The sequence below is a fragment of the Silene latifolia genome, chromosome Y, assembly GCF_048544455.1.
Source record: "Silene latifolia isolate original U9 population chromosome Y, ASM4854445v1, whole genome shotgun sequence".
In the NCBI taxonomy this organism is placed as follows: domain Eukaryota; kingdom Viridiplantae; phylum Streptophyta; class Magnoliopsida; order Caryophyllales; family Caryophyllaceae; genus Silene; species Silene latifolia.
In genome coordinates this window covers 118665508-118737596 of record NC_133538.1, presented here as the reverse complement: position 1 = coordinate 118737596, position 72089 = coordinate 118665508, and the positions used below count along the sequence as shown (strand labels likewise).

At 39.7% G+C, this 72089-nt stretch overlaps 2 non-coding genes across 2 annotated transcripts; one reads left to right on the top strand and one right to left on the bottom strand.

Annotated features, from left to right (window-relative positions):
- Nucleotides 1–23487: 23487 nt before the first annotated feature.
- On the bottom strand, nt 23488–23594 carry LOC141635256 (small nucleolar RNA R71). Its single transcript, XR_012539955.1, has one exon. It is a non-coding gene; the product is annotated as a small nucleolar RNA R71 (small nucleolar RNA).
- Nucleotides 23595–49296: 25702 nt separating this feature from the next.
- Nucleotides 49297–49402, top strand: LOC141635598 (small nucleolar RNA R71). The gene has a single exon (XR_012540274.1). It is a non-coding gene; the product is annotated as a small nucleolar RNA R71 (small nucleolar RNA).
- Nucleotides 49403–72089: the final 22687 nt, after the last annotated feature.

Here is a 72089-nt window from a genome sequence, read left to right as displayed (position 1 = left end):
TGGACATGGAGTGTAGAATCCTATCTACAATGAGTTCTTTGGGGATTTCAACTTTTTGAATCTTCAATGTCTCGACAAGCTCCATAAGTTTCAGCACATGAGGGCTAACCTTTTGGCCCTCTTTGAAGTCGAGATCAAAGAATGCCGCGACCGCCTCATATTGGACGATCCGTGGAGTTTGTGAAAACATTGTCACAAGCTTGGAGTAAATCTCATTAGCATTGCCCATTTTAAAGGCTATCCTTTGGAGATCCGCCTCCATCGCAAATGTCAAGACATTTTTCATTGCGGGGGACTCCTTTTGGTAAGCCTCATATGCTTCCCTAGTGGCGGCGGTCGACCTAGTAGTAGGTTCGGGTGGAGAGGCCTCGGTAAGGTAATGAAGCTTGTCGTCACCTTGGGCGGCTAATTTGCGTTGGGCATCCCAATCGGAGAAATTTGACCCATTCTTTTTAAGTTTACATCGATCCATGAAGGATCGGAGACATGATGAACTAGCGAGAGGCGTGGCGTTAGGGGTTGGTGTTGCCATTTGTTATGAGAAAAAGAAGTGGTCTACAAAACAAAATAGAAGGAGGAAAACAAATGTCGTTTTAATAATAATACTCGTAAAAATGTATGATTTAAAAAAGTTTTATGCATTTTTCTAGTGACCTCTACCCAACTAGATAAATGATTCCAAGACCCAAATTCATATTAACTTGGGCACGGTGTGGCCGATGAAACCCTTATCAATATAACTCGGTGGATTAACGTTTAATCGATTCTACTTTTAGAACTCTTGGTTGATAATATTACATTAACATATATCTTTAGCCCAAAACACATTCCACAAGGGGACGGTGTGGCCGATAAAACCCTCATCGAAAAACTATTGTTGAGTTCAATCCAAATTTCGAATAAATGTGTCCATGATCCAAACCCATATTTAACTTGGGCACGGTGTGGCCGATGAAACCCTTATCAACATGAATTCGGTGGATAGACATTTATCACCCCTTCCCCTACGTAACAAGGTTGGTACCCCGGTGTGGCCGAGTACACTCCCTCACGAAATAGGTTTTCATGGTTTCTACTCTTTGGTAAGGCTATGTCTCAATTGATTGTTTTAGCGAGAGGTCATGTCAATTTATTATCTATCACGTTTTAAGTGAACTAAAGCGGTGAACTACGATAATTTTAATTGACACGGTCGATAAACTCGATAAAGATGAGGATGCATGTTTTAGTTATGGCGATTTAGCGATGCATGCGACATAAAATAAAATGCAAGCATAAAAATAAATAAATCCTAGTATGGCCTTCCTAAAATAGAAAAACTATTTAACTATTACATATTCGGAAACCAACTCCATTGGTCCCTTGAACTTCGGTTGTGGCACGCATCTCGAGGTAACACCGTCTTTATGTATCGCCATCTTGAAGAAATCCGTCTTTGGGAACTCCGAGATAAATTAAATTTCATAGCAAATTACATAATTTCCTATTATACATTTGTAACTAAAATAAAATAAATCTATTAAATTACAAAACGGTGATACGAGATCACAAAAAAGTTACAACCGAATCGATATTCCCATACATTTCGGGAAATACCAATTAAAAACTAAGGCCATACTAAGTAAAATTACATAATTCAAAAATTACATAAATTAAATTATGACAATCATAAAGAAAATTCAACATTATTATATGTATGAACATGCCCAATTTTATGCTAAATCGCCTTTAAATAGCCAATATCGTATATTACTTGGTTTTTACGGATTTGCGTGATTTCAACATTTTATAATCACAAAAATCACAAAAATTCATATTTATGCATAAGTTAATTATCCTAACCTCTTAGGACTCAAAATTTAGTCTTCACTAATAATTTGACCATAATTAACTCATATTTATAAAATTGTTCAGTAATGGACTAAAAATTACAAAAATAAGCTATAAACTTCCAATAAATCACAAAATTTCAAATAAATTCAAAATTTAAACTCGTGAACATTCTGGAAAAATACCATGACACTCATAATGTTCAAAAACTTAGGTTAAAAATTTCGACATTTTTCCGGAAAAACAATGTTGCGGTTTATCGGTGTTAACTAAAATAATCATAAAAACATGAGAAAAATTATATTCATCACCTTTTTAATTTTAGATCTGAAAAAAGATAATAAAATGCAACATATAATGTTTTTCCTTAGTCATAGATTATGTTTTATTAATTTTTCACTAATAATGTCACTATTTATGCTATTTTTCTTCAAAAATCCATAAATCATACAAAAAGACTTCACTATAGCCCATTATTTTACACACATCTTGTAAAATTGCATGTGACAACATACTAAATTTCTATGACCAGATTCGAAATTTATCTCATATTAACCTATTTTCACCTAAATCCGAATTTAATAATGAAAAATCCATTTTTCGAGCATAAGAAGTCCAAAAATTATGAAAATTTACAGGTTATCTCAAAATAATGTATGTGACAACATATCCAAAAATCACTAGAAAATTCGAAGTATAGCTAATTTTAGACCGAAAATGACATTTTTACTCATAAAATCACATTTAAATGCCATTATTGTATAATATGAACAACAAAAATCCGTAAATTTAACCAAAATATCCTAAAACATTTTAGGACCAGAAATTTTAACATGCATGAATTAATTTCGTGATATATCATAATAACACAAATTTTATAAGTTGAAGGAAAAGTAGATCTATATACTTACATATTCATATATGTTTTAATTTAATTTGTCATAAAATTAATGATTGATCTTATGCATGCAAACATTAAAACAAAATAAGGAAGAAACATTGTTCTTACATTGTGATTTTCGGTTTAATGGGCACAAGAGAGATCACCTTTCTCTCTTGTTCTTGAGCTTTCCCTTTTGGATGAACTAAGACCCAAGTGTAGGATCTCTCCCAAGGATTTATACCCAAAGCTTACTCTTAATTAAAATTAATACTATGAATACTAGATAATATTAATTTTGTAGAAAATTGACCCAAAATTATTATGGAACACTTAATATTTTCGGTTTTGGGAGGAGGAAGAATGGGAGCTTTTTATCTCTCTAAAACTCAAAGAATTAGAATAATGAAGAATGAATTAATCACACAAAATATTTTGTGTATATTAGATAAAATAAGAGGAAAAACCAAATGGTTTTTCCCCTCTCAAAAACCGGGTGGAGTAGGGGGTGGAGGGAGCCAATACATGCACTTGTTTATCTTCACAAGGTAAACTAGGGTTGCATGGCTACTAAAGCAAGTAATCATCATGCCTTCCACTAATACAATCAACATAATATTAGCTTAATACTCCTCCAATTTTCGGCACATTGGATAATATGGATTCCATATTATTTTTTTTTGTCAATTGTCAATATGTCACATGTCATATGTTGCATAAATTTGTTGTGCATTTTTAACATATTAAAAATCAACGTATTATTAAAAATACGTCACATACAAAAATCGACTTAGTAATTCATAATTACTTGTACCAAAATATTTTACCAATTTATAAATCACAACAATTTGTATTTATGATAATTCATTCAAATTTAATTGTTTCCTTAAACAATAATTTCCTCTGAGTAATGATACAATTCAATTACTCAGACCGTATCTCATTTAATCAAATTTCAATGTGATTCGTAAATTTTACTTCCAAAATCGTCCGTTAATTTTCAAGTAATTTAATTAACTCGTAATGTTATACGATTAATTAAATGATCAATTAAGAGTGTTGCTCTATAGGTATGACCTAGGGGGTCAACTGATCACCACCGTCGCACGACAGTAATGACAAACTCTAGTCAGCCAATCATTACCGATATATGTTGACCAGTTGACAGTAAAAATTACTTCCCAATTGTATTCTTTATAATGAGATTTAAACATGTGATCATCATGATCAACAGTCGTGATCACATTATTGTCGGAGGACACATAATCCAACACAGGTATGGCGGTCGATCGGCTGACACGCGAATTCAGTCCAAAACAATACTACGCCGCCTACGCTATAATTCGCCTACATCCTAGCACAATTGATTTAGCTACTCATACTAACGTTGATAACAACAATGAAATTAACGAAATAGGCAGAAAGTTTCATGCTTAAAACGAATGAACAAACAATTAACAATAAAGATAAATCGGTTTCGGGAGACTAACTAACAATTCCTATACTAACAATGCAATATAGATGAACTGAAAATAAAGCAAGTGAATACCGAAATTGCAGAAGGATCGTAACGGAATGATTGAAGTCACAACGAAAATCCAATGCGAAATAGTTTCCCAAACCCTAATTATTTCTAAAGAATCGTATGTAAAACTTAATGTAAAAACATGATGTCCAAACTGATGTTTCTAGGTTACGTTATATAGCAACTAACGTAACTTTATTTCCTAAACCTAACATAACTTTGGGCTTCAAGATTCAGGGTCTTTTAATTCTCGTCTGGAATAGCAGTTTGGTCAATCGACTGCTAGGACTGGTCGATCGATCAATAACAATGAACAAGAGCTTCGAACTCGATGGTTGGTCGATCGATGATGGTAGTGGTCGATCGATCGCTTGAGCGCTACTTGACTTCTATAATCTCCTGGATTTGTCTTTTGGGCCTTGAATTGCGCACCAAGCTCGTTCCTTAAGCGAATACTTCACGTCAAATGCAATGCAAGATACTCGGGAATGGATTTAGCTCGATTTCCACCGGATTCTTCACATTTTCGCAATAATGTACAAAAATACTAAGTAGACGGAAATAGGGAGAAATGTAGCATAAACTACATGAATGAGCTCTGAAATGCGTGTAAAATGGGATGTAAAACATCATATAAAAGACACGCATCAAACTTCCCCAAACCAAACCGTTGCTTGTCCCCAAGCAAGAACTAGACTCGATCTACTGACCTAATGGAACGAGTTTAATCTCAGAGCGAATTACAACATGTAAAGCCTAAACCAATTTAATGCACAACCAACAATCAATTAGCAAATGAATCATGCAAACGAGTTATGGAGCCGTTAAAACTACTGAACCGTCAACTGTAGAGACTCATCAAATTGGACTCTCACGGGTCGCTCATATCACTCAAACAAGCACAGGCGAATAACGTAAAGATAGAAAGAATTGGTTTTGTAAAGACTCTCACCTAACTACGACCTATAAGAACATTCCTGCAGTCTAATATGAAAGCAATCTCTACAACCGTACATACGCATTCCAACCAACAAGAGACCATGACATATGCCGAGGTATATATGTGGATATGTGAGGTATGGGTAAGAAGAGGCAAAACGTTTATGGAAAAGTGGAGGTACAGGTGATCAAGCTAGTACCGAAACGGAACCATATGGCAACATCCCACTTCTTGCTCAAAAACAAAGGAAACGGTGCTATAGCAAGCACAAATCTCACAATCTCCAGGTATAAAAGTAATCAACTAACTCGTCACAAAATATGAATAATACATGGGAGCAAAAATCCCCAAAAGATAAGGATTTTGAATTATGCGAATTGATTCTTTCTCTTTTTCTCGAACCTCAGTCGATCGACCAAAAGGAGTAGTCGATCGACCGCATGAACAGTACATAACTCTTTTTTTTTCTTTTCGAATCATTTTTTTTCATCTTTTTTTTTTCTTTTCTGTTTCTTTATTTCCTCCTTTTCATCTTTCCAACAATATCTCAAACATGAGCATATGCTACCAAAAACTAAGTAACAATCCCAAGAACACAGACTACTAGCTTGACAAGGGCAGGCTAAATGTAGGATGTAGTAATGGGACAAAAAGGCTGTTTTTGGCAGTGTGGGGTTCATGGGTGAAACGAGAAAAGGGAAACCTCTACCACATGTGTCAACTAACCACAGACCGAATGCGTACAGGTATTAAGCAGATTAAGTTCATATTTATGCACATTTATGTGACATGCCTCATAAGGAGTACTAGTCACATTCCTAAATAATCTGGTCATAGATGTCACCAGTTATAGGCTCTAAATCTCAGAAATATGATGTAGATTGCCAATTTTCAAAGTCAAGTCTTAAGTCCAACAAATAATTAACGAAAACCCGTAGATATGCATTTACGATTCTACTAATAACATCTTAATCAAGCAAGGCTCAGGCAAAACAGGTGCAAAATGCAATATCATCCTTGAAATACTACCGTTCCGAGTCGACCTATATGCTAAAATAAACGTGCATTTTATTGAAATTTTTGAAATTTTTCAATTTTTTTGAATTTCGTATAAAATGAAATGAACAATGCAAAACAGAATGTAAACGTGAATGCAAGCAAATGATATGCGACGCAAAACCCTTCCCCAAACCAAATCGCACAATGTCCCCATTGTGCAAAATCATGTAATGAAGAAAAGAGAAATGGGAATTTGCGGGAAAATAAATAAAAATGACATGAATTGGAAATCGGGAACTTACAAGACTTTAAACGCAACAAAGGAAACCTCCCCAAACCAGCGTGAGCTAGGAGGTTTCAAAGAGCGCATGATGCTACTAATAAGTACCTGAAAGACAAATAAAACCCACGCATAAAATCGGGAAGACAATTTTGAAGCGGTAAATATGTGCACAAATGAGAAAATTAGAAGAAATAAATAATTGGACGGAAAATAAAGTGGAGTAGAAAACTCCCATAAGTCCGCATATCGACCAAACACAGCAGGGGAGAGGTCGTGAATAGGGACAGCAGCGTCCTTGGTCGATCGACTAAGAACAACAGTCGATCGACCAATGTGTCAGGAACAGTAGCTCCTAGAAAGTGCAACTCAGTCGATCGACCAATGTAGCCAGTCGATCGACTGAAAATACTGCTGTTCTCCTTATTTCTTCGTATTTGCTCAATTACGGGAGCTAAAGAGGTCTAAAAAACCTGCAAATGCACAATAATAGGCGCCCAAAATTGCGCAAGAACCCAAAGCAAAGTCTCAAATGCATAAAATCCTAAGTAAGCAAAATAAAATTCGAAGTTCCGCGCACACAAAAGCAATAAAAAGTGTCTAACAAAAGCAAATAAAATGTTTGGAAAACATGTGATCAACTAGTAGTTGATCAAGAATGGCCACGGAATGGCCCACTTTGCTTTCCGCCGGCTACTAGAGGTAGCCTCAACAGTGCTTATCTTAGCAGCTGCACCCTTCTTAGCTTCCACGTCCGTATGGCTCAACGGATCAACACTTTCATCGTCTCCCCAGTCAATGACCTCTTCTAGCTCATCAAAGTCCAAGTCGGACTTCCGTGCCTTGACCGGTTCGTCATCAACTTCCTCATCAATGCCATAGCTAAGGCAACCAAGACCTCCTCTTTGAATGATCGACCTCTTTACAGTTGGAGCAACTTGTTGTTCTTCCTTCCCCAAACCAGCTCCTGCAATATCAGAAATAGATAAATCTTCCTCCAATTTGCTCCCAATCTGGGGCAGAGGGGTTACAACAGGAATAGAGATAGGTAAATTAGGAAGCACAAAGTACGATTTCTTGTCAGAAACCGTATTACAAGTCACAAGCCACATGGGGTCCTTTTTCTTAGATGGCTAAGCAAAAACAATAGAATGCTTGCCCACTTTAAAAGTCAGGGTTCCTAGACCGACATCTATAACTGCACCAACAATGTGCAGAAATGGCCTACCCAAAATAATGGGAATATGGGCATCCTCAGGCATGTCAAGTACCACGAAGTCGACGGGGAAGAAGAACTTCCCTATTTGGACAGGGATGTCCTCCAAGACTCCTACTGGCTGGACCGCAGATCGGTCAGCCATCTATACTGTCATATCTGTCACTGCGAACCTAGTCAATTTGAGCTTCCTAGCTAGACTCAAAGGCATGCCGCTTATACTAGCTCCTAAGTCACATAATGCCTTCTCAATAGAGAAGGTACCTATATTGCAAGGAACAGAAAAGCTACCCGGGTCCTCTAGCTTATGGGGTGCAGTATGAGACAAATAAGAGCATGACTCTTTGGTTAACGTGACAGTATGCACATTCTCAAGTGACTTTTTCTTAGACAGGAGTTGTTTCATGAATTTATTGTAGGCAGGCACTTGATTGACCAACTCAAGGAAAGGAACTTGTACATTCAAACTACGAATAACCTTTTCAAATTTATTGAAAGATACATGTTCCTTTGTCGACACTAGTCGCTCTGGATATGGGGCTGAGAGAAGTACCTTAGCCCTCTCCTCTAAATCGCGCGTGCCGGTATCCGTGGACTTAGGCTTAAAGTCCACCACCTTCTCCTTATTGAAGCTCGAACCCTCCTCAGACCGTCTCAAATGTGAGCCATTAACCGTCATCGGATCGAATTTTGGAATCGGGACGGACCCATCAGCACTCGGGTCTTTCCCCAATACTTTCGGAGTTGTCGAACCCCGGAACAAATGGTCTCTCAAATTATCTGGCATTGAAGGACGAAATTTCTCAATATCAGCAGAGGTCTCAGTCGATCGACCACCTTGCTCAGTCGATCGACTGAGATGTACAGTTCCAGAAGCTCCTCAGAACCCGCATATCGGGCCGATCGACGGTATATCGCCGATCGACCGATATACCTGGTAGACGCCTTTTTCTTTGAATTATTCGTTACAGCTTTGTTTTGACTCGGTTCCGCCTCATTCTTTTCAGGGGCATCCTCGACCATAGCAGGCCCCTCCAGGGTAGACCCACTCCTCAAAGTAATGGCGTTTAGGGTCTCTTTCTGGTAAGTTTGAGTCGGTAAGTGTCCGAGAGCTCGAGTGGTACTCTTACGAGCCAACTGAGCAATTTGCCTCTCTAGCTTGGGATTCCTTCAGCAACAAGTTCTTAAACTCAGCAAAATCAGAACCATGGGATTGTTGTTGCTACTGCGGCACATAAGGGGGTTTTTGGTATTGTTGTTGCTTATGATGAGGGGCACATAAGCTTGCTGCTACTGCTGTTGTGGAGGTTGAGTCGGATTTAAGACATTCTGGCTACTCCACCTCAAGTTGGGGTGAACATTCGGCTCATAGTACGTGTTTGTCTGCCTATAGTGTTGAAAGGCAGCACAAGATTCGAAAGGACTGGGACAATTCTCTGAGACATGTCCCTCAGCTCCACATCTTCTATAGACGAAAGGACCGTCTGAAACAGCATTTACTTGGTACATACCACCTTTAGAAGCTCCTCCTAATTCATATTTGTCAAACCTTGTAGTGAGGGCTTCTAGTGCAGCAACAGAGGAAGATTCAGCAGCTCTCCTCTGGTTTCCTCTCGAATTCCCATATTCGGCCTTATGAGTGGCGAAATCATTGATAATCTTCGACCCGTTAGTCTCTCCCATGTTCTCAGCAAATCGGCCATTGGCTGCAGCATCCAATATGGCCCTCTGATCGTCATACAGTCCATTATAGAATCGATTGCACAAGCTCCATTTTTCGAACCCATGGTGCGGTATAGTTCGCACCAGTTTCTTGAAATGGACCCATGCTTCATGGAAGTTCTAATCTGGCCCTTGTTTAAAGCTCGTGATCTGAGCTCTAATGGCATTCGTCTTCGAGGCAGAGAAGTACTTTTTGTAGAATGCCAGGGCTATGGAATTCCAGTCGGTGATCCCATGTGCGGCTCGGTCCAGATCTCTATACCACTCTCTTGCAGCATCACGAAGAGAGAAAATGAACATGGTATCCTTGATCTGATCTTGGGTCACACCGGCCGGCGGGGGTATAGAGCAGCAATAATCAATAAAAATCTCCATGTGCTTGGCTGCATCTTCATTTGCAGCTCCCTCGAACTGGTTTCTCTCAACCAGGTTAATATAGGAAGGCGTTGACTCGAATTTTCTCGCCTCCCTAGGTAGTTCGAATCCTTTGTAGAGATTCGCAGCTATTGGCTGTGAGTGACTAGCAATGGTTGCTTCTTGACCATAACGGGATTTTGGAGAAGTAATGTCTCATTTGAAGAAGTAGAGGCAGGAGATGTAGGTGGATCTCCTTCGAACAGAGCGTTCTCGTAGTGGCTTGACAGAGTACTCAGCTCTTCCTCTGTCGGTAATACCCTTTGTGATCGTCTCAACTCGCGCAAGGATTTCTCGATCTCAGGATTTAATGGTACTAGTTCGCCACCATGTGACCTGCGCATAAGAAGAAACTAGAAAAAGAATATAAGAAAAGTTTAAGGAACGGATGTCCCTTAAACTAAGAAAGAATAAAACAACTAAAAATTAGAACCATTGCCTCCCAGGCAACGGCGCCAAAATTTGATACCCGTCGTTGTGAGTACCAAAAATAAGATTTATAATTTCCTATTAAGACTAACCTAGGCTAGTGGTAACAGGGTCGAACCACAAGGAGGCAGACGTAATTTCTAGCTGTCTAATTCTAGTCTAAGGTAACGAGTGTATGGGTTGAGTTGAATTGGTCTATAGCTAAGAGTAAATAAAGACAATAAACTAAAAAGACGGATTAAACAGATAAAGAAGGGGTACTAGGATGGTCGGTTCATTACAGCTTCGGCGGCAGCATACTAAATCGGTCTGAATCAAACACAAGTGAGGCGGGAAAACAAGAGGTCCTCTCGGTCCACTCTTAACAGATAGCATCTTTCGATATCGCTATAAGTCCCTAATATCACCAATACTGACTCTCGTCCTGAAAAGTGACTAACGGTCTAAACTATACCTATCTTTCGATCTCAGCATAGTCTAGTCATTTTAATTGGTGGTCTAACAACTGTCCCTATCTTTCGATCTAATGGGTCAGTTATAAATTAAGCATCTAACTGGTCGCATGCATTCGATTCATTAAATACAACATTAAAATCAATTAAAACGAAAGGTAACCTCACGTGGTTAGTCGATCAACCAGGTATGGCGGTCGATCGACTGACACACGAATTTAGTCCAAAACAATACTACGCCGCCTACGCTATAATTCGCCTACATCCTAGCACAATTGATTTAGCTACTCATACTAATGTTGATAACAACAATGAAATTAACGAAATAAGCAGAACGTTTCATGCTTAAAACGAATGAACAAACAATTAACAATGAAGGTAAATCGGTTTCGGGAGACTAACTAACAATTCCTATACTAACAATGCAATAAAGATGATCTGGAAATAGAGCAAGTGAATACCGAAATTGCAGAAGGATCGTAACGGAATGATTGAAGTCACAACGAAAATCCAATGCGAAATAGTTTCCTAAACCCTAATTATTTCTAAAGAATCGTATGTAAAACTTAATGTAAAAACTTGATGTCCAAACTGATGTTTCTAGGTTACGTTATATAGCAACTAACGTAACTTTATTTCCTAAACCTAACATAACTTTGGGCTTCAAGATTCACGGTCTTTTAATTCTCGTCTGGAATAGAAGTTTGGTCGATCGACTGCTAGGACTGGTCGATCGACTGAATAACAATGAACAGTAGCTTCTGGAACCCGATGGTTGGTCGATCGACTGATGGTAGTGGTCGATCGACTGCTTGAGCTTCTACTTGACTTCTATAATCTCGTGTATTTGTCTTTTGGGCCTTGAATTGCGCACCAAGGTCGTTCCTTAAGCGAATAGTTCACGTCAAATGCAATGCAAGATACTCGGGGATGGATTTAGCTCGATTTCCACTGGATTCTTCACATTTCTGCAATAATGTACAAAATTACGGGAGTAGACGGAAATAGGGAGAAATGTAGCCTAAACTACATGAATGAGCTCTGAAATGCGTGTAAAATGGGATGTAAAACATCATATAAAAGACACGCATCAATTATATCACAACTTTCTCCACCCGGAACACCACAACTCAATGGTGTCGCCGAAAGGAGAAATCGAACCCTACTTGATATGATTCGGTCCATGATGAGTCAAACCGAGTTACCAAATTGATCATTTAATTGATCGTATAACGTTACGAATTAATTAAATTACTTGAAAATTGACGGACGATTTTGAAAGTAAAATTTACGTATCTCATTATAATCTGATTAAATAAGATACGGTCTAAGTGATCGAATTGTTTTATTACTTGGATGAAATTATTGTTTAAGGAAACAATTGAAATTGAATGAATTATTATAAATACAAGATGTTGTGATTTATAAATTGGTAAATTATTTTGGTACAAGTAAAGGTGAATTACTAAGTCAATTTTGTATATGACATATTTTTATTAATACGTTGATTTTTAATATGTTACAAATACATAACATTTTTACATAACATGTAACATGTGACAAATTGGCAAATTAGCAAAGATAAAATGGAATCCATTTTATCTCAATTTGGACCGAAATATTGGGAGGAATTAACATATATATTATGTTGATTAAGTTAATGGAAAGCATAATGATGCTAGCCTATTACTAGCCATGCATACCTACACAATCTTGTAAAGACCACATTGTGCAAGCATTGGCCACTCTTCCCCACCCCACCCGGTTTTGGACAAAAGAGGAGCCAAGGGTTTTCTCTTATTTTCTCCAATATACACTACATGCAATATCTAGTGTATTAACAATTCATTCTAACATCACAATAATATTTTAGAGAGATAAAAATATTCTTTTCCTCCTCTTGACCGAAATATAGAGAGGACCAAAACATTTGGGTCAATTTTATTTAAAAGATTAATGTTATTCTAGTATTAATAATATTAATTTTATTAAGGGTATATCTTGGGTATCATTCCTTAGGAGGGATTCTGCATTTGAGTCCTTGTTCATCCATTGAGGAGAATCATGTACACAACAATACAGAGGATATCAGATGTTTGGATTTAACAAATATGTGATTGGAATAATATAATAATTAGTGGTGTGCTTGCCAATTTACTCTATGGAGTTTAAGAGCTTATCTGACTTGGAAATCTCTTACGAGAATTGGAATTTGCTAGATGAGCGCATTAACTAGTGTTATTGGTTGGTTATTCGCGTATTGTATTTGAACCGTTCTTTTCCTTTGACCTTCGACTTGTGGGTGAGTAGCTTAGAGTATTTACTCTAAGTGTTGAGCACGGTTCTTTGAACCTTTGACAATATCGATATTGAAATTAAGATGAATATTGGTTACTGGTATTGAGTTATGAGTTATGGGGCCTTTGAGCCGAGTTATATGTACGGTCCATATTGACCATGGTTATTGAGTTATTTGAGTTTGAAATCGATATTGAGATGAAAATAATGTTTCGCGGTCTTATTCGCCAGTTCACTCACCCCTTGTCCTTGGCTTAGGTTCGACGATGAGAATACGATATCTTGTTACTTTGGGGTATTATTTTATGAGTAAGACGGAGTAATGAGTAGGACGGAGTAGTGAGTTGAGTTTTGTTTAGCTATGGTGGCGAGAGATGAGTATTATATTAATGGAATAGTATTGAATTAGTATGAGGTTTAAGGTTAGTTTATGGGGAGTGTTTTTATTATTCTCTGTGTTTATTTTATTTTTATTTTTACATATCTGTGTTTCCACGCCATGACCAAAAATTATTCTGCTTATATTGAGGTATTATCTCTTACTCAGCTTTCCGGCTGACGTGTTTTCTCCCTTCTAGGCTACTCGTCATGGGGGGTAGTTCCTTTCTGTCTTCTAGTTTTGCTTTCAGGTCTTCCGCTGCAGTTCAAAAAGCTTTTATTTCAAGACAAGGTTTTTATTAGAGACTTTGTAAAAGTTTTATTTCATTTTCGATCTTGTATATTTTATTTTAAACTTTTGTAATAAGAGGCTTTGTATATTAATTATAATATCCTTGTATTTCGGCCATTTTTATATGTAAAAGTTAGCTTTAATTTAGCCGAAAATCAGGAGTGTTACTGTAATACCTCGTACTTTGATATTAATAATTTATTTAATAAAAAATAGTTAAAAGCATTTCTAATAATAATTACAAATACGATGTTAAGTAAAATATAAAATTAATAATCCAAGTCGGGAATTGGGCTTACCTAATAATCGAGTGTTGGGCCGTGTGCCATTGGTTAATTGGACCGGAATTCATTATAATAAGCTATGAGTATAATCGGGATTTGCACCTGGAATTTATAATAGGTAATATGGAAATAATAATAATGGAAAAGTAATAATAATTTTATTAATTATCCTAATAATTTAATTTATAAAACAGATGTATGGTAATTCTAACTATGGTAAGAGTAGTAATATATGATAATAATAATAATAATTTATGATAGTAATAATAATAATAATAATAATAATAATAATAATAATAATAATAATAATAATAATAATAATAATAATAATAATAATAATAATAATAATAATAATAATAATAATAATATGGTAATTACGTATTTTTCCTAATTGATTTCCATATAACCTTAACCTACCTATATAAATAGATGACAACCTACAACAATAGACCTTATTCAGCATAAAAACACAAGTAATTCACATAAGAGAAAAGATAAAAAGAGAAGGAAGAACTAGCAGCTCTGAGATCGTCACAAGGTAATTTTCTAATCGTCTCATAACATACTCACCTTAAGACTAATATAACTCGTTAATTAGAGAACCGTTGACTGACCCGAGACCGTCACCATGACCGTGGACCACCAGGGATTGACCAAGACCCACCGTTGACCACCAGGAACCACGGGTAAAAGGAGTTTCAGGCGGTTTTCAATGCGTGGTTGTTATTGGGCTGTTTTACGTGTTTAAGCATGGTTATAAGTCCACATTCAGTCGTGACTGACCTGGGTTTGGTAGGGGTGGTACCTAGGTTTGCGTCGACCACCGTGTGGGGTCAGGTATTGTCAAGGGTGGTGGTTCGTGCGGTGGTTGGCCGGAATTTCGTTGGTGTTTAATGGTTGTCAATCTCGCATATAGACTAGATTTTACCTTCCTGTGTGTGTCAAATGGACTCGTGTTTGAGTTGGTTGGTATCATGGTGATGGGTCGTCGGTTTTGGGTTATTGTGGGCAGCTATAGGTTGTGGTGGTTGCAGTGGTTCCCGGAGTCGAGCGAAAACGGGGGAGGAGCAGGGGTTGTGTGCGAGTTTTCGTGACCGTCTTAAGACGACTGCCATGGCCGTGTTAGTGACTGTACCGGGGAAAGGGGACCACCTCTGGACTCACCGTGAGACAGTGGTGTCGAAGGTGGTGGCCAAAGGTGGTAATGGTGGTTGTGGTGGTGTTGGCGAGGGGTTATTAACACGATGTTGTCGATGTCGGGTTTTCGGCAATTAGTCATGTTCGTGATTGTTCCTGCTAGGGCGTGTTTATACAGTTTGTACGGGATGGATAGGCTGGTGGTTAGTGGTCGTCGGGATGCGTTATAGTGCGGTCTAGGATATGGCACGCTTGGGTGGTGCCTATGGTGGCTATGGTTGTCGTGAAAGATGGATTTTTGGTGGGATGTTAGACACGGTTTAAAATCGTGTATGCGTGTGTTAGTTTGTGCTTGGTGTTACGGGTTGTATGTGTGGTTGGGCTTTGGTTCATTAATTAATTATAAAATGGGTTAACTCGAGTTTAATGAGTAAACAAGTTTTCGTATTGTAACTAAAACGGGATTTATAGTTATATGAGATTATAATTAGCGTAACTAATTAATTAATTTTTAATTGATAGAATTATTTAAGTAAAGTAAATAATTAGTAATTAATTGTAATTATTATTATCAATAGGTGACGATTTGTGAAGAATTTATAATCGGGTTCGGTTGCATTAATTATTCCGATTCTTGTTGAGCTGCTTAGTTGGAAATTCGCTATCAAGGTAGGGTAGCTACTCAATCACTTTAATGTTTACTTGAATGGTATTATCTGATTTTATTGGTTGAATTATTGGAATAGTGATGGATGATATATGATTTTTGGTTGGTTGCGTTCAGATAAATTGTTTAATGACTACCTCAGCTCGTGACTGAGATGATTTGATTATTGACTACCTCAGCTCGTAACTGAGATGATTATATTGATTATTGGATTCCTTAGCTTCGTGTCTGAGATGGTAGGAAGTTGTGTTGCTCAATTGTTTGCATTTTTATATCATGAGCACTTGCATTGGATACCTCACGTCAGGTTCTGCAGGACTTGTTTCTGGGATGATGAGACTACCTCAACTTCGGTTGGGATGATGAGACTACCTCAACTTTGGTTGGGATGATGAGACTACCCCAGCCAGGGATTGGCGGGATGAACGGGAGCGTTGGAGGATTGATCATGAGCATGCAATGCATTTTTATTTAGTATTGTTCTTGTATCCATTTATTGTGGTCGTTTGGCTATTCCTACTTAACCTCGTGGCTGACAGTGTATTCGTGAATACCTGTGGTGAACCTTAATGGGGAGCAGATTTGACAGGTACTAACGATTAGCTGACTCGGGAGCATTGGGATTAGAGCTCGACTTAGACCATAGTTGAAGTATAGATCACATAGAATAATTATATCACTTTATTCATTTCCGCTGCGAGTTGTAATTATTTTATATTAAGTTTTAGTTGGTTAAGTTGTAATAAACATGTAATCATTAAAGTTTTATTTAAAGTAATTTGGTGAGTTGAACTTTGTTATTCACTACCTCGAAAAACTGAGATGGTAACAATTCTATTTATTTGGGAACGTCTAGCTAAAGGACCCTGAATAAATGAGGGTGTTAGAGAGACGGGTTGAAATCATTGCCTTGACGCGGTGATTATAACGGCGTAAAAAGGTACATTTGAAATGGTTGTAAAAACCAAGTTTGAAAATTGTCATTATCACGACTTAAAAAGGTGTGCTTTTTTTCAATGGTTGTAGAAAACCGGGTTTGAAAATCGTCATTATGACAGCCTAGGAAGGCGTGTTTTTGAAATGCAACGGTCGGCGAAAGATCGAGGTTTGAAACGGCCATTATAACGGCGCAAACGGGTTTTTTAAAAGTTCGAAATGATACGGAAGGACTTATGATCACATAACACAAAAGCACTCGCAGTTTCATTTTATTATGCATAATGTTGACACGGGTTTTGGCTTAAATGGGTGAGTTACACACCAAGCTATCAAACCCCGATTTTCGAGTGGAATACCAATCCAAAGAAAATGTGCAAGGAGGGTGCCCTAGCCTCATGCTCGAAGGCAATTAAAGATCTTTGACGAAACAGAAATGTGTAACGTGACACTAACATCTATATGCTTGAGTCAATCAGGATTCGAAACGCGGGGATGAGAAACTCACGCCGACGGGACGAGCCAATTGGTTGAAAGGGGTAGGTTATGGGCTCGGACAAGGAACCCGACTTGTGACCGTAATATCAATTAATGCATTTCAACCAAGACCTCGTTCGATTCTCACCATCTAGGGATCACAAAGACACAAGTGTCCTAGTTATCCCCAGCGGAGTCACCAATCTATGGACACGGGCCCACCTGCGACGCCCAGCCAATCTGTGGACGCGCAGCGGTATTTTGAAAGCCACTCTCGGTGGCGTAAAAATGCTTTCGACCGGATCATTTTAGATCGGTTGGTTTCGTCTCAGCATTTGTGGGATGCTTGGAACCCGTTCGAATCCACTTTATACCTAGGTCAACAAAGGCAAAAAGCGGTGTTTGACATAGGTACTAATGATAAGGAGTCGTACCTCTTTAGCATCCTATCTGTAGAATGACTTTCGTTCGCCCTGGATAAGGTCGTCCACTATCCAAAGTTTCTGAGTAAGAGGTGAAGGTACGTATTGGGAAGCCCTTTAATCAGACACCCAATCCCGCCCGCGGTAGCGGCGTCTACTGATCGATCTTGTTTGGTTAAATGCAAAAGTTGATAAAACGGGTAAATGCATGAATGCGCATCCACAAGTTTAAACCTAACATGTGAGCTTTCTATGTCGGTTGTTTATCCAAATATCAAGTAATTGATGTCAAGTTGGATTTAATGTTGATTTGCATGCAAGACGGAAATTAAACATCCATTTACCGAGTTAGGTTCATGGTGCATAACGTGATCCATTTGTCTTAGAAAGACGTTTTGCAAATACAATATAAAAGAAGCAGATTTGTCATCTGATCCGTCCTGTATTCGGGTTAACCGAAGTCGAGATCATCCTAGACAACCGCTGGAAAGGAGGCAGGGTCTGCATCAAGCTGCCTATTGAGGCGCGAGCCGTCAGGCGATGCAAGCAGGCTTGTCCTGGTTTGAAAACTTCAAAATAGTTGGCCTGTTTAGGCGCGATTCAGCAGACTGTCCAATGGACGTCTTCTGACTGTTAAAATGTTTGTAAAATGGTTTTTAAAGGGGGTGTTTAAACCCGTCTTTGTTTGAAAAGATCGTTTAGACCTTTTTGTGTTAATATGAGGAACGTGACTTGAATAATCATCATTTTATTGACAATATTCGATGTCGAGTTCGGTTTTGCAAGGTTGACATGAATAGTTTTGAAAAAAGATTATGAAATAATTGTATTAAGTTCATTTGTTTGTGATTAGCCAATGTTTATAATCGTACTCGGGTTAAAAACCGACATGGTATGTGGAACCAAGGATGACTTTGCATTTATGACTAATATGTTTGTTTTGAAATTTGAATAAATGAAATAAAGGGTTTTAAATACCTTTTAAAATGTAATTAACCAAATATTATCACCGAAACACGAATTAAACCGTCATGGTATGAGGAACCAAGGGTGAAAATGTTTTATGGTTAAAAGTTTATCATGAAAATGATTTGAAATATTCGAAATGGTAAAGACCGATTGCAAATAGGAAATGAAATAAAGAGGAAAGATGAGAGCAAACACAGCTGGATTAAGGCCTGAGAAAGCATAGAGGCGCGAGCCCCCTGCTACGCAAGTATCTCCTGCCTCCGGCCAAAATCCGGTTTTGGCTCATCTAAACTATATTTGAATTATGTTTTGCATGTTTTAGCATGTTATAGTTATAAAAAAAAATGAAAAACATGAAAGAAGAGGATTTTTACACCCTCATACTTACATGCTAGGCTTGAGACGAGAAATCGAAAAAAGTGTAACAACATGTTAGGTCGGAAAACTCAGTTGAAAACCGTTTTAGCAATGTAAAGAGTGTTTTGTTAAGTTTAGTGATGGTGTAGTTGGTTGAGATGGTCGGTCAAGTGATTTAATGCACGATGACGGTACCAAACAATGTGTATGGCTTGTATTTTCGATCGGTAAGTCGAAAATACGCGTCGGTTTGTGACTTAAGAAGTCGAGTCGAGAATTTTAAGGGAGAGATGAGGGGGCGGACACTCGCGTACCTTCAAATGGTGGCATTTGAGGGGTATTTATAGAGAAATGGGTGGTTGTGTCCATTTTGAGCGATGTGGCCGCATGGGCTACTCGAAGAGGTGCGAGCCATTTTGCGGGTCTTCGAGTTGTCTTGTCACTATCACGCAATTGAAATCATGATATGTTTAGTCCTATGTTTTGGATGACATGATTTGTACTTGACCATTAATGTATTCCGTGAATACTTAACATGGAAGATTTAAGAAGTTTGTTTTTTGTGTTTGACTCGGTTTGACTCGTTGTTGGAGTCAGGATTTGAATTTTTGAGTCGATTTTTGGTCCGGTGTCAGTTTTGACTCTAGTTAGTGTCATTGCGACCCCGTCATCGTGCATTAAACACTCCAGGTACTTTTGAACTGTTTTGAAATGTTTTTTTTTCAAAATCGTTTTGAGTTTTCCAATGTATATTTATACAAAACTGTCGATTAAACGCAGCGATTCCTAAGCACGTTGTAGTCCGATAATCATCGGGTGTTTGTTGGAGACTCGACAGATACTGGGTATCTAGAGTAGCATGTATTAGGGTCGTTTCTATCTTAAGCTTCCTACTTTGCATATTCTATGAGGTTTTGTGCCCTTGGTAGGGAAGGAGCGCTAGCCTTGTGTGTATGGAGCAAAACGGAGCTAAATTGATCACATCTAACGAACAAGCATCAAAGAGGAGACCGATACTAAAGTCCTAAGTAGGTAGAACAAATAAATGGGCAATGATGAAGGACCCTCGCGGCTCCTCAATTATCCCTACGGATCATGAGGTAGCCAAATGAAGAAGGAATTCTGCATGGAAGGACGGGCGTCCCAAGCATGGCCCGAGCGTCCCAAAGCAGAGGACGGGTGTCCAAAGACTAAGCTCGAGTGTCTCTTGAGCAGGACGACCGTTTTTCCATGTAGCATGAGCGTCCAACAAGTGCAATCCCGGCGTCTCCATGGAAGACTTGCAAAGCGCTTATCTTCATTTTAGGGACTTAATCGCCATTTAAGCCCTTAGTTAACCTAATACTTGTACTTAGTATAAATACTCCCTTGTAATATGAGATTAGCATCATGCCATTAGAGTAGATTAGAGATCAATTAGCTTAATTACATCTTAATCCTTCCTTAATTATTGTTCAAGAATTCTTAGATCTAGTTGGGTAATTTGAAGATTATTTGGGATTTATTGAAGAATTGAAAACTCTTCATCATCAATCAAGTTATCTTCTATTATTCTTTCCTTTCCATTTGTTCATCAAAAGTTTGGTACAATTTCTTTACCCTTTGCTTAATTATTGTTTTTACTCATCCATCATGTTTACATTTGTTAAGATGATTGACACCATTATTAACATGTTTTCCATGATCATGAGTGAGTAGTCTCCTAACTAGGTATAGTGGGGGATTAAGGGAGTTAATCATGGGTAGATCTTTACTTAATAAGTTCATATGATTGCTTACTTGTTGTAGTTTCAACTTATGCACATGTTATGCTTGATGAAATGCTTGATTGACAACCTAGCACGAATCTCTTATCCATTCAACAAGACTTATAAGACATAAACTAACTCAAGGCTTGTTAGACCATGCATATAGTTGAATAGGGAGAATTAAGTCGACTTGTAGGTGTCGTAAACTCTTAACTGACTCGGCTCCGAGACCCAAAACTTCCTAGGAATTGTAAGATATAAACTAACTCGACTCCACTACAACAATAATATGCTTGCATCTATGAAACTTGTTTATGTGATCTCACCATGATTCCCTTATGAACCCATAACACCCTAGGGCTTTTTATCAATTGTTCACACTCCCATTTACTTATCTTGCTTTGTTTTCCATATGTTTACTTTTACTTTGTCTAGTTGTTTAGATAACCATCTCAACCCAAACTAATTTGTGACTTTAAGGCATAACTAATTGCAATCGATAACTTAATCCTCCCTTGGAATCCGGCCTTTACTTACCGCTCTACTAAGGGTAGTTTGTGGAGACTATAAATATTGTTTGAGGGCGTAGATTGACATGTCGCATCAATTTTTCTCCCTTCTTCCCTATGCATTTTGTCCCTAATCTAGACGGTTTTGACCTCTTTAGCTTGCATTTTATACCCTTAATCCCCTTCTACGAGTTTTTGTCTCTCCTTGCAGGATTTGAGCCCGAGAGGACTAAAGGAGCTAGCAAAGAGCCTCACGAAGCTAGCATGGGGAAGAAGAATGGAGGAAAGCAGAAAAGGACTCCCGGTTTGTCCACCGACTCAGAGTCCTCCTATGTGAATTATGAAGCGAAGATGCAGGTGGCTCTGAGCCGATCCGTGACCGGCGGCCGGTCAGCCGGCCCAGAACCACTGCTACTTATGGAAAATTCAAATTTTGAAGAAGAACTTACAGGAGATTATGAACCGGTCGACCACCGGCGGCCGGTCCACCGGCCCAGGCTCCCTTCCCCGCATTTTCAATTCCTTATAATTTTTGACCTAATTTTTATGAAACATATAAATACCCCCTCCCTAATTTCATTTGACACATTAACCTAGATCTGAAAAACTCTCTAAATTTATGCAACCTTCCTTAATTCAAGTTTTAATCTTTCAATAATTAAGCCTTAATTACTTACTTATTTATCCTGGATCTACTTAGTTTCAATAGTTTACATTTGGGTACTTGGTTTATAATTGAAGTTTATTGAAGAACATCTTCCATTTATCGATCAAAGATTCAATATTTCGTTTTGTTGGTACAATTTCCTTCCTTTTAGTTTAAATCATAAATTATTTACATTTCTATTTAATATTTAGTTGTTGTTTCATTTAATTTCATGTTTACCCTTATGTTTACTTGCTTTTCTCCAATTATTTGCATTTGTCTTTTAAGTATGTGTAAGTTGTACCCTTCTAGGGTTTAGGGGGAACTTAAGCAAGACTTAAGGGTTAAGTATGGGTTTTTAATGTTGGTCATTGGGTAAACTGTTTGGCTTTTGTTAACATGCATAGAATATGTTTGTAGAAATGTGTGAATGAAAGTTCATCTTTTTCTACAACTTTTGCTTAGTGTCTTGTTGAATGAAAGTTTGCATAGTTGCTTGATAGTATGTTTACAATGAATTTGGATGCTTTGTGAGAACTTTTTGTCCATCTTTAGGAACGTCTAAGAAATTAGCTTTCTTGGCCAATAATTAACCATAACCATCGACACCCATACTTGGTTAGACTTGGTTAGGGGAACCCGACAACCCTAGTTTCTATCAATTGTTCACGTCTTACCATGTAAATTACTTGCTTTCAATTGCTTTAGTTGTAGTTTAATCAATTTCACCGCCCTCCTTATTTTCGACTAGACTTAGGCTTAAAACAAATTAGGTGCAACTCCACCCATCGTTGTGGTTCGACCCCGATTATACTAATATAATTGGGTTAACTTTTGGTGCGAGTATTGACGGCAAAAACTCGTTCATCAAAATGGCGTCGTTGCCGGGAATTGCGTTAGGTTATACTTATTTAGTTCGAGTATTAGGCTTAGTATTTATTAGTTGTTTGCTTGTTTGAGTAGTTACTTGTTTCTTGTAGAGTGAATGTGTTATTGCTTACCCTTAGTGCCTAAAAACACTAGGAGACTACCGGTTTATTGAAGTTTATGCCTAGAGGAATCGATAATTCTTTACTTAGTGATCCTGAACCAGAGAGGCTCTTTAGAGCTTTGAGAACAAGGACTTTAGCAAGGGTTAGAAGTTCCAACTTGGCAACTTTAAACCAAGCAAATTCATCCACCCGACCTCTCATTGAAAGCATAACTCAACAACAATCAAACAACAACATTGATCCTCTACTGTAAAACCCATTTCATGATCTCCAAATTCACACAAATACACCACCTCCAAATATACCAATTCCACGACTACAAATGGCGGCCCTAAGAGATCACATCCACCCAAACACGGATGACTCTTCTTCTCCAATCAACTCTGGTACTTTGGCTCCTAATAACTTTGAAATTCATCCCGCCCAAATCGAGTTGATCGAGAAAGATAGCTTAAGCGGCAATGTTGATGAAGATGCCCATGCTCATATTAGGAAGTTCAAAAGCGAAGTAGCGATGATGAAAAGAAACGGAGTCTCCGAGGACACATTGAGGCTTATGTTGTTTCTATTTTTCTTAAGAGATAAAGTGGACCAATGGTTGAAAATTCACCCACCCAATACCTTCACAACTTGGGATGCCATAGCCAAGGCGTTCCTAGCCAAGTGTTATCCTTCTTTAAGGACCGCTATGCTCCAGAACGAGATCCATACATTCCAACAAGAAGATGGGGAGTCCTTGGGTGAAGCATGAGATAGATACCAAGACTTGATTGCTCGTTGTCCTCACCATGGAATACCGGCTTGGTATATCACTCAAACATTTACCAAGCAACCAACCTCAAGCATACCAAGGTTATGGGGGTAACCAAGGCAACCAAGGTAATTAAACCTTTTACCAAGGAGACCAAGCCAACCAAGGGTCCAACCGAGGATACAATCAAAGCCAAAATCAATATTTCAACAATGACGATCAAAGGTACAACCAAGGGCAAAATCAAGGATTTAACCAAGGGTACAAAGGGAACAATCAAGGAACCAACAACGGAACAACAACCAAGGATATCAACAACAAGGGAACAACCAAACTTTCAACCTTAGAGATCAAGGATATGACTTTCCTCATCCAATTGCCAACCAACCCTTCATCCAGGAGCCACCACCCCAAGCAAGTAATTCCATGGGAGATGCTAAATATGACAACTTGGTGAAGTTGATAGGGGATTTGGCAAGTAATACTCAACAACAAATGAATAATGTTGAAGCTAAAGTGGCTTCTCAAGCTCTCATAAATCCTTAAAGGCCACCGGGAGGATTTCTAGGACAAGGGCAAAATCCAAGAGACCCTATGAAGGCAAAGGAAGTTAATGCTATCATGGTGGGAGTTGAAGAGGAAAGAGAAGAGTCATATGGTTTGTCAAGGCAAGAAGAGTCATCAAATGCTACACCTCTTTTAATGGCTAAAGAAACATTTCAAGAAGTTGACCATGATCCCAAAGAAGAAAGCATGGGAGATTACCTTATACTTGAGCAAATAATGACAATTCATAATACAAGCTTGGATGTTGAAGTTGACCCGGATAAGGGAGGGATGATAATTAACAAGGCAGTCGTATACCTATCAAAGATAACCAACTAAACTAACTATATAGCTAGGGAAGTCGGGTCGATCTCCACAGGGAGGCAAGATATCTGTAAAAGATCCGTCTATTCGGTCACAAAATTGAGGTTGTAAATTTGGCTTTCTAACCTAAAAAGGCTTAAGGGAAAGAGAAATAAATAAGAGCAGTAAGGGCAGGAAACATGAATATGAATATAAATAAAGAGAGAACATGTCAGGATTTCGGTTCACTACGGTAGCCTAATGACTCAACTACAAATAGTCTAGATAACTCATTGTGAGACGGATGTTGAAAGGTCCTTCCGGTCCACTTTCTATCCTAGATTTCCACTAACTTAACTTCCGTCCTCATCAGGGTAGTCTACTGTTCATAGCAGGTCTATTTAGTCCAATCCTCCGATCCAGGATTAAATTTAACCAGATTAAAGGGTAACTTAGAAGCGTGCACTCAACTAAGTCGGTAAATACAATTAAATTGCCATGGGTACAGGATCTCACAAATAAGTCATCTAACCTATTCGCTACATCGTCACAATTCTACCATAGATCCCCTAGTCCCAACATGAATTAAATTAGCTACTCATACTATCAATATTGTCAAGATTAATAATAATGAATAAACTAATAACAAACATATTGAAATTGTAATAAAATTGCATAAAAGAAATTAGGGCAGAAATTAAGAGAATTAAACAAGAGAATTAATGTAAACAAATGAAAGATTAAGATTAAAGGAGAGTAAGAGATTACAATCGCGAGAATTCCGGCGTAAAGAACACAAGATCCAAGCAAAATAACCCGATAGAAAAAGTTACAATGAAAGAGTTTAGGGAAAAGAGAAAGCAGCGTAATTAAGAATGCTAAACAGTGACAGATTGATAAGAAGATGATAAATGACCTAATTAACTCACGCTTAAATAGAAAATAACTAAGTCCATAAACTAAAATAAGTAACACGGACCGATTAAGGCCCGTGAAACCCTAATACACTCGATCGAGCAGTTTGAAACAGCTCGATCGAGGACTTCAGCTAGTAAACCACTCGATTGAGTAGAAATATCACTTGATCAAGTAACCTCGAATTCCAGCATTTCGATCGAGCACAGTAGATTACTCGATCGACCTCCTCAGCTTGTGAAACAACTCGACCGACTAAGAAAAGTCTTTGATCGAGTGTTCTTCCTCCAAAACAGCTCCAAACTCGTTGACAACTGCTTCGTAGACCATTCCTTCACGCATCCCAATGCAGTATCTCGCTCTGAAAATCCCGTCTCCTCAAAATGCATGCAAAAACAGGACGAAAATGGCACGATTCTACTACTTTCACATTCTTTCCTACAAAATAGACAAGACGAACCAAAGTAGCCATTTCGGGACATAATGCAATATAAACAGTACAAAAGTATATGTAAATACGTGCAAAAATTGGCTAAAAAGACTATACAAAATGCACGTATCAAATCTCCCCAAACCAAACCTTTACTCGTCCTCGAGTAAACTAAAAACTAAACAGAAACTAATGGAACGTAAATGATAACTCAGAGCTAGCTATAACTTGTCTACTTGAACCAATTTAATGCAACAAAAACAAACGGTTACAGCTATAACAGTCAATACGCAAATGAGGTATGAGTTATTCAGAAATAAAGCCGACCTATCGACCTTGCAAGACCAACAAAATCGGACTCTCACGTGGTCACTCTTCTCTAATGAAGCAAAGGGTGAATTATGTGTAAAAGAGAGAAAGAGAACCAGTCACTCACTTAAACTGCGACCTACATATCATGCATGCAACAAAAATGAAAGACGATTCGAGTACTATTGCACATATTCCAACCAACAATGTCCGTCACAGCCGAGGGCTTACAAATAGTATAGGAATAGTGAGGTTCAGGTGAGAAAAGGCAAAACAATTTATGGAAATGTGGAGGTAAAAGCGCCAAACTAGTTCCTAAACAGGACCATATAAGACCGTCCGAATCTCAACTGACTGAAAAATAAACACGAGTGCCCTTCATTTGGCACACAACTCACCATCCAATTACACTATCTCCTCAAAAATGTATGAATAAGAACGGAGGAGTGAGACGGTCACAAACTTCCCTTTTTTAATACCGTCTTAATGAATAAAATAAAATAAATTAATAACTTTTTCAATCTTTTTTTTTCTTCTTTTTCTCTGACTTACGTGAATCACCTTCTTTTTCATTTTTTTTTCTTTTTTTTTCTTCACGTTTTCCTTTCTTTCTTTTTTTTTCTTTTTTTAACTCTCATACTCCTTTCCTTCACCCTCCACCAACTCCAATAATATACACACAGGCCAAACTTGCAGACGGAAAAACATACCACAAAAGACATACTAAACTAGCTTGACTAGGCAGGCTCAATTTTGGATGTAGCTAATGGGTCAAAAAGGCTAAATTTGACTTAAGTGGAGCTAAATGGGAGAAAAATGTAAGAAAAGGTAAATTTGCAAGCACCTCCCTCCATGTGACACCGACCACAAACCTGAATGAATGCATTTGACAAGAAATCGAATGTCATAAAAGTGCAAAAATGATGAACATGCTATGCAAGGAGTACTACTCTCAAGTCCATCGCGCACCGTGGCTAAGGTACTTCAGTCTGGTTTTTACTGGCCTTCTTTGTTTGTTGATGCTAAGGCTTTTGTTTCAGCTTGTGATGCCTACCAACGATAAGGGAACATTTCAAAGAGACATGAGATGTAACAAAATGGTATCTTAGAGGTCGTGGTTTTCGATGTCTGGGGCATTGATTTTCAGGTACCGTTCCCGTCTAGTAAAGGTAACAAGTATATTTTAGTAGATGTTGATTATGTGTCTAAGTGGGTTAAGGCAATTGCTTCACCCCATTGTGATGCAAAGATCGTGATAAAGATGTTTAAAAAGATCATATTTCCCCGATTTGGTGTCCCTAGAGTCGTCATTAGTGATGGGGGGAATGAATTTTAAAGAAAAGAAACTAACTTCCATTCTGTCTAAGGTTGGTGTTCAAGACCGACGTGGTTTGAGGTATCATCCCCAAACTAGTGGTCAGGTTGAGGTCTCTAATCGCGAGATTAAAGAGATCTTGTCTAAAGTACTTTCTAAATCACGGAAGGACTGGAGTCTTAAATTAGAAGACATATTATGGGCTTACAGAACTGACATTAAGACACCGATCGGTGCATCACCTTATCGGTTAGTCTATGAGAAATCATGTCATTTACCTGTTGAGTTGGAATGTAAGGCTTGTTGGGCAATTCGTGAACTTAACTTTGATCGTAAGTTGTGTGGTCAGAACCGTCTTTTACAGCTAGATGAATTGGAGGAGTTTAGGTTTAACGCCTATGATAGCTCGCATATTTATAAGGAAAAGATGAAGAGATGGCATGACAAAAGGATTTTACCTCGGGAATTTCATGTCGGGCAGAAGGTGTTGCTGTTTAATGCCCGACTGCGATTATTTCCTGGCAAGTTGAAGTCCAGGTGGAATGGTCCTTATACGGTGACAGCTGTCACTAAATTTGGATCGGTTGAGCTAGAAGGTCCCGAAGGAAATCGGTTCAAGGTGAATGGGCAATATATGAAGCATTATCACGAAGCAAATGAAGGAGACAATCGTGTTGAAGTCTTGTACTTCGACGAGCCAGTTAATTGATGCCAGAAAGGTCGTGCGGGACCTCTTAAACCTGCGCTTTCCGGGAGGCAACCCGGACTGTTTTATTGTATTTTTGTTGAACTTATTTCTTCGCCTTGAGCTTTTTGTTGAACTTTAAATGCTGAACTATGCGTCTTTTGTATTTTCTTTGCTCGTTATTCGTGTTTTGTTGGTGGAATAACTTGATCGAGTGGTTTTTCTACTCGATCGAGCACCTTTTCTATGATATTCATTCGCTCGAGTAACTACTGTACTCGATCGACAAGCTGCAAAATCACGATCACTCGGTCGAGTAACATATTTGCTCGATCGAGCGTTTTTCGAAACCAAACCACTCGATCTAGCTGTTCTGGGTTGCTCGATCGAATTGTTCCATCTTCCAGCTGCTAGTATTCATCTATTGAGCTACTGTTGGACTACTTATAACCTCCCATGTTTATGGTCGGTATGGGGAGGCCCCTCTTCATGACGTCTAGTAAGTATTCTAACTCTTACTTTCCTTTTCTCCTTAGGTTGCTTTTCTTTCCCTATTTTTGGTACAATGAGGGCATTGTACGGTTTGGTTTGGGGAGATATGCATCCATATCTGTGTCTGGTATGTTTTCCTGCATTTCTGTTTGCACGTTTATTCATTTTTGCATGCCTCGTTGTTTTTATTTCAGAAAAAATCACATAAAATTCAAAAATTTTCACGTTTATTTTGAGTCGGAACGTTTGAACTTTGACGCTACTTTGAATCCTTACCTATGCCCTGCATATTCTTAACCTATTATTGGCATGATAATGTGCATAATCTACGAGTTTTTGTTTCTCTCTTATCAGAACGAATAGACTTGACTCATATATTGGCAAGCTACATTAGATTATGAGGTTAAAGCTTTATAAACTGGTGACATTCATGACCGGTTTCATTTAGGTTGTGAGTAGTACTCTCAGTAAGGCATGTAACATCAATTTGCATAAGCATGAATCTAGTCTTCTTAATACCTGTATGCATTCGATCTGTGGATGGTGACACATGTTAGGAGAGGCAGTTCCCTATATTTCATTCTACCCATGAGCCTCACATAGCCAAATTGCCTTTTGTCCTTTTTGCTACAGTTTATAATTTTGCCTACCCTAGGCGAGCTAGTAATGAGTAGTTGTTTGGGAAGCTTTGCTGCAGTTTGGTTATATATCTGATTTTAAAAATCGATGGAAGAATTGAAGGGAATGAAAAGAAGTTGAAATGTTGTGAAAAAAAAAAGAAAAAAAAATTGTATAGTTGAAATGTTGAATTGAGAAAGAAATATGAAAAGAAAAGAAAGAGAAAAAATAATATGCAAGGAAAATGAAAAATTGTGTAGATGATTTTTACTCCCATGTCTTATTTATATCCTATGGGGAGTTGACAAGTCTATGGAGTACTGTGAGTTGAGTGTATCAAAATTTGCACTGTTTTGTATTATTATATTGAGTATGAAGTTGGGATGCAGTTCAATATTTGGATCCGTTGTTGCTAGCTAGGCTATTAACTTTACATTTCCAAATTCATCTTAGCCCCTTCATACCCACTACCTCACTTACCCAAATGTAAGTCCTCGGCATGTGTCTTGGTCATTAGTTTGGTTGGAATGCATATGTACGGTTGTAGAGACTTTATTCATGTTAATTGCATGCATGTTCTTATAGGTCAAGTTAGGTGAGTGTTTTTACTTCTTTCTATCTTTCACTATTATACTCACCCTGTGCCTAAATTTGAGTGATGAGCAACCCGTGAGAGTCCGATATCTTTGAGTCTTGCAAGGTCGACGGTTCAGTAAGTTTTAAACATTGATTTAATTCATTTGCACTTATAACTTAGCACTATGTTAAGTTGTTGCATTAAACTGGTTTGGCGGGTGATTTGTAGTTGATGCGTTGGTCCCGTTCCACTGTTTATTCTTAGTTGCATTCACAGTTTGCTTGGGGACAAGAAAAGGTTTGGTTTGGGGAGATTTGATGCGTGTACTTTATATAAGGTTTTTGCCTCATTTTTACACGCATTTCTGTACTATTTTATGTGGCATCTAGCTACAAATACCCCCGAATAGTCTGCTTTGGTTCGTCTTGCGTAAATTGCAGGTACAGACCGGAAAGAAGATAAAACGAGCCCAAACTCGTCCCATTTTCATACGTTTATAAAGAACAAGGAATCGGAGCTTCGAATCTAGCACTTAGAAGACGCGTGAGCTGATTTTGGAAGGTGTCGAAGTGCCTTATGTCCTAATATAGCTCGATCGACCACTTTTCTAGTCGATCGAATGCTTTATACCATGAAGATAACTCGATCGAGTTATTCTCATACTCGATCGAGAAGGCTTTTACAAGGAGTTACTGGATTGAATGGTTTTTCCATTCGATCGAGGGGATTTGCTGCATAGTTACTCGATCGAGTGGTTTTATTCCACTCGATCGAGTGGTTTTACCCTTCACCCGTGTTTTCGCCTTATTTCTTATGGCCTTTTGTAATTAGGCTGATTAATTAGGTATAGGAGTAAGTTTCTTGTGTGCTATTTAACACGGAAGACTGCATTACTCTTAGGATCTCTTCTCCCTGACTTCTCCCTCCTCACTCCTTCTGTTGACTTTTTACTCTCTTTTCTACTCTAGACTACTCGGATTCGGAATTTGTAATCGGTACATTTACTCCTTTTATTTCTTAATCATAACTGCTATTTTAATTCTTCCGTTTTATTGTTGATTTTCATTATTGCTGTATTCGATCTTTCTATTTTTATTGTTATCATGTTTAATTTATATTATCTATGGGTTATTATTGTTGATTCGATGATACTACGTAGCTAATTCCCTTTTGCTAAGACTAGGGAATCCATGATTATGAAGGAGTGGTAATTGATTTATTAGGTTAATGCTTGTGCAGTCTTTGTTGTTAATCGCTTCAATTAATTATTTGTGCCTAATTAAGTCGACGCAATTAGTTATATAATCGTAGTAAACCTTGACCAGGACCGGAAGGTTGGAAAAGGTGAGACTCGTAGCGAACATTTGGGCACCATAGTGAGGGCGAAAGCTAAGCTATTTGTGCTTTAGGGCGAATTGAGACCGGAAGGAGATATTCACTGCCCCATAGACCATACTCACATTGACCTGAGACCTAGATTGGTTGACTGAATGATCATGGTGAACCGACTGTCTTAGCTGCTTTCTCCTTATTTGCTTGATCTTTATTCTTTTGCCTTTTTCTCTTCCTTAATCTCTTTAGTTTAGAACAACAAATTCAAACCCTCAATTAGGTTACCGTTACGGACTTAGTAAAGCTGACATTTTCCCATCTCCCTGTGGAGATCGACCCGACTTCCCTAGCTATATTAGTTAGAGCCAGTTGGTTATTTTTGATAGGTATACGACTGCCCTGTCAAATTTTGGCGCCGTTGCCGGGGAGGCAACTAATTTATTTATTTGTTTAATTTTGTCTGTTTTTAGCCTCAAGGTTTTTATCCCTTGAGGCCGTTCTCATCTTTTTCTGTAGTGCTGTTTTGATAGGTCCTACTGGTCCTACCTAGACAGTTCTAGGTAAAAGATCGTCAAAGGGAAGGCTTGAGTACATTTGACCCTCCACCTATATTCCATATATGGCGCAGCATGTGGTTTACTGTGGGAGATGTTGTGCTGCTGGGCACAATGCAGTTGTTTGCTGAGCGGGAAATGACGAGGTCTATGCGTTCAAGCGGCGTAGACAAGCTAGTCAAAAAGTTATAATTGTGCCGCCACATCCACCTTATCAACGAGGCTATCACAAGCCTCTGTTTATCTGGCCACCGCAACAACAAGCTCCTTCTCCTGAAAAACGGAAAGAAGAGATTGCTGAGCTGAATTCTTTGGTGAAGGCACTTGCACTCCAATTGCAAGAACATGATAGACAAACTTGCGCGCAAATTGATGAGCTTAGGTCTGAAATAGCTCAGTTAGCTGCTGAGTCAAACATTAGGCAACTAGAGAAGGTATGCGTTACCTGTACCGAGAGTGGTCTTTCCCATGAAGGACCCGCGTTGCCTAGTGCTGCTGATGATTTGGATGACTCGGATTACGATGATCTATCAGATAATGACGCTTCACACGAAGATTTATGCACTGATCAGCAACTTTCAGTCAATCGAATGGATTATAATGGTTGATCGAGTGAAATAACTGAGGAAATGTTCGATCGAATAGAAAATTCCACTCGATCGAATAGCTGCTTTAAGGAAGTACTCGATCGAGCTGATTCATGAACTCGATCGAGTGATTATCAAGGGGAAAGCTCTCGATCGAGTAACAACTCTACTCAATCGACTGATTTGGCCAGGGCGAGCAATGATTTGTCACTTGGGTTCATTTTAGATGACAATTGTGATGATGACAACGGTTATGGTGAGTCTCCCCTTTTCAAAGCTGAGCTGGATGTGCTTGAGGCTGCGATTAACGGGACGGAATCCACCGATGAGGGTAGCGAGAAGACAGCTGAGTCGGTAATTGGTCTGAGCATGGAAAAGGTAATATCTTCCTTTGTCAATGATTTCATCATTGAGAGCGACCAAACTGAGGTAGTAGAAGATAGTTATATTATTATTTGTATAAACAGTACATTACCTCATTTGACTTATGCTTCATAATTCAATGTAATACCCCCTCCCAGCAGGTTAGATAATTTGATAATGATTCACCATCTTTGCCATCCGAAATTTGTTAATCTGAAATGTTGCTGCCCTAGATTATTATTAATTGCTCCCGAGCTCCTTTATTTTGTGGAAAAATTTAGGAGCTGTCATAGGAAATTTGTTAGGCTTAAACGTTTGTACATTTTATTTTCCTATGCTACTGTTATACTATGGTGCTACTTACAGTTTTGTGTAGCACATGCGCAGCTGTTTGATGGGCTACTGCGCGCTTTAAGCTGTTTTGACTGGGATAGATCAAGATGGCTGGAGGAAGAAAAGATGGTCGAGCTGGGACTTGTCTGAAACTAGTGCTATCCGGGAGGCAACCCGGAATTTACGCTTTTTAGTTATTTTTCTAATGTTTCGGTTTTTGTTGTGTGTTTACTAATGTGTCTTCTCAATCGAGTGCCCTACTTTCTCGATCGAACACTTCTACAGCCCATTTCACTCAATCGAGTAATCTTCTCTCTCGATCGAGTTGGTTTGCCTTGATTCGCTTCCTGCAGCTGTTTGTGACCTCCCATGTTAGTGGCTGGTTTGGGGAGGTCCCTACTTCGCGTTATCTTGTAAGTTTTCCGCATCTTCGATCTCCATTTTAGTTTGCATTTCCTTTCCCTATTTTTGGGAACAATGAGGGCATTGTACGGTTTGGTCTGGGGAGGTTATGCATCCATATCCGCGTATACATGTTATTCTTACTGCATTCCGGCTATCACGTTTAATTTTCATATACATTGTTCTTTATTTTTCCGAAAAAAAAAAATCAAAGAAAAAAAAATTGCACGTTTATTTTTGCATATAGGTTGAGTTGGAACGGTAGATTTCCGTGATGATACTACACATTAACTTGTCATTTTTACTTAAGCCTTACATCTAATTGATAGTTATTAGCTGAGTCATGCGCATATCTACGAGTTTTTTGTTCAAATTTAGCTGACTGTTTAGACTTAACCTGTTAAATTGGCAACCTACTTACAATTTCTGAGTTTTAGAGCTATATAACTGGTGACATTCATGACCGGTTTCCATAGAAATTGAGAGTAGTACTCCTTCCATAGCATGTTCATCACTTTTGCACATTTATGAAATTCGATTTCTTATCAATTGCATACATTCAGGTTTGTGGTCAGTGTCACATGCAGGGAGGCGCTTGCAAAATTCCCTTTCTTTCATTTTTCACCCAATTAGCTCCACTTAAGCCAAATTTAACCCTTTTGACCCATTAGCTACATCCAAAACTGAGCCTGCCTAGTCAAGCTAGTTTAGTTGTGTCTTTTGTGGTATGTTGATCCGTTGTGAGTTTGGCTCATTTTTGTTGATTGGAGTTGGTAGAGGAATGAGAAAGGAAGAAAAAAACATGAGAAAAAAGAAAAAAAGAATGAAACGTGTGGAAGAAGAAAAAAAAACAAAGAATTGAGGAAACACACGTGAAACTAGAAGAAGAAATGACAGGGCTATCGTATACCTATCAAAAATAACTAACTAAACTAACTATATAGCTAGGGAAGTCAGGTCGATCTCCTCAGGGAGGCAAGATATCTGTAAAGGTCCTACTATTTGGTCACAAATGGGGGGGGGGTTGTAATTGGTTTTCTAAAGTAAAAGTGTAAAAGGAAGAGAAGCAAGAAAAGAGCAATAAAGACAGAAAATGAGATTAAACTATCAATAGAGAGGGGACATGTCAGGATTTCGGTTCACTACGGTAGTCCAGTGACTCAACTGTAAACAATTTAGATAAAATACTGCGGGATGGATATGGAAAGGTCCTTCCAGTCCACTTTCTACCCTAGATTCCCACTAACTTAACTTCCGTCCTCGTCAGGGTAGTGTACTGTTCATAGCAGGTCTATTTAGTCCAATGTTCCGATCCAGGATTAAATTTAACCAGATTAAAAGGGTGACTCAGATGCGTTCAATCAACTAAGTCGGTATATACAGTTATATTGCTATGGGGACAGAGTCTCACAATTAATTCATCTAACCTATTTACTACATCGTCACATTTCTACCGTAGATCCCCTAATCCCGACATGAAATGATTTAGCTACTCACATCACTAATGTTGTCAATAATAACAATTTTAAGATAACTAATGTAAAGCATGATGAAATAGTAATTAAAATGCATAAACAAAGATTAGGGCAGGAATTAACGAAGAGCAAAACAAGTAATTAAGATGAATAAATGAAAGATTAAAATTAAAAAGGGAGAAAGAGACTAAAATCGCAAGAATCCGGCGTAAAGAACATACAAATCCGAGCTAATAACTCCGAAAACAAAGTTACAGTGAAAGAGAAAAAGTAACACAGTCTTTTTTGCCAAAGATGAAAAGTGATAAGATAAAAACTTGATAGAATCGATGCTAATGACCTAGTTATTATGCGTTTATATAGAAAAACTACTAAGTCCATAAGCTAAAACACGTTCACGGACTAATTAAAGCCCATGAAAGCCAAAACCACTCGATCTAGTAGTCTGAAACAACTCGATCGAGCAACTCTCCAAGTAATATACTCGATCGACCAAAATTGTTACTCGATCGAGTAACTCTTAATTCCAACACCTCTTGATCGAGTACAATGCTACTCGATCAACCAACCTCGGCCATAGAAACCACTTGATCGAGTGATAAAACAGCTCGATCGAGTATTCTTCTTCCAAAACAGCTCAAACTCGTGACCGACTGCATCGTAGACCATTCCTTCACGCATCCCAATGTAAGAGCTCACTCTGAAAAATCCCGTCTCCTCAAAATGCATGCAAAAAGGACGAAAATGGTGCGATTCCACTACTTTTACGTTCATTCCTACAAAACGGACAAAACGAACCAAAGTAGCCAATTCGGGGGCAAAATGCAATCTAAACAGTACAAAAATACATAGAAATACGTGCTAAAATAGGCTAAAAAGACTATACAAAATGCACGTATCAAGAAAAAAGAAAGAAAAATTGAAAAAGTTGAGTTGTTGAATAAAAGAGATTGTATATGCTTATTTTTATCTTGTGATGGTCTCACTCCTCCGTTTTATTCTTACATTTTTTTGAGGAGATAGTGTATTGGATAGTGAGATGTTTGCCAATGAAGGGCACTTGAGCTTTATTTTCTAGACAGCTGAATTTTGGATGGTCTTATATGGTCCTGTTTAGGAGCAAGCTTGACGCTTTACCTCCACATTTCCATAATCTATTTTGCCATTTCTCACCTGTATCCTCATTTTCCCATACTATTTTTAAGCCGTCGGCTGTGACGGACATTGTTGGTTGGACTGTATGCGTAGTACTTGAATAGTCTATCATTTTTGTTGCATGCATGTTATGTAGGTCGCAGTTTAGGTGAGTGACTGTATTCTCTTGCCCTCTTACACATAATTATTCACTCTTTGATTCATGAGAGAACGGTGACCACGTGAGAGTCCGATTTTGTTGGTCTTGCAGAGTCGATAGGTCATCCTTTTTTATGGACATCTTATAACTCGTTAGCGTATTAACTGCTGTGGCTATAACTGTTAATTTTTGACTGCGTTAAATTGGTTTAAGTAGACAAGTTATAGCTAGCTCTGAGCTTTTTTTTTCCGTTCCTTTATTTTTGCATATAGTTTGCTTGGGGACAAGTAAAGGTTTGGTTTGGGGAGATTTGATGCTTGCATTTTATATAGGTATTTCATACTTCATTTGCACGCATTTCTATGCATTTTGTGTAGTGTTTGGTTACAAATGTCCTCCGAATTATCTACTTTGGTTTGTCTTGTATTATTTACAGGTATGAACCGGAAAGGAGCATAATCAAGCCTAAAACATGTCCCTATGCATGCATTTAGGAGATGAGTTGAGTCGGAGCTTGCAAACTACTATTTTGAGATGCGCAAAGGTGTAAGATAGCTAGGCGAGCAAAGGAAGAACTTCAAATTATTAGTGCCTACTTTGAAGAGGCATATCTCAAGTTATACAACTAATTTTATGTTTATTTCACTTGGAGGTGGAAGCTTGTCCTCTTACCATTCCAACGCCACTGGAAACTTCCTGTTTGCCCAAATAATGAAGAAATGGCAACCGTTTGAAGTTCAGTGCGTGAAGTAGGAATTGTGCACTGGAAAGTACTCGATCGAGTACAATTGTGTTCGATCGACTCCATTTTCTACTCTATCGAATGAGGCCTTTTTGATAAATGTTCGATCGAGTATCTAAAGTACTCGATCGAGAGGTTTTAGCTTTGTTTTGCTCGATCGAGTGATATAAAAGTCCTCGTAGGGATTTCTACGACCTACATAGCATGCATGCAATAAAAATGTAAGACGATTCAAGTACTAATGCACACATTCCAACCAACAATGTCCGTCATAGCCGGGGGCTTACAAATGGTATAGGAACAGTGATGTTCAGGTGAGAAAAGAAAAAACAAATTATGGAAATGTGGAGGTAAAAGCGCCAAGCTAGTTCCTAAACAGGACCATATAAGACCGTCCGAATCTCAGGTGACTGAAAAATAAACACGAGTGCCCTTCATTTGGCATACAATACACCATCCAACTACACCATCTCCTCAAAAATAAATGAATAAGAACGGAGGAGTGAGACGGTCACAAACTTCCTTTTTTTAATATCGGTTTAATGAATAAAATAAAATAAATTAACAACTTTTTCAATCTTTTTTTTCCTTCTTTTTCTCTGACTTACGTGAATCACCTTCTTTTTCATTTTTTTTTCTTCACGTTTTCCTTTTTTTTCTTTTTTTCACTCTCATACTCCTTTCCTTCATTCTCCACCAACTCCAATAAAATACACACAGGCCAAACTTGCAGACGGAAAAACATACCACAAAAGACATACTAAACTAGCTTGACTAGGCAGGCTCAGTTTTGGATGTAGGTAATGGTTCAAAAAGGCCAAATTTGGCTTAAGTGGAGCTAAATGGGTAAAAAATGTAAGAAAAGAGGAATTTGCAAGCACCTCCCTACATGTGATACCGACCACAAACCCGAATGTATGAATTTGACAAGAAATCGAATGTCATAAAAGTGCAAAAATGATGAACATGCTATGCAAGGAGTACTACTCTTAATTCCTATATAAACCGGTCATGAATGTCACCAGTTATAAGGCTCTAACACTCAGAAATTGTAAAGTAGGTTGCCAATATATCAGGTCAAGTCTAAACAGTCAGCTATATTTGAACAAAAACTCGTAGATTATGCGTAAGACTCAGCTAATCACCGTCAATGAAAGTGCAAGGCTCAACTAAAATGGCAAGTTAAAGTGCAATATCATCACGAAAATCAGCCGTTCCGACTCAACTTATATGCAAAAGTAAACGTGAATATTTTATTAATTTTTTGAAATTTTCTAATTTTTTGGATTTTTAAATTTTTATGAAATAAACAAATACAATTCAATCTGAAAATAGAAACGTGAATGCAAAACAAATGCAAATGCAGACTCAAAGGATGCATTACCCTCCCCAAACCAAAATGGACAACGCCCTCGCCCTCGTTGTCCTCCAGCATACACCAGCAAATATATACAGGGGAACGGGAATATACATCCAATAAATGAAAAATAATAAAATAAAAAGGAGACAAAAGAAAATAAAAGAGAGAGAATATAACTACAAAACACGAACTTCCCCAAACCAGCCTGAAAACTGGGAATGTGAGTAGACCAGTAGCAACTCGTCAGCCTCCTCTGTCACGTCCTCCACCGTCACAGTGTAGTCTGGGTCCGCCTCCTGCTCTCTCCTCCTCCTTTGCTCCTCCTGAGCTCCCACTGCGGCCGCCACTAAGTCCTCGTCCTCCTCCCCGTCCTCACTAGCAGACTCCGGGTACCCCTGAGCTGGGTACCGGTAGAAGGAAGGGTGTGGCCAACACTCTGGGATTAGACGGTGTCGCCTCATGTGATACTCGTACAGAGGGAACAAAGTGAGAGATATGTCCCTCTCCATACGTTCCTGTCTCTCTGCCATCTCAAGCAACAAACTGTCACGGCGTCCTTGGTCCATGACCGCAGACGCCTCGAAGGGTGGAGGAAAAACAAAATTAGCCGGAAGAACCGGCTGTGCCTGGCCGGGCGCAGGAGTAGGAGTTGGAGTAGGAGTAGGGGTAGGAGTAGAGATCGGGGTAGGAGTGGTCGTGGAAGTTTGGCCAGACGTAGGAGGTGTAGATCCCTCTCTGGTCTTAAGTCGACGCCGCTTTCTAGAAGCGGGCAAGGTAGTAGGTGGTCGGAGCGATATGTGGTACATGGGTAACGGTGGTGGTAAGATGCCCCGCGCGACAGTGGGAAGGGGACGAGACGAGGAAGGGTGGTGCAAGGAAGGTCGACGGAGAAGGAACCACTAATATTCCAAGTCCGGTGGTCAGAAGTCAGCCAAGTCATGGACAACATAGATGCCCGGTCCAGGAACCTATCTTCCGGTATGTACGGTAAGTCACGAGGTAAGGCAGGGAGGAGAGAATGAGCAAGGAAGGTGGCTATGCCACCATACACAATGGTGCCCGTGGTCTTCTCCCCCCTGAGCTTGGAAGTACTGGGCGGTCAAGTAGGCAATGTTGAGAGTAAAGGGGCCCTCGCTGTCAATGTTCAAGTATCCACCCAGAATAGAAAGCTCGGTGTTAGTGATGTTGTTTGGCTCCTTTCGGCCAAAAATAGTACTTCCCATTAGTCGTAGTAAGTAACGGGCAAGGGGAAGGTGGACCTGAGCGAGACGTCGCTCGTCAAAAGAGGTCTGTACCAAAGTCCGCCAAAGCTGACGGAGGAACTTCCTAGGGGCGGCAGTGGCGCCCCTAAAGGAATGGCCAAGTCGAGTACCAAACTCCTCCAAAGTCATAGAAAAAGTCCGGTTGTACAACCGGAAAGACACAGAAGCACCAGTAGGGGCAGCGTCGTGTGCCTTTGAGGAGAAGGTATAGGAGCTGAAAAACTCAAGGGTCAGCTCCCTGAAAGTGTGGACACTCATGGTCACAAGTCCAACCATCCCCGTACCCCTCAGAAACGGTACCGGCAGCAGTAACAAGGAACACCGGAGATGCGGTACTAACGGAAGTGGAGACGGTGGTGACAGCAGGGACCACTGTGTCAGACAAGGACGGACTAACAGACGAACTGGAAGAAGGCATCGAGCTACTGTCTATCCTAATCAAGCAAGGTAGGAGAAACGATAATTAAATGACAAGTAAACAGCTACAAATTTCCCCAAACAGTCAAAATTGTCGACTGAACAAGCCCTAATTCCCAATTTTGACCTCGAATTTTCGAATGAAGCAGATAATCAGTGACGGGGTAAAGGGTAATCAGACATCAAATGAAGCATTAACAGTAGAAAAGTCCTAATTTCAGCCGAAAATATCGACTGTCATGAACCCTAATCAGAAATTTTCTCAAAAAATTCGAGATAAACATGTAAACAGCAGTGAGGTAAGGGCAATAGTTATCAAGTAAGGCAATGTAGACAAGAAATTGCAAAAACAGTCGAAAATTTCGATTAAATTCGTCTACCCGAAACCCTAATTCCAAAATTACATCATAAAAGGGAAAATAAATGCAATTAAAATACAATGAAGTAAAGGAATTACTTACTTGATAAGAGAAACCTACAAAGAAGCAATTAATCGACAAACAACAAAGCAAATTAGGCGATTTCCGAGAAACAAACCGTAAACCCTAACTCCTCAAATTGACCGCAAAAATCAACAATAATCAGAGGGAAAATAAGGGGGAATTGACGATTAATTAGCAATGAATAAATTGTAGGTGTTTGATTTGGTAAAGGGCAAAGGATTCTGGAGGATTTGGGGGTTCTAATATGATGAAGACGAAAAAATGAAGAAGAAATGAAATAAGGAATGAAAAGAGGGAGTTTAAGGGACACTTCCTGCGTGTTATAAACAGTTTCACTCGATCGAGTAGAAATCTACTCGATCGAGAACTCCCTTATTTTGCCAACTCGATCGAATAGCTGCAAAGCCCTCGATCGAACCCTTTTTCTGCAATATCCTCTCGATCGAGTACAAAAAGTACTCGATTGAGTGCTTTTCCTCGCGTATGTCTTCAAGATGCGTTAAAACTTCCCCAAACCTGCATAAAAACAGTCGCAAAAATATCCCAATATACCAAATACAAAAAGTAACAGTCTATAGTCTTTCTAACGACGCTAAAAATGTCTAAATTCTAATTTTCCAAATAAACACAAAAAAAACAAATTCAACGGAAATGAAAAATTAGTTTTTATAATTTGTTACACGGGGCATTCCCCGCTCACTTCTGAAAACAATTCAGTAGGCCCACGGAGGGCTTCTGACTGGAGGACGTCACTTCAGCAACACTAACCGTCCTCTTCATTCTCTAGGATCTTGTACTTGAATCAATAGGAGGAGAATAGTTGACGTCCACATACGCACGAACTTTTCTCGTCCTTATTCCTTTCTCGCCAGCTTTAACGTTATCACTCCCAACTTGATTGAACTCAATCGCACCATGACCTTTGACATCTCCTGCATTTTCATATGTACCTACAACAAGGAAAACAGACTAATTCTCCTTCTTTTTTCTCTCAAGCTGAGGCGGAGCGGTCACGATAGCAGCACAAAATTCAAAATTTTCATCCTCAGGGATGTCAAGCACAACAAAATCAAAGGGAATAAAGAACCTCCCGATATTAACATGTATGTCCTCAACGACACCTAATGGTCGTGATATACTATGGTCGGCCATCTGTACAGTCATGTTCGTGCAATTAAATTTAGTCAAACCAAGTCTCTTAGCAAGAGACAGCGGTAAAACACTTACGCTAGCGCCAAGATCGCATAACACGTTGTCAATCAAGTGGGTACCTATATGACACAGAATCGAGAAACTACCCGGGTCTGACTGTTTGGGAGGTAACTTATTTTGAGCTAGGGCAGTCTCTACCTCGGTCAAAGCTACCGTCTCATGATCATTAATATGCCTCTTACGTGATAAAGTTTCTTTCATAAATTTAAGGTAAGAGGGTACCTGTGTCAGCAACTTGGCGAACGAAACTGTGCCTTGCAAGCTATTCAGGGGCTCGTCAAATTTGCCGAACGGTGGATTGGCCTTCGTGTTTTGTAATCGCCTCGGGAAGGGCACGGTAATAGGTATCTCGAGCCCTTTGTTTCTTTCTTCCAACGTGTCGGCTGGAACAAGCTCTTTGTCACTCGATCGAGACTTCTTACCTCTCGATCGAGGTCTTTCAGGAGAGATTTCACTCGATCGAGCACTAGCAGGCTCTCGATCGAGCAAAAATGTCACTCGATCGAACTCTTTCTTCAGCAGTATCACTCGATCGAGTGGTTTGGACTTCTCGATCGAGCTGTTCATTTTCCTGTGCACTTCTCTAACTCTTTCTTCAGCAGTATCACTCGATCGAGTAATTTCTTCATAAGTTTTCCTCGATCGACTCCCTGAAAGTAGTCGATCAAGCACTTTCTTTGTTGTCAGCTCGTTTTCATCAACAGTAACCCATTCATCAGCAGTAATACACTTCCTTGGGTCTGAATTCAACAACTTGGGTCCCTCATATGAACGACCGTCTCATGTTGATTCTTATCGGCTTGTGACGGCAAGTGACCCTGCTTCCTCGTGGACTGGTTCACGGCTAACTGGGCAACTTGGGTTTCAAGTGACTTAATAGATGCGTCTTTTTATTTGTCACTTAGCTGCCACTGCTTTGTCAAAGACTGCAACATCATCTTCAACTCAGATAGCTCACTTACCCACCTGAAGATGATGCACCTTGATTGGGAGGAGGAAAGGAAGGAGGCTTTTGAAAGCCTTGTTGAACCTTATGAAGAGGGACATATGGCTGTTGCTGCTGCGGTGAAGGAGTGGGATTGAACACATTTTGACTTGTCCACCTCAAATTGGGATGGATAGACCCTTGGTTGTATTAATAAGAACCTCCTCCTTGCCTATATTGTTGAAAAGCAAGGAATTGTTCTTTCTCCGTAAGACAGTCAATAGCAGTATGATCGTCATTACTCCTGATACGTGCATTTTTTATAGTCCTTTTAGGCCTTTTTATGCACGCATTTCTATGCTATTATCGTAGTTTTATGCTACGAAATGCCCCGAATATGGCACTTTGGTTTGTTTTGCCTTATTTGAAGGAATGGACTAGAAAGTAGGGAAATCAAGCCTTTTACCGTCCGTTTTGCATGCATTTGGAGGAAGAGTGATTTTGGAGTGGAAATGTAGCTGTCTCAGGATGCGTGAAGCCGTTTCGGGAGCTAGAAGACAAGTCAAAGTTGAAACTAACGGAATAAGTGGCTGCTAAAGTCAAAGTCATTTGATCGAGTGGTTTTCTGGTCGATCGAATGCTTTTATTTGGTAGAAGACCTCGATCGAGTACAAGTTATGGTTGATCGAAAAGATGCATTTTAGGGTTTGCTCGATCGAGTGGTTATTTTACTCGATCGAGTGGTTCGTGCTTGGATCTGCTCGATCGAGCAGTTCTAAAGGGTTCGATCGAGTAGAATCGCTTATGGGCTCTGGCTTTTTGCTTTACTTTGTAATTAGGTTAAATAAAACTTATCTCCTCTATAAATAGGATGACGACTAACACTTAGGGGGGATCGAAAAACAGTTCTTGGACTCCGTTCCTTGATAGTTTACTTTACTCTTTCTCTGTAAACTGCTTTCCTCTTTTTTTCCCTGGATCTACTGTAACTTTCTCTCTTTCCCTTTTCTCCTTTACTTATGTTTATGTTTAATTCTCTCTTTATTTCTGTTCTTCCCTTTATAATGTCTAGCTAATTTCTCCCTGCTAGGATTAGCGGAGTCGATGGACCGATGTTAATTGCTAATTAGTTTATATATTTGTCGTTGTTGTTTAAGTCTATGTTGTTAATCGCTGCTTTAATTGTATCTTGCTGATTGGATCGATGCAATTAGCCTTTTTAACCTTGGTAAGCCTTGACCTAGACCAGATGGTTGGAAGGGGTGAGACCCGCATTGAACAATAGAATGCTTTAGTGAGGGCGGAACCTAAGCTAATAGTATTTTAGGGGGACTTGAGACCGGAAGGAGATATTCGTTGCCCCTTAGACCGACACATCAACTAATCTGTGACCTTAACTGCAATTAATTGACGTTCATTGATGACCCAAAATCCTAGTTTCTTCTCTCTTCCTTGTTAATTTCTCTTATCCCCTTTTCTCTTGCTTAATCTTATTAGTCTAGTTAAAACAGTTCATAACCCCCAATTGTGACCTTAGACAGACCAAATAGACAAGTAGATAGTGACCGCCTCCCTGTGGAGATCGACCCTACTTACTGCTAGCTTCTGTTACTGTAACTAGGTATTTTATTTTTGGTACCTGACGATAGTTTCAAATTTTGGCGCCGTTGCCGGGGAGGCAACTACATTATTTACTTGTTTTATTTGGTCTGTTTTTAGCCTCAAGGGGTTCATCCCTTGAGGCCGTTCTAATCTTTTTTTTAGTGCTGTTTTGATATGCCCTACAGGTCCTACCTAGACAGTTCTAGGTAAAAGATTGTCAGAGGAAAGGCTTGAGTACCTTTGACCCGTTACCCATGTTCCATTATATGGCGCAGCAGGTGATTTACTGTGGGAGATGTGGTGTTGCCGAACACAATGCAGCTTTTTGCTTAGCTGAAAATGATGAGGTCTACGTATTCAAGCAGCGTAGATGAGCTAGTCAACCTTCTGTAGTTGTGCCGCCACATCTACCTTATCAGCGAGGCTATCAAAAGCCTTCATTTATCTGGCCACCGCAACAACAAGCTCCTCCTCCTGATAAGCGGAAAGAAGAGTTTGCTGAGTTGATGTCTTTGGTGAAGGCACTTGCACTCAAAAGGCAAGAATATGATAGACAGGTTTGTGCGCAAATTGATGAGCTCGAGTCTGCCATAGCTTAGCTAGCTGCTAAGTCGAAAATTAGGCAACTAGAGGAAGCCTGCGTTACCTACGCAGAGAGCGGTTTTTCCCATGAAGAGCCCGTGTTGCCTAATGCTGATGATGATTTTTATGACTCGGATTACAAATTTCTATCAGATAATGCTGCCTTACACTAGGATTTAAGCACTGTACAACAAAAATCACCCGATCGAGTGAAACATATTGGTCGATCGAGTGAATTACCTGAAGAATCGTTCGTTCGAACACTTTATTCCACTCGATCGAACTGCTGCTTAGAGGAACTACTCGATCAAGCTGTTTCATTCACTCGATCGAGTGAAAATCAAGAGGAGAGTCTTCGATCTTGTAACATTTCTACTCGATCGACTGATTTGGCTAGTGTGAGCAATAAAACGTCATGCGGGGTTGTTCTAGATAACGATTTTGCAGAAGATAATGGATACGGTGAATCTTCCCTTTTCAAGGCCGAGCTGGATGCGCTTGAGGCTGCGATTTATGGGACATATTCCGCTAAGGAAGGTGATGAGAAGACAGTTGAGTCGTTGATTGTTCCTGGCACGGAAGAGGTAATATCTCCCTTTGTCAATGATTCCATCATTGAGAGCGACCACACCGAGGTAGTTGCCGATAATTATATTATTGTTTCTTTAAATAGTACATTGCTTCATTTGACTCATGCTTTGTATTTTAATACTATACCCCCTCCTAGCTGGACGATTAAGTTAACAGTTTTTCACCGTACTTGTCATCAGAAATTTGACAACCTGAATCGGCACCCTAGATTGTTACTAATTGCTTCCGAGCTCCTTTATTTTGTTGACAAATTTAGTAGTTCTCATAGGAAATTTGTCAGAATTAAACGTTTATACATGTTATTTTCCTATGTTACTATTATACTTTGGTGCTACTTATACCCTTGTGTAGCACATGCGTAGTTACATGATCTACTGTTAAGAGCTTTGAGTTGCTTTGATTCTGACTGACTGGAGTAGTTGTCGAGGAAAAGAAGGTCGAGCTGGGACCTGTCTGAAACTAGTGCTACCAGGGAGGCAACGCGAAGATTTTATTTTTAGTTGTTTTTCAAACATTACATTTCATTTCAGTTTTGCGCTGTAATAATTGGTCTCCGTACCATAGACTATATCAGTTATGCTTGCTTTGTTAGTTTTGTCGGTTGTTTTATTGCGTCTTTGCAGGAATACACTGAGGATGGCTCGATCAAGTACTTTTGTAACTCGATCGAACGCTTTTGCTGCTAATTTCACTCGATCGAGTACCTACCAAAGATGATCCCTCGTTCGAGTGCCCTATCTTCATAGATCGAGCAGTTTAAGATGGCCATTTCTTGGATTTGCTTCCTGTGACGCTGATGGAGCTATTTAGCGACCTCCCACATTGATGGCTGGTTTGGGGAGGCCCCTTATTCGCGTAATCTCGTGAGCTTTCTGCATCTTCACTCTTTCCTTTTTAGTTTGCATTTTCTTTCCACGTTTTGGTACAATGAGGGCATTGTACGATTTGGTTTGGGGAGGTAATGCATCCATATCTGTGTCTGCATTTATGTTTTTATTGCATCTCTGTTATCACGTTTAATTTTTGTATGCACTGTTGTTTATTTTTATAAAATCTCAAAAAATTGGAAAAATTCGAAAAGTTCAAAAATTTTCACGTTTACTTTTGCATATAGGTTGAGTCGGAACAGTTGATTTCAATGATGAAATTGCACTATAATTGTCCTTTTTACTTAAGCCTTGCATAAAACTAATTATCTTTTTAGCTTTGCCTTTTTGCATACCTACGAGTTTATGTTAAAATTTAGCTGAACGAATAGACTTTACCTGAAATTTTGGCGAGCTACTTATAATTTCTAAGATTTAGAGCCGTGCAAACTGATGTCGTTTATGACCAGTTTCATGTAGGATTGTGAGTAGTTACTCCTTGCATATCATGTAACATTAATTTACACATATATGAAATTCAATTGCTTTTTTCCTACATACATTCGGGTTAGTGGTTGGTGTCACATGCAGGGAGGTGCTTATAATTTGCCTTTCTTTCATTTTTACCCATTTAACTCCACATTAGCCAAATTTGCCTGTTCACCCTTAACTACATTCCAAATTTAGCCTGCCTTGTCAAGCTAGTTAGTGTATGTTTTGCGGTATATTGTTTATTGTGCTAAGTTTGGCTTGTATCTGATGATTTGGAGTTGGTAATTTATGAAGAAAAGGAGGAGGATGAAAGAAAAAAAAAAGAAAAAAAGAAAAAAAAAACGTGAAAGAAAAAGAAAAAGAAAAAGAAGAATTTGAATAAGAAAAAGAAACCGTAAGAAAATGAAAAAAATATTGGTTGACGGTTTCACTCCTATGCTTTATTTGTATCTATTGAGGAGTATTTTCAGTTCGGTTTGGTGAGTTTGTGCCAAATGAAGGGCGCATGTGCTTTATTGTATAATTGAGTTGGAAATGGATGTTGTCATATAGTTTTGTTTAGGTACTAGCTTGCCCGCCTATACCTCCACATTCCCATAAATGTTTCGCCTTTTCTTACCCATTGCCTAACTTTCCCATATTTTTGTAAGCCCTCGGCTGTGACAGGACCTTGTTTGGTTGGAATGTATGTGCGGTAGCTAGAATTGTCTATCATATTAGCTGCATGCATGTTTATGTGGGTCGTAGTCTAGGTGAGCGACTATTTTTCTTTCTCTCTTACATATATATGTTCACCCTTTGCTTCATGAGAGAAGAGTGACCCGTGAGAGTCCATTATTAAAGGTCTTGCAAGGTCGACGGTTCAGCTTTATTATAAACATCCCACAACTCGTTTGCATTTGACTGTTTGCTATAAGTGTTAGTTTGCTTGCATTAAATTGGTTTAAGTGGGCATTTGTAGCTAGCTATGAGTTATCTTTTCCGTTCCATTAGTTTGTATTTAGTATACTCGAGGACCGAATAAAGGTTTGGTTTGGGGAGATTTGATACGTGCATTTTATATAGTCCTTTTAGGCCTTTTTATGCACGTATTTCTATGCTATTATCGTAGTTTTATGCTACGAAATGCCCCGAATATGCTACTTTGGTTTGTTTTGCCTTATTTGCAGGAATGGACCAGAAAGTAGTGAAATCAAGCCTTTTATCGTCCGTTTTGCATGCATTTGGAGGAAGAGTGATTTTGGAGCGGAAGTGTAGCTGTCTCGGGATGGGTGAAGCCGTTTCGGGAGCTAAAACACAAGTCAAAGATGAAACTAACGGAATAAGTGGTTGTTGAAGTCAAAGTCATTCCATCGAGTGGTTTTCTGGTCGATCGAATGCTTTTATTTGGTAGAAGACCTCGATAGAGTACAAGTTATGGTCGATCGAAAAGATGCATTTTAGGGTTTCCTCGATCGAGTGGTTATTTTACTCGATCGAGTGGTTCGTGCTTGGATCTGCTTGATCGAGCAGTTCTAAAGGGTTCGATCGAGTGGAATCGCTTATGTGCTCGGGCTTTTTACTTAATTTTCAAAATTAGGTTAAATAAAACTTATCTCCTCTATAAATAGGATGAGGACTAACACTAGGGGGGTCGAAAAATAGTTCTTGGACTCCGTTCCTTGATACTTTACTTTACTCTTTCTCTGTAAACTGCTTTCCTCTTTTTTTCCCTGGATCTATTGTAACTTTATCTCTTTCCCTTTTCTCCTTTACTTATGTTTATGTTTAATTCTCCCTTTATTTCTGTTCTTCCCTTTATTATGTCTAGCTAATTTCTCCCTGCTAGGATTAGGGGAGTCGATGGACCGATGTTAATTGCTAATTAGTTTATAGATTTGTCATTGTTATTTAAGTCTATGTTGTTAATCACTACTTTAATTGTATCTTGCTGATTGAATCGATGCAATTAGCCTTTTTACCCTTGCTAAGCCTTGACCTCGACCGGAAGGTTGGAAGGGGTGAGACCCGCAGTGAACAATAGAATGCATTAGTGAGGGCGGAAGCTAAGCTAATAGTATTTTAGGGCGAGTTGAGACCAGAAGGAGATATTCGTTGCCCCTTAGAACGACACATCGACTAATCTGTGACCTTAACTGCAATTAATTGACGTTTATTGATGACCCGAAATCCTAGTTCCCTCTCTCTTCCTTGTTAATTTCTCTTATCCCCTTTTCTCTTACTTAATCTTATTAGTCTAGTTAAAACGATTCAAAACCACCAATTGTGACCTTAGACAGACCAAATAGACAAGTAGATAGTGACCGCCTCCCTGTGGAGATCGACCCTACTTACTGCTAGCTTCTGTTAGTGTAACTAGGTATTTTATTTTTGGTACCTGACGACGGTATCAAATCCCACACCTCTCACATGTGACGGTGTCCTATCTCGTCAACAGATGAACCGTCTGTTGATCTGCAGCAGGTTGCAGTTCTAATCTATCAAATCGGGTATTCATGGCTTCCAAATGAGCCACAACTACCTTGTCAACCGCGTGAACTGTTCGAATACCATCTCGTGGGTTCCCATATTCAGCACAATGGGTTGACATCTCCTCAATAATGGCCCATCCCTTATCATCAACAATATTCTTTTGAAATCTTCCGTTGGATGAGGCGTCAAATATAGCTCTATGGTCATCGTACAACCATTGTAGAACTGATTAGACAGAAACCACGGATCAAAACCATGGTGAGGAAGAGACCTCACCAACCTCTTGAACCGACACCAAGCTTCATAGAAAGTCTCATCAGGTGCCTGTTTGAAACTAGTAATCTTTGCCCTCAGCTGATTAGTGCGCTGCGGAAGGAAATACTTTTTTATAGAAAGCAAGCGCGAGAGTCTCCCAATTCGTGATACCCGCGACCGTACGGTCCAAGTCAGTCAGCCACTGCTTGGCTGCGTTAGTCAAAGAAAAAGGAAACAACACCTCCTTAATCTTGTCTTGAGTTACCCCCTTTGTGGCGGGGATAGTAGAACAGTAGTCCGTAAAGACCTCCATATGCTTCCTTGGGTCTTCACCTGCCACACCTCTATAGAGATTTCTCTCCACTAGATTGATATAAGACGGACGGATGTCAAAAGTATTACCATCCTCAGTCTGGAGGTTGTAACCCTTGGGAATAGAAGATGCTTTAGGCTCCGAATGACTTGCAATATTCGGCATCTTTACTGGTTGGTTTACAGAACTTAGATTATCTTCTCCTAAAGACTGGTCTTCTGTAAATAGGAAATGTTGAAGCTCGGGTTCGGGTACTGAAGTCTTCCTTTCGTGATTCTCTTTGCAGACGGAGTCTATGCCTAAAACGTCGCTTTGGCTCAGAATCAGCTGAAACTAACTCCGATCTTTTCGACCTGGACATACACAACACTGAAAGAGATAAATGAGAACTGTCTCAACGAATAAACGGCACCAAAATTTGACAGGGCAGTCATATACCTATCAAAAATAACCAACTAAACTAACTATATAGCGAGGGAAGTCGGGTCGATCTCCACAGGGAGGCAAGATATCTGTAAAAGATCCGTCTATTCGGTCACAAAATGGGGGTTGTAAATTTGGTTTTTTAAACTAAAAAGGCTTAAGGGAAAGAGAAATAAATAAGAATAGTAAGGGCAAGAAACAAGAATAAGAATATCAATAAAGAGAGAACATGTCGGGATTTCGGTTCACTATGGTAGCCTAATGACTCAACTGCAATAGTCTAGATAACTCATTGTGAGACGGATGTTGAAAGGTCCTTCCGGTCCACTTTCTATCCTAGATTTCCACTAACTTAACTTCCGTCCTCGTCAGGGTAGTCTACTGTTCAAAACAAGTCTATTTAGTCCAATCTTCTTGATTTGACCATAATTGGCGCATATTTAGCCCCCGAATTAGCCTTGTTTCCATGCTTTTTAGTGCTTATTTGGGTCATTTCTTATCTTTAGTTCTTTGTTTTGCATATTCTTTGAGATTTTGAACCCTTGGTAGGAAAGGAGTAAGAATCTTGCATTTTCTTGGCAAAACGAGAATAAATTGATCGAATTCAATGACCAAGCATCAAGGAGAGACAAGATTAGAAGGCCTTTGTACATATCATAGTAGAAGAGCAATGTTGAGAAAAGATCCTTGAGTCCCCAAGGAATTTATGAAGAAAAGGGAAGAAAAGAAGAAGTTACTATGCTGACTGACAATCCGAGCGGATTGTCAACAATCCGTCTGTCCAGCTCCAGCACAATCCGAGCGTCTTTGCCTGAATCCGCTCGGATTCCCCCTGCACAATCCGCTCGGATTCTTCAGAATCCGCTCGGATTCCAAAGCCAGAATCCGCCCGTCCCGACCCTTATCCGCCCGGATTCTGCTCCAGCACGGATTGTCTTCTTCAAGCTACGAAAAGAGAAGCCCTTCTCTCCAAAAATACCGGGTCCTCCTTGCTCAACTTAAAAAGTGTAATTACTAGTTTAGCCCTTAGTTAACCCTAATGCATCCTCCCTAATTTCCACTATAAATACCCCATTAGTCTAATTAGAGGAGCATGTTCTTCTTACCAATAATTAGTGTAGTTAATATCAATCAAATCTCTCTTCAATATTGTAATCAAGTATTAATCAAGTTTTAATCCAAGTTCTAGTTCTTTAATCTCTCTTTTGTTCATCCTTTATTTTGGGTAATTGAAGATTATTTGGGTTATTGTTGGGAGATTGACAACCTCTCAATCAAACATCAAGTACTTCTTTTATCTTTGCTTTATTATTGGAATTATTAGTAGGTATAATCTCTTAATCCCTTTTTAATTATTGTTAATTACTTTCATTTATTCATCATGTTTCATATTGTTGGTATGATTGACAACCTTGCTAGCATGATCAACATGATAATGAGTGAGTAGTCTGTTAGCTAGGGTTAATGGGTGATTAGGGGAAACCAACAAGGGGAATGATTCATGCTTAAATTAATATGCTTTCATGTTTTATTTGCTTGCTTGTTTTGATCTCAACTCATGCACATGTTATATTTGATGAAATGCTAAGCCTATGAATCCTTGCATTTACTATCATCTTCTATCTTTTCAATGAGACTTGTAAGACATAACCCAACTCGAGTTTCATTAGACCATGCATGTTGTTGAGTAGGGAAGATTAAGTCGACTTGTAGGTGTTGTACAATCTAATCGATTCGGCTCCGGGACCCAAACTTTCCTAGGATTGTAAGATATAACCCAACTCAATCCATCACAACAATAATTGCTTGCTTATAATTTGAGAACATGTTTGTATGATCATATCCCATGATTCCCCTATGACCCCATGACACCCTAGTACCTTTAATCAATTGTTTACACCCCTTTAATTCATCTTGCTTGTTTATTTTCATTGTTATTCTAGTTTAGTAACCTTCTACATCAACCCAATTTGTGACACCCCTTAGACATCACTAGTTACAATAGAAATCTCATTTCAACTCCCGTCCCTTGGGATCCGACCTTTACTTGCCTCTTTAATAATTGTAGAGTTGTTTGTGGAGCTATAAATTGTGTTTTGATTCGACCGTGACCAACGACCACATCTTAATTTGTGAACACTTAGCGGGATCGCATCAAAAATGACGCCGTTGCTGGGGACGGTGTTTGTTTGATTTAGATTTCTTTTTATTGTCATTAGTTGTGTCTTTCTTTGCCTTGAGGAAGTAACACTCCTCAAGGTTTGTTCTAATCATTTTTCGAGTTGTTTGATATTTTGCGAGATGGATTTCATAGACTGTTTTGTAGAGGACCACTTGAGTATCCCTTACTTCAAGGATCCCATGCAAGCATTAGAAGCCTTAGAAGCAAGTGAGGCTAAGAGCATGTATTGGGAGTTGGAGGTGGATCTCTTTGAGGCCGCTCTAGCTAACAAGGAACTTACTCGTGCACAATCCGAGTTGGTGCATAATATTCTAGTGGAAGCATGTCAACCCATAGAGGATGAGCAATCCATCCTAGAGGATATTTGACAAACTCAAGAGCAAGAGGAACCCATCATGGGATTTGAATATGATGAGGTTGATGAAAGTGAAGTTGAGTATGCTATGAGAATGGAATGTTTATTGGAAATGGAGCAAATTCTCAATGAAACTCCAAAATAAGAAAGTAAGGTACAAACTCCTACTTTGTAACCCCTTCCCCCAAATTTGAAATATGCTTACCTTGATGAATCAAAGACCAAACCCGTGATTGTTAATGATAGACTTGATGATGACCAATTGGGAAAGTTACTTGGTGTGTTGAAACAACATGAGAAGGCTATAGGTTATAGTCTAGATGACCTTAAGGGGATAAGTCCCGACTTTTGCATGCATAGAATTCATCTAGAGGAAGACCATAAACCTACCATTCAACCCCAAAGAAGATTGAACCCCCACATGCAAGAAGTTGTCAAAGGAGAGGTCATGAAATTACTTGATGCGGGAATCATATATCCCATATCAGATTCTTTTTGGGTTAGCCCCGTCCAAGTGGTGCCTAAGAAAGGAGGTACCACGGTAGTGACAAATGAAAAGAATGAATTAATACCCACAAGAATGATCACCGGTTGGCGTAGGTGCATTGACTACCGGAAATTAAACTCCGCAACAAGAAAAGATCACTTCCCCTTACCATTCATTGACCAAATGCTTGAGAGGTTAGCCTCCAACAAATTCTTTTGTTACCTTGACGGGTATTCGGGATTCTTCCAAATCCCTATACACCCGGATGACCAACATAAGACCACCTTCACATGCCCTTATGGCACTTTTGCATATAGGGGGATGCCTTTTGGATTATGTAATGCCCCCGCCACTTTCCAAAGATGCATGATGAGTGTCTTCTCCGATTACTTAGAAACCATAATGGAAGCTTTTATGGACGATTTTAGTGTTTATGGAAAGGACTTTGTCTCATGTTTGCATAATCTTTCTCTTGTATTGCAAAAGTGTGAAGATGTTAGCCTTGTTTTAAATTGGGAAAAGTGTCATTTCATGGTCAATGAAGGAATTGTGTTGGGTCATTTGATTTCGGAAAAGGGCATCGAGGTCGATAAAGCTAAAGTTGAGGTGATAGAGAAACTCCCACCTCCCGTGAATGTTAGAGGGGTGAGAAGTTTTCTCGGTCACGCGGGTTTTTATCGTCGTTTCATAAAAGATTTTTCGAAAATAGCAAAACCCCTCACTCAACTTTTGCTTAAAGATGCCCAATTCCCATTTACTGACGAGTGTGTTGAAGCTTTTAATAGAATCAAAGAAGCATTAATCTCGGCACCAATCATCCAACCCCCAAATTGGGAGTTACCTTTCGAGATTATGTGTGACGCTACCAACTACGCCGTTGGAGCGGTTCTTGGCCAACGGGTAGGGAGAGCTCTTCATGCCATCTATTACATAAGCAAAACCCTCGACCCTTCTCAAGTGAATTATGATACAACCGAAAAGGAGCTTCTTGCCATTGTATATGCTTTGGATAAATTCCGTTCCTACTTGCTTGGATCCAAGGTGATAGTATTTTCGGATCACCGTGCTCTTCGACATCTCTTGATAAAGAAGGAGGCAAAACCAAGATTGTTGAGATGGATTTTGCTTCTTCAAGAATTTGACTTAGAAATAAGAGACAAGAAAGGAGCCGAGAATGTAGTGGCGGATCACTTGTCAAGGATCCGGTTTCATGATGAAAATGGAGAAACCCCGATCAATGACTCATTTCCCGACGATATTTTGATGGCTATTCAAACACAACTTGAAAGGCACATCACCCCATGGTTTGCCGATTATGCCAATTATATTGTTGGAAAAGTGCTCCCTCCAAATTTGAACCACAACCAAAGGAAGAGATTCCTATTCGAAGTGAAGAGGTACTTTTGGGATGACCCAAACCTCTACAAAGAGTGTAGTGATGGGCTCTACCGGAGATGTATCCCTCAATGGGAAATCCAAGGAATCTTGGAAGGATGTCATTCATCAACCTACGGTGGGCACCATGGAGCAAGGAGAACCGTTGCAAAAATTCTCCAATCGGGCTTCTATTGGACTACAATGTTCCAAGATACAAGAGAATTCATCATTCATTGCGATGCTTGTCAAAGAACGGGGAATATATCTTGGAGGAACGAAATGCCACAAAGGGGCATTCTAGAGGTAGAAATCTTCGATGTTTGGGGAATTGACTACCAAGGGCCCTTTGTGACATCCAATGGGAATAAGTACATCCTTGTGGCCGTAGATTATGTTTCAAAGTGGGTGGAGGCAATTGCCACCCCAAATGATGATGCAAAAACGGTCACCAAGCTTTTCAAGAAGATAATTTTCCCAAGATTTGGAGTTCCTAGAGCAATCATTAGTGACGGAGGAACACATTTCCATGAGAAGAAGCTTGCATCCCTTTTGACCAAATATGGTGTTCAACATCGAACCGGCTTGGGATATCATCCTCAAACAAGCGGTCAAGTAGAAATTTCAAATAGAGAGATCAAGCAAATCCTTGAAAAAGTTGTGAACAAGACTCGGAAAGATTGGAGCACAAAGCTTGATGATGCTCTTTGGGGTTATAGGACGGCCTACAAGACTCCCATAGGAGCCTCCCCCTACAAGCTTGTATATGGAAAAGCATGTCATTTGCGAAACGAATTGGAGTACAAAGCTTATTGGGCAATCCGAGCACTTAATCTTGATCTCAAATTGAGCGGTCAAAGGAGGATGATTCAAATCCAAGAGTTGGAAGAATTCCGACTACAATCCTATGAGAATGCAAAGATTTACAAAGAAAGAACAAAATTGCTTCATGACAAAAGAATTAGACAAAAGGCCTTGCACAAGGGAGACAAAGTCCATCTATTCAATTCCCGCTACCGACTCTTTCCGGGAAAGTTGAACTCTAGATGGATGGGTCCCTATGTGATAACCGAAGTTGGAAAATATGGAGATTTCGAACTCAAGGCGGAAGATGGAAGCAAATTCAAGGTAAATGGTCAAAGGTTGAAGCCCTACTATGAAGGAGCGTTTGTTGGAGAGGTCGAGGCTACCTACCTCGGACCTCCTCCCCCTTGAAAGGACCATCTAAGGGAGAGTTTGGTGGAGTCCTCCCTAAACCACCACTTGTAAATATACTAACCCTCTAACTTGTATTTATTTATTGCATTTGTTTTAATAAATAACTCTTTTCATGAGCATAAGTAAGGGAGGGTTACTAATGATTTTTGAATGAAGGAAGGAACAATTTCTCAAGTGTGGGGATGTATCTAAGAAAGGAGAAGAAGTCAAAACTCGTAGCCCGAATCCGTGCGGATTCCCGGAATCCGCCGTCTTGCCGGAATCCGGCGTCTAGGGGAGAAACGTCCGTCCAGCTACGCTGAGAAACTGAAGATTTCTGGACTGAGGTCGAATCCGAGCGTCCTGTGAAGAATCCGCCCATCTTGTGGAATCCGGCCGGATTTGAAGAAAGACGCCCGTCTTTTTACCTGTGCATTTCAAAGAAAATCTCTGTACTGGAATCCGCCCGTCTTCTCAAGAAGACGCCCGTCCCACCTTAAAAGAATCCGAGCGCCTTATGCTCGGGACGCCCGTCTTGTGGCGTCAAAATTTTGGGAATTTCCTGTGTGGCAGAATCCGAGCGGATTGTCAAGAATACGCCCGTCCCGTGAAGCAAGAATCCGAGCGTCTTCACCTCGAATCCGCTCGTCTTCTCGCACTGTTTCAACACGAATTTTCCTAATTAAAATACCCCCCCACCACACATACAATAACACATCACTATTCCTTCCACTTACCCTATAAAACCCACCTCCTTATGACTCCCATACATATCCAAATCACTCTCTTCACCCTCAAAAACAAAAATCCCCAATTTTCTAGGGTTTCCAACACTCAATCAACAAGGAACATCCTTAGCAATCTTCAAATCAAAAAGAACCCAACAAAAGAAGCAAGAATGGCACCAAGGAGATCCACTTTTAGGAGTGCAAGAAGACCAAGGATGGTGGGAAGTTCCTCTACCTCACATCTCAACACCATTAGAAGGGAACATGTAGAGCTTGTAGATCTCACAAGGCTCGACGATTTCTCGAATGTGGAATTCCTCGATGATGTGCAGCGATTAGTCTTCCACCGACTCTTAAGTAAGAATATTCTTCCCACTAAATTTCTTTGTCATGCTACCTTAAGAAAGCTTGGGATTTTTCACCAAGTGGAAGCCCTCTTTGAGGTTTTTGGTCTTTCAACTCTCTTTCGAATGCATGAACCAACCTATCGGTCCCTTGTGCTAGAATTCTTAAGCTTTTTGAAGATTAAAACCGTGAACAAAGTGATATGCATAGAGTTTAGGTTGGAAAATGTTTCTAGGACGATGACCCTTGTAGAGTTCGCCAATGTGTTCGGACTTGATGTTTTGCCTACCCGAACATCAAAGCCCAAAAAGTATCATGTTGCACCATTGTGGAGGGCCATGACGGACCGGGATTTCATTCTCACCAAAGAATGTCTTGCTTTTCACATCCAAAACCCGATCTTGAGGCTTACATATCGATTTCTTTCGGGTACTCTCTTCGCCCGCCGAGTTCCGGCCATCGTCAACCAATTGGACCTTGTGTTTATGGAATCATACCTCAAATTTCAAGGGAGAGATGGGCATCACTTCAATGCACCTCTAGTTTTTCTAGAGAAATGGGCAAGGTTTAGAAATGGGGATGGTGATGGAATGAATCACATAGTGAATGGTGGACTCATAACTAGACTTGCAAAGCACTTCAACCCAAGGTTCAATGAGAACAATGAGTACACTCCACTTACGGGGAGCACGAGCATTAATGAAGATCTCCTTGTCGTCCAACACCATTCGATAACCCTTGAGGGGGTCGATAAGAGGATAAAGTGGTTGACAAAAAGGGAGCGATCCGATCTATCTCCCAATAACCGATCTACCACGGATCTCCCTAAGAAGAGGAAGTTTGTCCCCAATGCCCTCCTACCTCATCCCAAGTCAAACAAGGCGAACTCCACCACCACAAAATCCACCACCACAACAACAAGAACAACAAACCCAAAATGAGAAGATAAAAGTGCCTCCTTACCCCTTTCCCTACCAACCATATAACCATCAAAATCCCTTCATCCTCCCCCGTGACGACTTTGTCACGGGAATTTTGCAAGATTTACACTACCGTCAATATGAGGCCTCCGTGGACACTTACTATGATCTTTACCCCCAATACCATGAGATGGCTCAAAAAGGACGGATTAGTGAGGAAGGAGCTTTCCCCTCATGGGCTCAAATGGAATTGCTCTTTCCCAACTCGGAGAAGGCTAATGAAGGGGCGAACGGTCGCCAAGGGGAGGAGAGTGGCAATTCTTGTGGAGGTGACACGGTGATGCTTGAGAGTGAGGAAGACGAATTCATGGATCCAAGTTTCAGTGATGCTTCAAAGGATATTTGGGATAGCGATATAGAGGGAGATGATGCCGATGTCTAGGAGACCACTTCATCACTAGGTGGAGCAAAGCAAGAGCACCCACCGAAGTTCAAGTGAAGTTTTCTCATCTCTCCTCTTTATCTTTATTTTTCATGAAAAGAAGTTTGTGTCTTGTATCTTTGTATTTTATTTAATTTTGATCATTGTTGGAAGTAGTCCTAGCCCCATTAGAGGACTCACACCTCGGTACCATTGAGGTGTTCTCATTCTATTGTTCTCGTTTTAAAAATCCAAAATGACAAACTAGTTTCATGCATAGCATAGTGTATGCATGAACTATACCCATCCTTGGACATTAGCAATAGTATCTCACTCGGTTTGGGGAAGTTAACGCATACGCAACGGGGGGTAATCTAAATTATCCTCTCCGTCATAACAAAAACCATGCATCATGTAGTGTAGCTTAGTGTAGATTGCATTTAGTATAGAAATCATGCATCATCTTTGCATAATTTCCATCATTTTGGCCATTGAGGACAATGCCCATATTAGTGTGGGGATGGGAATTCTAACATTTAACCTTTATTCAAACATCCAAAAAAAATTGAAAAATTTCAAAAGTCATAAAAATTTGAAAATTGAAAACCCAAAAACATGTTTATTTCCTTTTGTAGTCTTGTATATATTGTCTTGTATATATTGTGTTTATTCTATCCTTGTTCACATTGATTGACTACGCCACATCCGAGACATGAGGATATTGAAGACCGCATGGTATGATCTTTCCAATCTCCTTTTTCCTCTTTATGTTAATGACTATGTGGCTTTATTTTGATTGATGCGGTTTAACAATGTGAATTTAGGATTGCATTTAGTTTATTTGGCATATTAGTTGGTAGAATCATATGCATTAGGATGTATAAATGCAAGTTGCATCTTGGCATGTAGTTGCATGTTAGAAAAATTTTGCGAAACCGTCTACTTGGGAAGCTTGACAAGTGTATATAGGCCCTAGTGGATGCTTTTTGTTCTTAAGACTTTGCTTCTTAGAATACTTGTAAAACACCCTAGGATGTGTCATGCTAGTATCCTTTGACCCATGAATTAAGGCCTAGTCAAGAGTACCTTGTGGTGTGATAACTCCTTGGCTACCGTTTATTCCAAGGTGACCCTTGAAACCATGCAACCATCATTCATCCATGTTCTACCATACATTTTGTCATCAAAAGGGAATGGGCACAAAAAGAAATCTATTTGAGTTCAATGAAATGAAAAGTGAAAGAATGTTTGCAAAAATACATCAAATGAAAAGAGGAGCAAAAATAGAACTCCTAAGCTTCAAATACAAGGCACCCTCGTTACTAATTGGGGTGACTTTGAAAATGTTCAAAAGAAAATGCAAAAGTTGAAAGTTGTCAAGTATTGAAATGCCAAAAATCAAAAGAAATGGCAAGAAAGTGTTCTCAAATGTTATATGCCACAAGAAATTGGGGGGAAAACAAAAACCAAAGCAAACTCCCAAAATGAAACTCAAATATCTATTGATCCCTTTTTCCATCGTATCCATTTATGTGCATGGTAGAGAGGGGACGACCCTTCTTCTTGTCTAGGCAAGAGGGGGAATTCCGCGATCCTCCAGTGTTTCTAACACCATAGGGAGTCTACTCTTGACAAAAGCATTTAACGATTGAGGACAAAGGTACCCTAGCTTGACACAACTTGGAGGTGATTTATTGGTATCCTTCTAGGCTTAGTAGTTTGAAGAAATTGTATCTATGAAGGATTGTGTACCCTTGAATTACTTCCCTTGTAGATAATTTCCGCCACTTAGATGAGGAAAGTGGCTATTCTTTTTGTAGATGCATCCATTATGTGTTTTTGTGTGCTTAATGATTGGATGTGTCGCCATTTTGGCAAGCCCCACCTTGCCTTGCAAGAAGGCATCCTACCTCATGGTTGTCTTGTTGTGAGTTGAAGGGGCGGAGTGAGACCCGCTAATTGTCTCATATCAGCTATATTATTAGGATAAGTTAGTATTGGTCCTAGTCTTTGTCACCTCTTTACTCGGGACGAGCAAAGGTTCGGTTTGGGGATATTTGATGTGACCATAATTGGCGCATATTTAGCCCCCGAATTAGCCTTGTTTCCATGCTTTTTAGTGCTTATTTGGGTCATTTCTTATCTTTAGTTCTTTGTTTTGCATATTCTTTGAGATTTTGATCCCTTGGTAGGAAAAGAGTAAGAATCTTGCATTTTCATGGCAAAACGAGACAAAATTGATCGAATTCAATGACCAAGCATCAAGTAGAGACAAGATTAGAAGGCCTTTGTACATATCATAGTAGAAGAGCAATGTTGAGAAAAGATCCTTGAGTCCCCAAGGAATGCCCCAAGGAATTTATGAAGAAAAGGGAAGAAAAGAAGAAGTTACTATGCTGACTGACAATCCGAGCGGATTGTCAACAATCCGTCCGTCCAGCTCCAGCACAATCCGAGCGTCTTTGCCTGAATCCGCTCGGATTCCCCCTCCACAATCCTCCCGGATTCTTCAGAATCCGCTCGGATTCCAAAGCCAGAATCCGCCCGTCTGTAGATACCTCATTTCTGCACCTCCCGCAAACCACCCGGTGATGATTGGGCCGCATGTTTGGTACGCGGAATGATTTGTGACAGTTCGTAAGATTATCATCAAGTGATTGCTTAAACATTAAATGTCTACCTCACGGTTGTCGTCTACGTACCGATGCGGTCGTTTTGGCAGTAATTAGAGTACATTCGGAGTCCGGGTCAAAAACCGTCTCCATTTCCTGATAACTGTTAAATCCCGAGTCAGAATGTTCTGGAATGTTCCGGATATTTCTATTCCATACTTCATAAATTTTATCTTTTGGCAAATAATATCCCGTAATATTCATATAAGATATTAAGGAAGTCGAATTATTTCCGTCCTACCATAACTCAAACGCGGAAATCTTTCTTCGGCAGAGGAAACCTCCGGGAAAGACGAAGCAGGCGCTGCGCCTCTTCCAAGAGACGCGTGGGCTCGCCGCGCCTCTTCCCAGTGCCCTTTCTCGCATGTTTCACGTATCTTTTTCATATCTTTCCGAGATTCACTCCCAAAGAGTCTCCAAAACCCTAATTCCTTCACGTGATTAGTATAAATAGGAGCCTTCGCTCCTCATATTTCTCACGCGAGTGTCCGCCCTTCTCTTCTCCCTTTGCATTCTAGACTTTGTTCTTACTTATTGGCGCCTACGTGCTTGAACTTTCGACCACGTAAGCTTGTATCTTTCCGGGTACCAGCCTCTCCGTTGCATGACCGACCAATTTGACCAACTACACTCAATCAACTTAATTAATCAATAGTTTTTCTCTTACGAGGGCACTTTCTTTGCATTCGCGTCGAGCATCACTAATCGATATCTTAGCCCTTCTCGTTTCGTCAACATGTAAGTCTGAGGGTGTATAATCCTTATTTATTTATTGTATTTTACTTTTCGTATCATCAATTGTAAGGTTTACGTCGAAAATACCGTTAAAATTGATTTCTAAAACCCTTTGTTAAAATCTGTTTTTGCGGATTTCCAGTAGGTAACCATCGAGAAAGGACGCAGCAACTGTTGCGCCTCTTCGAAGGAGCGCAGTTCCTGCTGCGCCTCTTCGTGAGGCTGCCGCGGTTCCTGCTTCCTTTCTTCTTCGTTTGTCCTCTGTAATTCGTATTCAAATCTTTCTTTTGCTTGTTCGTCTGTTAATTCTTCGTCATGATAGCATATAATTCACATGTATATTAATCATCATCACTAATATGTTTAATTCATCACAAATCTGACTTAAATCCCTTATAATCCAATATTTGCGGGTTTTCGTCATTATAATTCAATTCCGGGTTGTAGAGATTCAATTTGTTCATATTGGGTTTTTGGAATTCGTCCTTGATATAGTTTAATCTGTCTTTTATCATATTCATCGCATATTCGTCACTAATCCGTCATATCTAATGTTAGTTAATTGATTTCAATAGAGGACTCATTAATATTTATCACTTCTATCATTATTTCATCGTGTAATAATCCGTTTAATTCCGTCTCATTCATGCTTTACTGTTTTTATGACCCATTCATGTGTTAAATAACCTGTTAATCACTTCCATCCGAGTAAAATAATTGAATCCATCATTAAAATCACCAATCGACATTAACGGCTTGCAAATACGGCTTCACAGCCAGAACTGAGCCAAGGAACAGAATGACGCGCAATGTCTGCGCGCTATTCGAAAGACGCGCGCTCTGCTGCTTTGTTCTCGGGCCGAGTTCGTCCCTGAACTCCGTTTCTGCCTTGACCTAGTTTGTTTAGCTTACGTATCATTAACTATTATCCGTAATATCACGCTAATTCCTGTTCGTCAATTTATTTAACTTTTTTCTTTTATTCCTTTATTCCTTATTCTCAAATTATCCGTTTTAAAGGTATTTTCGACATAAATCGCCTAACCCAATGTAATTAATGTAATTTTCATTATTGTAATTTATAATTATTGTATTTCTTTTATTGTTTGTATGTTCTCACATGTAAATGAGCATTAAATCCTACTTCGACCCAATTGTATGCTAATTACGTGTCAACCGACTTAGTCTAATTCTCACATGTTAGGATTAAAACTTGGATGTTGCATTGCATGCATATAGCCGACGATACATCGAGTATAGACAACTTCCCTAATCATTAGTAGAGGCCGCTATCGAGGCGGGCGGGATTAGGTGTTCGATCAAAAGAGCTTCCTAATACGTACCCTCACCCCTTACTCCAGATCTCCGTGAGCACCCGTGTTCATTGGCATCCACGAGAGTCATTCTAGACATAGAATGCTAAGGGTAACGATTGCTTAGTGTTCATGTCACTACTTTGTGTCTTGACATGACACGAGGTATTCGAACGGTTCCAATTTCCCATAAAAATTGGTGGCGACTCCATACAAAATGCAAACAATTGTTTCGTTCTCACCAAGCGCCCCCGTGGGCGGCCCGCTGTCCACAGTTTGGCGACTCCGCTGGGGATAATACACTTACGTGTAGCCAAGGGTGAAACTTGAACAAGGTTAGGGAATAGTTTGTACAAGACAATTGTCGGTTTTCATAACTCGGTCTTCCTAGACCGTTTAATTCGGCCTTCCTAGGCTCAACCCAACCCATTCGACCAATCGTCCCGTCTAAACGGTCCTAATTCTTATTTGGGCCTAAGGATGGATAGCGATTGACGTCATCCATACCATGATGCTTACTCCTGTTTGTATCAAGGGCCTTCACTACTTGAGGAAATGGACTAGGAATCGGCCTTACTCTTGTTTGGTACGAGCCTCTCCACAGACTTCGGGTTTGATGGTTCGGTATGGCAACCTACCATTTAAACCAAAACCCTTTTAAATGCACTCAGCATACCGTTATAATGCTTGTATATATGTTTGTATAAATACGTGATCACCATTTTGTAAACAAAACCATTTTGTAAAATAAAATCCTCTTCAAAATGTAAATATTTTCAAAATAGCGCAAAATAAGCTTAAACTCTGTCCGTTTATCGAGTCAAATTTCGGGCCTCAAACCCATTTCAAAAAACCAAAAAAAAAAAAAAACAAAAAACGTTTTTTTTAAAAAAAAATAATAAAAAAAAATCCAAAAAAAAAAAGTTTCATTCAAAAATTTTTTCAAACCTTGTAAATGCAAATATGTAAATTCAACTGGGCTAAGTTAGTGTCAAAGTTCAAACCGACTATGTCCTAGTCGGAACTATGTCGAGTCATAAACCCGTCTTCCTTTACATTTTGGGTCTTTTCAAAATTCAAGTCAAGTCCTAAGGCGTCACGCCGTCATTTTGGTTTCCCTACCCCAATTCAGTTAGGATCTAATCATTTTCGACACATCGAGTCACACGTTTTGAGGCTCAACACACGAGTCTCAACGGGCCTCATATTTGAGTCTAAACTACAACAGTCTTCTTAACACCTATAAGCAAACATCGAGTCCAGAATCAACACGTGTCTTCAATCCCGTCAATAAGGTCAATCATATAAGGATCACTTCGTCAAAGTCGACACTCGAGTCTAAAATTAACGTCAAGCACCGTGAGTTCAAACACGAGAGGTCACTCACGACATCTCCTGGATTCACAAATCTAGAGTCTAGTCATCGCATCTCGTTGCATGCCCTTTGTTTGTTGCCTTAGTATGCGTGATCCCGTGTCAAATCAAGTTGTAATGCGCATCATTTTCTTTTCGGTAGGAATTTCGCAATTTCCAATGAAATTATTCAATAACGTTTTTTTGTCGACGTCAAGGGACTAACTGCTGTAATCATTAAGCTTCAGGCCACCATCGAAGACTTGACCGCTCGTGTCATCAATATGGAAGACAAGATAAACATGATGAAACCTTTACCATCCTCTCATACCCCAAGGCCAAGTAATAACTTCAACATAACTCGCCCATCTAAGAAGGCCAATGAAGACAAGGGAGTTAACCTCTTGGAAGCTCCACCCAGAAGGCTGGGACGAGCTTATAGGGAATTCGTTGAACTCGGAACCACATATGAAGTAGCTCTACGAAGACTGGTTTCCCAGGGAAAACTTCATCCAATCGGACCAACCCCAGACCCTGAAAAGATATTCCCTAGATGGAAGGGCGATTCATATTATCAGTACCATCAAGGTAGGGGACACGATACGGAGGAATGCTTTTGTCTAAAGCATATTATTCAGGATATGATCGAAGATGGCAAGCTTCCTGTGCCACCTTCCGCCAAGAAATCCAAGAAGACCAACCCTCTTGGGTCCAATATCATTAAACGTGATGAAAAATCCTTCCTGGATTGCTCTCACCTCCTCGCTCCACATGGTAGTGAAGAAATAAATGTCCTTGAAGACGAAGATATCCAAAATGGAATGCTCATGCTTTCCATGGCCTTCGACAACAAATTCTCCAAAATAGAGGAAGCTATTGATAGCCTAAACTCTCGGCTTTCCAACATAGAAAACGAGTTCGCCGAAATGGGTAAGAAGCTTGATGCCCAACCTCTCAAAATGAAAAGTGTCCAAACAAACCCTCAACTTGACAGTCCTAAGGAGAAAACAACAAGTGGGCAATCCATTCTTAGTTCTTCTCATCCGGGAATCAAAATCAATAAAGGCATCCTCATGGATCCTTCGTCAAAGAAACCTAACAACCCTCCAAGGTCATTTACAAAGGCTTTAGAAAATAAGGGCACACCTCCTAGGAAATTTACCAACATTGGTATTAGATACGCCGATGCCTTTCAGAGACTCATGGAACAACGAATGTTGAAGCCTATAGGACCTACACCCGAACCAGAAAGGAAATCCAAGTTCTGGGACGAGAACTCATACTGCGAGTACCATAGAGGCAAAGGGCATAATACAGAGAAATGTTACAAATTAAAAAACGTCATTCAGGATATGATCGAAAGCGGGAGGTTGTCCCTCTCGACCTTTAATCCACAAGGTAGCTTAGGCAATCCTCATGGATATACCACTTATCAAGAAACTCTTCTTGACTAATATCCTTTCAGTGTTCCCAATGATGAGGACGAGGTGCTCAAATGGGTGAATGCTCAAAGCCGGATGTGGAAGCCAGTTGCTGGAGGGGAAAATGCTCAAGCATGGGCCGATGATTACGAGTCTAGGTCCAAGATCGCGTCAAAGTCCGAGTGCGAGTCCGAGTTCGAGTCTTAGGCTTTCTATCTCATATTTGTTCTAGTATCTTTCTTTGTGTCCATTTCCATTTCTAGTGACAACCTGGGGGCTGTCCCACGAGTCACATGTCTTTTCGAGTCTATGTTAAGTACATTCATTACTCATTTCAATAAAAATACAATTTTCCATCCACATATTCTATCATATCTCTTCCTTTCCCCTTTTCCTGTGACAACAAGAATTGGTTTGAGACATTTTAAAACGAACAACAACACATGACAGTCAATGTGAGTTCACTTATATGATGTTCCGTTCAAAGTTGTAGAGGACCTGAAACTCCGTGTTCACCTTTCTTACCTATTCCATGTCTGGCAATAGAAACCACAATATAACCCTAGTCTAGGACGAGCCTATCTCCAGAGATTCTAGGACGAATCCAGACCATCTCCCTTGTTAACGATCCATGACGGAAGGCAAGCCCATTCTCCACAATAAACAACCCGTGTTACTAAAAACCAACCCGTTTCACACCAAAGGTGCTAGTCTAACCCAAGTCCATGGTAACAAACAAATCCAAGACGATACGAGCCATGATCAAAGACAAAGGCTCAATCAAGAGAACCCAAGATCAATATCCAAAGCCGTAGTTATGCCTATAGCCCAAGACAAAAGAGACAAAATAAGAAGGCTCAATCAAGCGAGTCAAGTCAATATCCAAAGACAACGTTATCCTTCAAAACCTGATAAAAAATCTGAGCTGAAATCCAAGATATATTCTAGACCAAGAATCTGAGTCTGAATCAAGATCAAGTCTGAAATAAAATACTAAACGGAATACTGCTGAAGTCTATATAGAATCAAGACATCAATGAAGATGGTCAGGTAGCACCCTCACTTAGCTTTTTACATATTACACACCCTAAGTCCTTCTCGAGACCGTTACGGGGAGATAGTTAGGAATTTTGAGAATCCTCTCAAGCTTGTCAAATATACCCATTCTTTAGGGCCAAGACATGGAAACTTGAACCCACATCATTTTAACCTACCTTTATGTGCTCAGGCTATATCATGCCAAGAGACTCCATTTCCAAGCCATATTACAAGCCATAACTCCACAAAATCAAGCTCCAGAGATTTGTTCATCAAAGCCTCTTATTACCGAGCTCCACATTCCAAATATCCAATCCAGTTTCACCTTGACCCAAACACGGAGTCTTCAAATACTTTGCTACCTAGGACGGGACATACCCATATTCATCCTTAGGGTCCACTCTTAGGTGTGCTCACGCGACAAGGAAAGTTTTACAAACTTAATTATACCTCTTTGGTCTATGATTAGAGGGAGTTATCTCAAATCGATTCTTTGAGTCATCAAAGGAATACACCCTTATGACCCCTGCACTTTAAGGTCCTAACAACATAGCTTAGGCACACACTTGAACTACGAGCATGGTTTGATTTCACCTTTTCAGGTGGATACGTAGGCAGTCCTTTCTTACACAAGAAGGATACAACCACAACACCCAAACAAAATTAACCAAACTTGAACTATGATCTGGTTTGATTTCACTTCACGTGAATACGTAGGCAGTCCTCAGGGACACAACCATCCCCACTTCCAACTTTCAAATCTCAATTATCAACCACCTCAACCATCAACTTTCAACCTCTATTTCAACCTTCCAACCTCAATTAACATCCTTTCCACAACCAACATCTCTATACTGGGGGCTCCTTATTGTCGCCCAACCTCTTTTTTCACCAAATTCCAGAATCATCCTCCCATCCTGGGGGCTTCTCTTCCGAGATGTCACCCTTCCTTTATTCCTCTCTTATTTTAAGCCAAGCTAGTACTCGGTCCGGACAATGACAAAGATCTTAGATCAATTCTCCAAGTCATCGTGCCTCAAGAGGGGTCTCTTTTACAGCAACCGGCGACGAAGATGTCTAAGTAGACAGATGATCCATGGCTCATGTCCTGCCGTTATATGCCTTCATCATTCTTGCGATTCTTCTACCTTTGGAATTGATACGCGTTATCACCCACACTTGGCTAGGGGTTGCGCATACTTAAACAAAGTCTGTCAAAGTCATCCTTGTGTCGCGTAAAATCTAACTTGGTGTCGCGTCAGTCCAAGCTAAGTCTATATGTCGCGTCTTAGTAGGTCTGTTTCATGACAAGTCCTATGTCTAAAGCCCATTGAATATGCATAACGCATTACAAACGACAAACTTCTTTGAACAAGTTTTAAACAACTTTTAAAAAGAAACAACTTTTGCAAAACCTATGTGTTTCCTCATTAGAGGTCCATGTGATAATCGCTTACGTGCATATATTAGATTGCATTCTTGTGTGGCTGCTAACCATGCAGGTAAGTATTAGTACTTTACCAAGACCTTGCTTGTCACAACGAGCGAGTATTTCCCGACAGGCGTTTCGACACGCCTTCTTTATGTTTCCCCAAGTGAGAGTAAGCGGATGGACTTTCCTTCTCAATACATGGAGATCAACATTGACCCCAACGTTCTTCTGAAGTTTGTTTGAAGACTACCCAAGCAGATTTCTCCTCAGCCGTTCCCGCCTGTGTCCTGCTACTAGCAATATTTCTCGAAGACTACCCAAGCAGTTTTCTCACGGCAGTTCCCACCTGTGTCCTGCTACTCACAATATTCCTTGTTTCCTCATAGAGTTCAGCAAAGGTGTCGTTCTCCAGAAGTTCCCAAAGCCTCCTTCCTTAGGTTCGTAGACCCAAAGTTAGGATTCTTACCCCTAGATTCTTAGATCCCAAAGTGGCTTCCTTTAGGTTCATAAACCTTTAAGCTCCCACACCAACGACCTTAGGTTCATAAACCCATAAATCCTTTAGGAGTTCTCGTACCCCTCAGAAAGCTTAAGTGCATTCGTTCAAAACAAGAATTGGTAACTCAGTAAGTTCCTAAACTTAACCCTAGTCCTCTTAGGTTCACAATCCTTTAAGTTCTCATACAAGCCTTTCCTTTCCTTTTAGGTTCATACACCCAACTCTTTAGGTAACCATTTTCAGGATAAACCCTTCAGATCTTTCAAAAACTTACCTTAATCTTTCAGACAACCCTTTAGATATCCCTTTCAGGATAATCCTTCATTCAGCCTTATCCCTTCAGATAACCTTCCTATATTCAGATAACCTTCAGATACCCTTCAGATAACTCCTTAGATATCCCTTTCAGGATAATCCTTCCTTCAGCCTTATCCCTTCAAGATAATCCTTCATATGTTGATCCTTTCAGTAACCTTCAAATAACCCCTTTTCAGTTATGTCCCCTTTCAGCCTTCCCTTTAGAGAGAATTATCCTTCAACCTTCCCTTTAAAGAGAGTTGTCTTTCAGTGAGAGATAGCCTTCAGAGTTAGCCTTCAGAAGTATTAAGAAGTTTTCTCATAATCCCTGTGACCCCTAATGCCTTCAGACACTAAGTTATCTTCAGACCAAAGAGTTTTTAAAGCGTCTTGATCCGTTTCACCCAAGGGTATCTCGGTATGGTCTCTTCTTATGGTGGCGAGCTTCCTTACGTAGTCTAATGGACTTTAAACGACCCTCCCGATAGTCGACGGACTCTAAAATGTTCCCGACGACAGGTCCTTGGCTCGGACCCCTTGAGCGCCTTGCGTCGCCATAGTCGTCAAAGTTGTAATCTTGATTGACTGATGGCTATACTTTGACTTTCGCCTTGTCCAAGCCTCGGTCAAAGTGGGGGCTCAGAGATACCTCATTTCTTCACCTCCCGCAAACCACCCGGTGATGATTGGGCCGCATGTTTGGTACGCGGAACGATTTGTGACATTCGTAAGTTTATCGTCAAGTGATTGCTCAAACATTAAATGTCTACCTCACGGTTGTCATCTACGTACCGATGCGGTCGTTTTGGCGATAATTAGAGTACATTCGAGTCCGGTCAAAAACCGTCTCCATTTCCGATAATCGTTAAATCCCGAGTCGAATGTTTGGAATGTTAGGATATTTCTATTCCATACTTCATAAATTTTATCTTTTGGCAAATAATATCCCGTAATATTCATATAAGATATTAAGGAAGTCGAATTATTTCCGTCCTACCATAACTCAAACGCGGAAATCTTTCTTCAGCAGGAGGAAACCTCCTGGGAACAGACGCAAGAAAGGGCTGCGCCTCTTCCAAGAGACGCAGTGGTGGGCTGCGCCTCTTCCTGTGCCCTTTTCTCGCATGTTTCACGCATATTTTTCATATCTTTCCGAGATTCACTTCCAAAGAGTCTCCGAAACCCTAATTCCTTCACGTGATTAGTATAAATAGGAGCCTTCGCTCCTCATATTTCTCACGCGAGTGTCCGCCGTTCTCTTCTCCCTTTGCATTCTAGACTTTGTTCTTACTTATTGGTGCCTACGTGCTTGAACTTTCGACCACGTAAGCTCGGATCTTTCCGGGTACCAGCCTCTCCGTTGCATGACCGACCAATTTGACCAACTACACTCAATCAACTTAATTAATCAATCGTTTTCCTCTTACGAGGGCACTTTCTTTGCATTCGCGTCGAGCATCACTAATCGATATCTTAGCCCTTCTCGTTTCGTCAACATGTAAGTCTGAGGGTGTATAATCCTTATTTATTTATTGTATTTTACTTTTCGTATCATCAATTGTAAGGTTTACGTCGAAAATACCGTTAAAATCGATTTCTAAAACCCTTTGTTAAAATCTGTTTTTGCGGATTTCCAATAGGTAACCATCGAGAAAGGACGCAGCAACTGCTGCGCCTCTTCGAAGGAGCGCAGTTCCTGCTGCGCCTCTTCGTGAGACTGCCGCAGTTCCTGCTTCCTTTCTTCTTCGTTTGTCCTCTGTAATTCGTATTCAAATCTTTCTTTTGCTTGTTCATCTGTTAATTCTTCGTCATGATAGCATATAATTCACATGTATATTAATCATCATCACTAATATGTTTAATTCATCACAAATCCGACTTAAATCCCTTATAATCCAATATTTGCGGGTTTTCGTCATTATAATTCAATTCCGGGTTGTAGAGATTCAATTTGTTCATATTGGGTTTCTGGAATTCGTCCTTGATATAGTTTAATCTGTCTTTTATCATATTCATCGCATATTCGTCACTAATCCGTCATATCTAATATTAGTTAATTGATTTAAATAGAGGACTCATTAATATTTATCACTTCTATCATTATTTCATCGTGTAATAATCTGTTTAATTCCGTCTCATTCATTCTTTACTGTTTTTATGACCCATTCATGTGTTAAATAACCTGTTAATCACTTCCATCCGAGTAAAATAATTGAATCCATCATTAAAATCACCAATCGACATTAACGGCTTGCAAATACGGCTTCACAGCCAGAACTGAGCCAAGGAACAGACGCAGCGTCTGCTGCGCCTATTTCGAAAGACGCAGCTCTGCTGCGCCTGTTCCTGGCTGAGTTCTGTCCCTGAACTCCATTAAGGCCTTGACCTAGTTTGTTTAGCTTACGTATCATTAACTATTATCCTTAATATCACGCTAATTCCTGTTCGTCAATTTATTTAACTTTTTTCTTTTATTCCTTTATTTCTTATTCTCAAATTATCCGTTTTAAAGGTATTTTCGACATAAATCGCCTAACCCAATGTAATTAATGTAATTTTCATTATTGTAATTTATAATTATTGTATTTCTTTTATTGTTTGTATGTTCTCACATGTAAATGAGCATTAAATCCTACTTCGACCCAATTGTATGCTAATTACGTGTCAACCGACTTAGTCTAATTCTCACATGTTAGGATTAAAACTTGGATGTTGCATTGCATGCATATAGCCGACGATACATCGAGTATAGACAACTTCCCTAATCATTAGTAGAGGCCGCTATCGAGGCGGGCGGGATTAGGTGTTCGATCAAAAGAGCTTCCTAATACGTACCCTCACCCCTTACTCCAGATCTCCGTGAGCACCCGTGGTCATTGGCATCCACGAGAGTCATTCTAGACATAGAATGCTAAGGGTAACGATTGCTTAGTGTTCATGTCACTACTTTGTGTCTTGACATGACACGAGGTATTCGAACGGTTCCAATTTCCCATAAAAATTGGTGGCGACTCCATACAAAATGCAAACGCTTGTTTCGTTCTCACCAAGCGCCCCCGTGGGCGGCCCGCTGTCCACACCGTCCCGACCCTTATCTGCCCGGATTCTGCTCCAGCACGGATTGTCTTCTTCAAGCTACGAAAAGAGAAGCCCTTCTCTCCAAAAATACCGGGTCCTCCTTGCTCAACTTAAAAAGTGTAATTACTAGTTTAGCCCTTAGTTAACCCTAATGCATCCTCCCTAATTTCCACTATAAATACCCCATTAGTCTAATTAGAGGAGC